Raw genomic sequence first — 72,089 nt, forward strand, 5'->3', positions numbered from 1 at the left:
TGCTGTTGTTCTATAAGAAATGGTAGGTGGGGCAACTAGGTGGCACAGTGGATAGAGTACCGGCCCTGGAGTCGGAAGTATCTGAGTCAAATCCAGTCTCAGACACTTAATAATTACCTAGCTGTGTGGCATTGGGCAAGTCACTTAACCCTGTTTTCCCTGAAAAAACCTAAAAAAAAAGAAAAGAAATGGTGGGCAGGTAGATTTTAGAAAAAGCTGGAAAGACTTACATGAACTGAGGCTAAATGAATGAGCTGAATCAGGAGAACATTGTACATAGTAACAGCAACATTGTATGATGATCAACTATGATAAACTAGCTCTTATCAGCAGTACAGTGATCAAAAACAATTCTAAAAGACTTCTGATGGAAATGCCATCCATATTCAGAGAAAGAACTGTGAAATTTCACTTTTTTGTTTTTTACAAGGAAGTGGGGTTAAGTGGCTTGCCCAAGGCCACACAGCTAGGTAATTATTAATTGTCTAAGGTGGGATTTGAACTCAGGTCCTCCTGACCACAGGGTTGGTTCTCTATTCACTGTGCCACCTAATTGTCTCCAAATTTCACTTTTTTTGTTTATTTATAATGGGTTGTTCCTTTTGTTCTGATTCTTCTTTTGCAGCATGACTAATATGGAGATTGTTAACATGACTGTTTATATCAGATTGTTTGCAGTCTGGGGCAAGGGGAAGAGGAAGAGAGGGAGGCAGAAAATATTTTAAGAATTCATGTTACTGGGGGCATCTAGGTGGTTCAGTGGATAGAGCACCGGCCCTGGAGTCAGGAGGACCTGAGTTTAAATCCAAACTCAGACACTTAATAAACACCTAACTGTGTGAACTTGGGAAAGTCACTTAACCCCAATAACCTTAAAAAAATAAAAATTTTAAAAAATACCTAAAAAATGAATGTTGAAATTATCTCTACATGTAATTGGAAAAATAAAATACTATTAAGATAAAAAAAGCTTTATAAATGAATAAATACATGCATAAAACGAAGAGTTACTTTTTGTAAGATCTACAAAACTTACCTGCCCAGTTCTTTGGGCTTCTCCCTATTAGATTGTAAACTCTTTGAGGGCAGAAACATCCCCCCCCACCCATATTTGTATTCCCAGCTCTTAGCACAGTATCTAGCACATTATTATGTTTATTGATCCACAAAAGGAAGAATGATCTGGGAGCTGACAGACATCAGTTACCATGAGCATCAAAATATGTGAGACTGGGTGGTTCCAAATTCCAACATACCTTGATCCACAATTCAAGACTGAGTGGTCATGCTATTTGGACTTTGGTGGAGCCTAGGCTTCCATAGAAATAGACAGAATTTTCTTTCCCCAATGCAGGTGCTTTCCTAGGATTTCCTTGGGGATTGAGAGAAGATAAGGGCCTGGAAAGCATACATATTTCTCTCTACACCAATTTTATTCCTCCTCCCCAGGGGAGAGCAAGAGAACCACACAGATCAGACTTCAGATGTTAAAATGCCATAGGAACAGGTTGGCCAGGCAGAAGTGAAATGCTTCCTGAAGAGATAAACCCCTTAGGGTCCCTCTGGGCTTATCTCACTATTCTTATTTCCTCCTTCTTTCCAAAAAAAAAAGCTCACTTAGGCCAGGCTTTTTCAAAGAGATGTCATGTATAGTGTCAGCAGCAATCATTATAAGAGCAACTATCAGCCCACAAGGACTGAACAGCACTTCTGCTAGCAGTGGATGGTGGGTTTGGAACTTGAATAATCAAGTATATAACTCTCACATTTGCAATCCTGCTCTCAAGACTCTATTCCCCAAAACTGCCTTCCCCATCCCAAATTCCTCAGATATTTTGGAAATAAAGGAAGATGGCCACCTACTAGAAACCAGAGTTGATCCAGGCATGATGGCATTTGTCCTACTGTTCCTTTCTCCTTATCTGAACAACCGCCCTCCAATCCTGGCACCTACTTGACCTTCAGGTATCATGTCCCATCCATCCACATATCCTCCTCCTTACAACAAAAAGACCTTTACATAATTGGTGAATGGGATTGCAAAATGAGTATCATGATTGCCAAAGTATTATCAATGATTCACTTCTTCCATTTGAATTTGTAAGAGATTGTCATTAAAACAAAATAGTTAACTACTGAACTGAAAACCAGACTACCAAATCCCTGTCTTAAGGGATTAAGCCAAAATTTTCTTTTTTAAAATTTATTGATATTTTGTTTTTCCAATTACATGTTATTAAAGTTTTTCAACATTCATCCACTTGCATATTTATAAGTTGTGGAATTTTCTTCCCCTCCCCTCAGCAGCAGTCTACTGAATATTGTACATTTGTTTTTAACACGTTTACATCTTAGTGATTTTCTGTACAAGGAATTGGGACTAAGGGAAAAGAAAGGAAACCATGGGATAGAAGGAAAAATATGAGAAACTTTAAAAAATGAACACAGTGTTCACTCAGATCCTGTAATTTGATCTTTTTTTTTTTGGTTTTGTTTTGTCTGGATGTGAATTGTCCACAACAGATCTCCCAGGGTTGTCCTAGATCTCTGAATTGTTGAGAGGAGTGCATCCATCAGAGATGATCAACTAACAATGTTATTGTTAATATGTACAATGTTCTCTTGGTTCTTCTCCCTTTGGTCATCACAGTTCCTGTAATTCTTTCAATGCTTTTCTGTGTCTGACCATTCACGATTTCTTATAGAACAATAGTATCCCACAATGTTAACATATCTTAACTTGTTCAGTCATTCCCCAATTGATGGGCATTCCCTCAATTTCCAATTCTTTGCCACTACCAAAAGAGCTGCTTTGTATATTTTTGGAACATGTGGGGCTTTTCCCATTGTTTTATGATTTCTTCTGGATATAGGCCTAGTGTTGATATTGCTGGTCAAAAGGTATGATCAATTTTGTTGCACTTTGAGCATAGTTCCATATTACTCTCCAGAATGGTTGGATTTGTTCACAACTCCACCAACAGTTAAGCAAAGAATTTAAAAATTACTGAGACTAGTCAACCATATTATTCTCGACAAAAATACTTGATTTGGGAGATTTTTTAATATGGTACTATAAATATTATTTCATCTTTTTTCAACCCCTTTAAATTTCTATCTTGTGTATATTGTATAATATAAATAATGTTAGTCAGCATAGTATCACATGAATGTAATTTAGAGATGAATCAGTGATGAATATAGTTCAGGTATATGATCAAAATTTTTCTACAGATGGAACATATGATTTGAAAAGTTTGGTTACCTCTGTTTTCAGGAATAGGACAGAACTCAACAAAGTCCTAAACAAGGCCATTAGCTCAGGGGGGAAAGGCTGTTTAAGGGAAAGATCTTTAAGTCGATTCTAATATCTTATGCAGAGATTTCACCTTTTCTCCTCTTCCCTCAAGTCTAATATAGGTGGGGATGGGGATAGAAAAGGATAAAGAAAAAGGACCCTGGGCCATCTCTGGATTTGTCCTATGGAACTGCACACTGAATCAGAATCTGAGACATTTCTAATATTGACTTGATCTTCAAGTAGTTAAAAGACTTCTAGGAAAAAAATCATGTAGAAATCATTTTGGATTTGATTGGAGACTCCTGTCCTGGACTAGGTTATGTTGCTGGAACTGGCCTGTGCCTTATGGTTGGAGACAGTCTCCCTGGCTCCCTGGGGCTGAGGAAGGTTTCAAGATCCTGCGATGACTCTGAATGTCCGCTATTCTGCTTTCTTGCCTCTGACTGCTCATCACTGGTGCATTGTTCTTCTACATCACTTCGCACATCGTTTTGCATCTGAGAACCAGACAAAAAACATTGGGGAAGCCAGAGAGAAAGAAGGTTCAATGGAGATAGGGAGTGAAATATTAGAAACCAGGAAAGAAATATGGGGGGATAGAAAAAATGGGGATCAAGACAGAGAAAGAAGGAAAGGATAAATATTGATTGAGTGCCTATTAAAGGTTAAGCACTCTGTAGATATCTCAAATTGAGGAAAATGTACCAAGAGAGATGGGGAGAGGAGAAACAAAAAAGGAATAGGTAGACAGGAGAAAGTGAGAGAAGGGATCAGGAAAACAGTGAGAAAGAAGAAACAGCGATATAGAAAATAGAAAGTGAGATGAGGAAAAAAGAAATTGGATGAGAGAGTGGGGACAGGTAGACAAAGGGAAAAGTGGGAAGTTAAGAGGGAAAGAGAAAAAAGTTTTGGGTGATAGCTTCCTCTCTTCCCCACCCCCATCATCTAGCTAATCCTGGTACCTACTGGCATTAGAATGCTAGAACTGGGTCATCATTCTCCACTCCCCACCCTACGTATTGCCTATTATATCACCCTTCCCTCAAGAATTCCTATTCACTTACCCTTCCATTACCTAAATGACAAAATGAGACAACAGGACAGCAGGCTCACCAGGTGATAGAAGAATATAGGGCCAAAGTCAAGGACTCCAATGTACGCACCTGACCCATAATACATACTTTGAAGAACATGTGAAGGATGAGAGATGACCAGAAAATATTGAGAGCTTGAAGAATCATCAGGAAGCCATTGGTGAAATAGTATCCAAAGAAGGGCTTATGGTTGACCATGGAACTATAATATGTCGTATAGAGGACTCTGGTGAAAAGAGAGAGGGAGTCAGGTGATGGTAGGGACCAGGGCACAGGAAGCATTGTAAGGGCCTGACCTCTAAACAACTGGTGTCCCAGGTGAGACTTCATCTTCTAGGAAGTTTGTAGAACTTAATGGGAAGTCCTTAAGTTTCAGGAAATAGAACCCTGAAAAGACCCACAGGCCTCCTAGGCTGACCAGGATCCCATTTTGACTCCTTTTTAAGAGACAACTTTTGTTATTAAAAAATCCCAAAGAAGAATGATCAAGGTGAATTTCAAGACTCTCCAGGACTCACTATCACTAACCACAATCTTTCCCAATTTCTAGAATCAGGCTTACTTGTATGGAAAGACAAAAAGGCGACTAATGAAGAATATCAAGGTGAAGATAATGAAGATCACCTTGCTTGACTTCTCCCATTGTGCATACTTGAGCATCTTGCCCATCTAGGAGGGAAGGAGAGAGGGAATCTTAGAATGACATAAGTTGAGCTTGGTTGTTCTATCTTGTCCATCCCATACTCTGACTTCCCTACTAGGTGCTGGTTATCTAGCCTCTACAACAAAGGAGATTTCCTTCCTTCTCAGAGACAGCCTATTATTCATTCAGACTTTTAGGAATATTTTCCTTAGAGTAAATCCAAATTTGACTCTTCTTCCCTATTGTTCGGTCAAATTTACTAAGCTGACAATGCTTCCTTTTATCAAATTACAGGGTAAATTTTAGCCCATCCTGACTGACTTCTTCCATTCATTCAATTCTACCCAGAACCTATAGGTAAAGACATCCCCTTCCCCTACACATAGTCCATCACCTGCTAAATCCTGACCACAGATTATCACAGAATCCTGAACTAGATCAAGTCTTTTATTTTTTAAATTGAAGATCAGAAGCTTTGGTCTTCATTTAAACTCCACAGTTATTTCTCTGGGTATGGATGGTATTTTCCATCACAAGTCTTTTAAAACTGTCTTTGATTATTGACTGCTGAAATGAATAAGTTCAACATATTTGTGGGCTAGAGGAAGTCATTTTTTTAAAGTTAAGTTTATTTGAGGCAATGGGATTAAGTGACTTGCTCAAGGTCACATAGCTAGGCAATTTTTAAGTGTTTGAGGTTGGATTTGAATTCAGGTCCTCCTGATTGCAGGACCAGTGCTCTATCCACTGTGCCACCTAGCTGCCCCTAGAAGAAGTCTTAAGGCAAACATGTAGGCCATAATCCTAGGAAGACAATAGCTGAACTGATTGTTAGACTGCTGTGAGAATAGAAGCATCTGAGATCAGAACCATATCCTTCTCCAACCCTGCAGGCCCTGAAAAAATGAGATTCCCAGGGACTCAGGCTAATCTAAGTTATACTCACTTAAACAAGTTGCTTGGCTCACTTACCTCCAAGAAAATATCAGATACATCATGTATCAACATCACCAGGGTCCCAATTCGTAGGTAATTGGAAAAATAAGAGTGGCAGATCAAGATGATGGTAGAAGAGTGATGAATGATTTGCTCTTTGAAGTCCTGGGAAGAGGAGAGCAGCATTGAAGCTAGGACCTCTGGGATTTCCCAAGGAAATGAAGGTGGCTTTGCCAACTCACAGGTTAATAGACCCTGACCTAGGCAATTTCCTTATGTGTTGTCACCCTTTGACTTTCATCCTGACCTCATGAACATGCTCTGTAGAAAAGCCTGGGACTTTCATGGGTCAGGGGCAAAGTACTTTAGGTGAGATACATGGAGATGTGAAATGAGATGAAGTGGGCAGGACATGTTTGGGGGATCAGGGGGAAGAGAAACAACTTGATGGAAGAATGGGAAACCTGTTCAATGACAGACTTAGGGGAAAAGAGCGCCAGGGGGCCTGTATTTTTGCTGAATTGAACTGAACTGAACTGGCTTCTGAGTTTAAAGCCTCCTTGTCTAATCTCCATAAGAGAACCGTGATCTCAGATTGACCACATCTGCTTTTGCTGAAAGAAGTCACTTTTGATCATGTCAGAGAATACAGGATATTCCAATAGAGCCAAATCTAAGCTCACACTTTTTTCTAGGAAAGCAGAAACTATAAGTTGGTCTCCATTTTTTCCCCTTGAGACTTTTCCCAGCGTCTGGGTTCCCACCACACTCACCTTTCTTTTTACATCAAAGGCAAAGGTGAGCATCATGGAGATGTAGAGGCCAAGCTCCAGAAGATACCACCAATATATCCCGGGCTTCAGAGGCTAGGGATGAAAGCAATCAGCACTAGGGGTCAAGGCAAGGCAAACATTTTGGAGATAAATTTTCCCAGACCAAGTCTATATCTTATATGTTCTCTGCCCATGCATAGTTGGGCCTCTTGAGCAAAGGATGTCAGATATAAGTCTTCCCCAAGTCAGGTCATATGGGACTCACCACTTTACCTTTTTTCCGATGGGGTATTGGTAGTCCAGGCCAAACGGCAGGTAGATTTTTACTTCCATTGTAGCCAAGCATCTAACAGAATTTCTCATGCTATTCTTGTAGAAGAAATAGTGACTAGCTGATAGTATGTATAAGTAGCTCAGATTTAATTGAATGGGCCTAAAAAGTGGTCATTAATGGCTTAATATCAACTGGAATGGAAATTCCTAAAGAGATCAATTCTCATCCCTGGACTAAGCCTGCTTCCCTGCTTCCTTGCTCACAAATCTGTGCTGATGTAGAGCAAGTTTAATATCCAGGTTTGCTGGCCAATAATACCTGGTCAGATCACACTTGCAGCATTATTTTTAGTTTTGGGCATTGTAGGCATTGTGTTGGTAAATTGGAGAGGACCCAAGGAGGACAATCAGGATGGTTGAAATCCTTGAAATTGTGCCATGCCAGGATCTAACTCAAAAAAACTGAAAATGTTTGCCTTAGCAAAAAGGAGAGGTAGATGGGACAAGACAGTTGGTTTCAAAAACTTGCAAATGAGAAAAACCATCACTTTGACCTCATGGCAAACCAGAGCAATAGGTGGATAGCCGAAGGGTTAAGTTAAGGCTAATGTAGAAAAACACATGTTAATATTTAGAGCTGTCCCAAAAGAGAATGAACCCATTTTGGGTCTGCCAACAGAGACTAGATGAACTCTTGTTAGATTGGTATGGAGGGGATTCCTATTCAAATTCATTCTCTGAAGGTACAATCCAATAATAGGATATTGGGATTTGGAGTGAGCACAAACTTTAGGATCTAGGATCCACTTTAATGGGCATCTCTGATACCCACCCTTTTCCTGGGACTACTTACCTGTTTAGGGAATCCATCCCAGCACAGTTCAGATTTCCAGAACCATGGCTCCTGGAAGAAACACAGGTCAAATCCCCAGAAACTGCTCGTTCCCCTGTGAATCATATGTATTCTATCTTTCTCTATGTTGGCTATGGGATAGCCTAAACTGGGGGGTGGGGTTAGAGGGATTTATCAAACTGGGCACCAACCCAACAGGACATGAGTAATTAATACTCTTAAATAGGGCATCTACCCCTTTCGGCACATGCAAACTGAGCACCTAGCCAGTTTGTATACCTACTTTTGTTCTTTATCCTAGCTTAGGTGCACTCTCCACAAAATTCTTGCCTCAATTTTCTGATGCCATCCTATGCCATCATCACATTTTACTCAAAATTTCTGATTCATCCTTCCTGTTTGTCAAATGGGTCAGTCCAGTTTCAGAACCTGGAATGGTTGTGGTCATGCATTTCCTCCACCCATAGGGACATTGAGGGAGAGAGTGGAATGAACAAGAGGAAAAAAAAGTCAGGATTAATGGGAGAGTTAAGTGGGGGTCAAGATGATAGAACTCAAAGAGTACTAATAAAAAGGTAGAGGAGGATAAATGAAAAGAAATGGAAATGATGAGGGTGGAGAAGATGAGGTGACAGAGAGAAATAGAATGGACAGAACATGGAAGAGAAGGAGAAGGATAAAGATGAGGATGGAAAGAAATGCTAATAATGAGAATAGAGAGGATAAGAAAGCACAAGGGGATGGATGGTATAAGAATATGAGGGCATAAGTAAATGAAAGAAATGAATGGAAACGTGTAGAAACGATGAAAAAGGTAAGAATAAAAAGGACAAATAGTTTGGGAATAGAGAGAAAGAATGAGTACAGAAATGAAGAAGATAAGAAGTAGAAATGGAGGGAGGAGGATGAAAGGGGATATAAAGAGATAGCGATACGAAGAGAAGAATGGGAATAGATGGGAAATATGCTAAAGACAGCATACACTTACATTGTAGATAGTGAGGAGGCCTCCAAAGAAAGAAGAAAAGTAGAATACAAATTTCCAACTGCAAATAAAAAAAAAAATTAGGGAGCAGAAGATAGAGTTCATGGACAAGTGATCACTACCAGGGTGGGTAGATGGGCAGACAGTGAAATGGGCCTCTGTTTTCTGATTCCCTTTATCTCAGAACTGTTCAGAGCTGCTCCTCCCTCAGGTTTCCTAAGCTTACCAGGCTTCACAGAATTTCTTGCTCAGTAATGGTCTCTCCTGGTTTCTCCGGTCTCTGAACCAGCGCTGAACTTGCCTCAAAGAGAGGTTGCATTGAGTGGCCAGGAGATTCAGCTGAGCCTGGGGGTAGCAGGAGGGTAAGAGGTTTGGAAGTGAAGGAGAGAAAGGGAAGTTCTCAGTTCCTAGGAAATTGTCCTCTCCCCCAAGGTTGCCCAGTCCCACCCTTTCTCTCCTACCAACACTCAGGAAATTCGCACTGGATGCTCTGCCTTAGGAATTTAAAATATACATAGGGGATATCAAAACAGTGGAGTTGATTCCTCCTTTCCCCCACAGCCAGTGACATATGTTCCCCAATTAAAGACTTCATCAAGTCAAACCTTGGTCTTTTGCCAAGGTTTTATAACCCTTAGGGAGGAAGGTGAAGAAGAGACCCATGTTGTAGGAATATCTCTGACATTAACCAACATGAAAGCGACCTCAAAATTCAATGCAATATCATTTCAAAACATTCGTTATATGCTAGGTACTGTAGAAAGACAAAACTGAAACATTCTCTGTTCATAAGAGGAGGTAGCTTCTATGTAAAAAGAGGGAAAGGAGGAAAAAGTATCTCAGGAGATAGCGCTTGAATTGTAGATCAAAGTGGGGGAAATGAGGAGAGAGATCTTTGTTCACCACAAACAAACAGCAAGTTGACAAGTATAGTTGAACGTAGAGGGCATGACTGGAATTAATGTACAGTCTTCTAGGAAGAATAGATTAAAGACAGTACATAAAGTATTTTAAACAGATGAGTTTATTATCCTAGTGGTAATGGGGAGCCAATGAAGCTTCTTCACCAGGTAACTGATCTGCTCATGGGTCTGAATTTTAGAAATGACCTGCTCAGAAGTTCTGGGGAGGATGGAGGGTAGAAGGAAAGTATCAAGTAGGACGTTATCACAATAGTGGGGACGAGAAGAGAAGAATTGGGATAGTTGTGGTGTGAGTGGAGAGAAGGGGATGGACTTGGGAAATGTTCAGGGGGATGGATCAATATGATTTAGTCACTAATTGGATATGGGTTTTAGTGAGAAGGAAGAGTTGAAGATAATTCCTAGCTTGCAAACTTTTATTCACAGAACACAGAAAGTGAGATCTGGGAATCGCTTAAGAGCCCCTTATTTAATAGATGAGCAAACTGATAGAGAGGGGTAAAAGACTTGCTCAAGATCACACAATAAGTCATGAGCAGAGCTGAGATGAGAACCCAAATTTTGTGAACTCTTAATCCCTTCTGATGCTAGAGCATGTTAGATAGTGATACTTAGAACAAGAATTGCTCTTCTGAGAAGAGATGGCATCACAGGGAGCCTGTCTGTGAGTCGGTCCTGGCACACAGCCCACTATCTCCCCTGTTTCATTTCAGAACTAGCGCATTTCATTGCTGAAGGGGATTGGGGCTTTAATCTCTGGAGTCTTTAACAGAATCATAATTAGGCTCCTACTCACCTCTTTTGGCTTCTTACTCTGGGTATGGAAAAAGGACTCCAGGATGGGGTTGTGAAAAGCCTTGATTCTGCGGCTATCCTGCACACCCATGAACCTGCTCAGGGGCAATGCAACAACCCTACGATAAGAAGTGAAAATCTGAGACAGAACCTTTGGGAGTTCTTTATGTAGCAAGGGTTATCTTATAGATCATGCTTAGAAAGATGTATTCCTGCTTCTGAGTATAGAAACACTGGAAGGTCTGTTTTTTAGCCATTGATGAATGCCTTTCTGATATGATAGAATTTCCTTATCGACCTAGAGACAGAAGAGCTGATGACCCATTGGATAGAAGAGCAATATATTCTCTCAGCCTTTCTTTTCTTTTCCAGCCTAATGTAGTTTTCATGTGACTAAGTAGGTGAATTGACATATTAACAATTGTTAAGAACAAGTAACCTAAAAAGATTCCTATGAAGAAACTACAAACTGAAGATAGCACTAACAATATGTGCTCTGTCAATTATATAATGAGGTAAAAACAGTTGTGCTAGAGTATGTGACTCCAGGAAGTGGGGACCCCAATCAAAGTAGTTTCAGGGCAGAAAACAGTACTTGTGATCACTTACAGAACAGAGTACTGGACAGGAGAGCAGTGACCATACCTTTCCTAAGATCATACCATGATGGAAGAATTCAAAATTTAGCAATTCCAGAACTAGCTCTGAATCTTTGGACAGGGTCTCTTCCAACAAGGAGCAGAGTCCAGTTTTACCATAAAGTTAAAAATTAAAGAAATAGACTAGAAAAAAAATGAGCAAGCAGCAAAAAAGGAATCTGACCTATGGTGACAGGGAATGTCAAAAGACAAACTCAGATGAGAACAACAATATCAAAATGGCTACCTCCAAAGACTCAAAGGAAAATGTGAATTCATCTTGGGTCCAAAAAGAACTCATGGAAAAACTTAATTAAATAAATTAAATGAGAGGTTAGAGCAAAAATTGGGAAAAGAAATGAGTGATGCAAGAAGAAAATTACTCCTTAAATAGTAAAATTGGTCAAATGAATAAGGAAGTACAAACTCAATGAAGAAAATAATACCTTAAAAATTAGAACTGGACAAGTGAGAGCTAAAGATTCCATGAGATGGGGAAGCTAGGTGATGCAATAGATAGAGTACAAGCCCTGGAGTCAAGAGTCGCTGAGTTCAAATCCAACTTCAGACACTTAATAATTCCCTAGTTGTGTGACATTGAACAAGTCACTTAACCTCACTGTCCTGCAAACCCTCCCCCCAAAAAAATATTCCACAAGATGTCAAGAACCAATACAACAAAATCAAAAGAATGAAAAATAAAAGAAAATATGAAAGATATAATTGAGAGAACAATAGACTGGGAAAACAGATTGAGGAAGGATAATTTAAGAATTATTGGACTACCTGAAAGCCTTGATTAAAAAAGAGTTTAGACATATTTTTATCAAGAAAAACTGCTCCAATATACTAGAAGCATAGGCAAAAAGAGAAATCAAAATAATTCACTGATCTCCTCCTGAAAGAGATCCCAAAATGAAAACCCCTAGCCAAATTCCAGAACTCCCAGGTAAAGGAGAAAGTACTGAAAGCAGCCAGGAAAGAAACATTTCAACTATTGTGGAGTCACAGTCAGGATAACCAAGTTTTAACATCATCTACTTTAAAGAAACGGAGGACTTGAAATATGTATTCTGGATAGCAATGAAGCTAGGACTACAGCTAAGAATCACCTACCTAGGAAAAATGAGATTATACTTCAGAGGGAAGTGGCTATTTAATGAAGTAGAGAGCTTTCAAGTATTCCTGATGAAAAGACTAGCACTGAATAGAAAATAGGACTTTCAAATGTAAGAAAACTCAAGAGAAGTATAAGGAAGGTAAACATGAAAGAGTAATCATAAGAGACTCAATAAGATTTAACTGTTTATATGGTATGATATATGTAACTCCTAGATCTTCATCAACATTAGAGTAATTTAAAGGAATTGACATCGACAGATGACATAGATGTAAGTTTATATTGTTGGAATAGTCTCAAAAAATGAAGGAGTATGAAAGATGGAGCACTAGATAGGGAAAGGAGAAGCAGAGTGGAGAATATTTTCTCACATAAAACTTCTGAACAAAGAAGAATTTTTATAGTGGAAGGAAAAATAGTGAGGGGCAGGCAATGTTTGAACTCCACTTTCATTCCAATTGATTCAAAGAGGAAAGAATGTGTGCATGCATACACACACATTGAAGTGTTCGTAGAGATGTAACGTATAGAAATAGAAGGGGCAGAAGATGAGAAGGTAGGGGATGATAAAATGGAGAGATTAGGGAGGCAGTGGTTAAATGCAAAATTGACTTTTGAAGGGGGACAAGATAAAAATATAGGAGAGAAGAAGAAGAAACGGAAGAAAATGGGGTAAATAGAAATACACAGTTAATAATCATAACCATGAATATGAATGACATAAGCTTATTCATAAAATGGAAGGAGAGAGTTGAATGAATTAGAAACCAGAATCCAACAATGTGTTGTTTATAAGAGACACACTTGAAAAGTTAAAATAAAGGCTGGAGCACTACTGAATATGCTTCAGCTGAAAAATAAAAGGCAAGGATATCAAGTATGATCTTACACAAAGTAAAAATTGACCTTATTTAAAGAGACCCATGGAAGCTATATTTGCTGCATAGACAATGAAATAATGTCACAAATATTTATAGCAAGTATCTATGATCAAGGCCTCAGTTCTCAAATATATGCTGAGTATAGAACTGAGTTAAATTAATAAAAACTAAAAAGTCATTCCCCCGTTGATAAATGGCCAAACAATGTAAACAGTTAATTTTGGGGAGAATAAATCAAAGCTATCTATAGTCATATGAAATAAAAATAAATTTAAAGATAAATAAGATAAATTACGACAACTCTGTGGTGCCACCTCTTATCATTGTAAAACGTAGTACCTCAGAGTTGTTTTAAGTGAACTGGTCCAATTGTTTTAGAGAACAATTCGAAAGTAGGACCAAAGGACTATAAAACTGTGCATACTTTGATTCAGCAATATCACAAGTAGGTTTGTATTTCAAAGATATAAAGAAAAAGGAAAGGAATGTTATCATACAAGTATTTATGGTAACTCTTTTTGTAGTGGCAAAAAATTGGAAATCAAGAGTAAATGGCTGAACAATTTGTCACAAATGATGGTTTCATCATCAAAGGGGATGGTTTCAGAAAAACATGGCAAGACCTATATGAAATAATACAAAATGAAGTTAGAAAACCCGGGTCATTGTGAACAGTAACAGAAATGTAATGATGATCATCTGTGAAAGATTTGGCTACTCTGGTCAATAAAATGATCCAAGAAAATTTCAATAGATTTATGATGAAAAAAATGCTATCCACTTCGAGAAACAAAACACGGATGAACTCAAATGCAAAGTGATGTAAAACTTTCTCCTTTTCTTTAGTTTTCTTGTTTTTTTAAAAATATAACAAAAATGGAAATGTTTTATATGATTTCATATATATAATTTATTGTATTGCTTGCCTTCTCAGTAAGTAGGGGGAAGGGTGGAAGTGAAAGAATTTGGAACTCAAAATTATAAAAGAAAACAATATTAAAAATAAATACTATTTTTTAAATGAAGAATATGGAGAAACTCATAGCTGACTTACCTCTCAAAGCTATACCTGACAATTATTATGACAAAAATCACTGGAAAAACTGCTAACAAGTCCTTGGGGTGAGGGTAAATGACCCCATCTGAATCTTCCATGTCAGTCCATGAGTACTGAGTAGGGAACCAATATTGGTCTTTCCAAAACCAATCATAAAGACTGGCCAGCATCCTGTAAACAAGAGACAGTGAGTGTTATTGAAAATATCCCAAGAAAGTGGCAACATATAATTAGTAAAAACTATTATATGTTGGTTTATTTTTTTTATAAATTCTGGTACTCTGGTACTGGGTACTTTGAAGTCATTTTACATGTAGGGAAATTGAGGTTCAGAAAAGGAAAGTGATTTGCTCAGGATTATATAGTATGTCAGTGGTAGAACTGGGTCTAGCACCCAAGTTACCTGACTTTCTTATCTAGGGCACTTGCCTTTGTTGCCCCAAGGCTAAGGGATGAACCTGGTTAGGTGTTCTTCATCTAATAAGAAGGTTGCTGTTTAATACTACCTTTTCACAAAAGGTCCCTGTGGAAAAGATTGTATTTTCACAATGAAGCCAAGTCAGCATCTAACTTCCAAAAGAGAAAACCTTATTCTTTTCCTTACCTAAGGTGAATGACCTTCCCATAGCATACCTCTCTCAAGCCTGGACCAGAACAATAGCCTCAGAAGGAATATGGACTCCTTAAAAAGAAGAGATCATTTTATTTTGTGTTTTGCAATTCAATCAGATTACATTTCACATAACAGAATCTTAATTAATAATTGGATGTCTATAAAGAAAAACCTTTTCCCAGTATAACAGAGACCATTAACCCTCATTGATGCATGCTTAGAGTAACAATTCCTGGTTCCAGGATACCATATGGAAGCTTGGGCTGGGGGGGAGGTTGCTTCTGGTTCAGTGTGATTCATAACTGAGGGATTTGTACTTTGGAATGACAGTGTTCTCTTATAAGAAATGGAGTTAGCCAGTCCTCTCATAATGCATGCTGATAATCAAATATGAGAGGACTGGCTAGCCCCATTCCCCCACCCCCAACTCCATGTGGCTACATTCACATGGAAGTTAAAGCACATGTCCTGCTTGGGCAAGCTTAAGACTGGGTTTGAGATGCATCTTTTGTGATGGTTATTTCTTGATCTAGGTGTAATTTTATAAGGTAGAGAAGTCAAAAGAATTTGGGTCAAGGGGCAGCTAGGTGCCAAAGTGGATAGAGCACTGACCCTGGAGTCAGGAGGACCTGATTTCAAATGCAGCCTCAGACACAATAATTGCCTAGTTGTGTGACCTTAGGTAAGTCACTCTTAGCCCCACTGCCTTAAATTGCAAAAAAAAAAGGACTTGGGTCCTATTGGATTGGAGCTAGCTTGGGTCAGGGGAAGTTTTTATATTGAAGATGATGGACTCATGTTGAAAGCAGACATATATCAGAATTGTTTGGACAGTGTCAAGATGTAGTGAAATGTAAAATCCTTCAATTGTGGTCCTGAAAACTACTTTATGTTTTTTTCCTTTTTGCAGAGCAATGGGGTTAAGTGGCTTGCCCAAGGTCACACAACTAGGTAATTATTAAGTGTTTGAGGTTGAATTTGAAATCAGGTTCTCCTGACTCCAGGGCCAGTGCTTGAACCACTGTGCCACCCAGCTGCCCCCTACTTTATGTTTTGATTAAGTTTAAGTAGTTAATTTCCCAGAAGATTACTATAGTACTCGTGACTTGTTATATAATTCTGTTTTAATTTTTTTCTATGTACTTTTGTGAGTGGACCTTATTTATAATTCCTTTTGTAAGACTAAATGATCATAATAAATGACTCATGTTGTCTAGTGAATACCTTTCTCTATCTTACCTTTCCGGAAGGTCTTAGAAATGAGCCAAGAAGAGAAATTATTCATGAGTGTTAGTATAGTAGGATTAATGAGCCTAAACGTGTGAGAACAAGGAGCCCAATTCTCTCTTATTAGAGGACAGAATTCCTTATGATTGCATTCCTGGATACTGGTGCGATGTCCCCATCCCTGTGGGCCCATCTGCTAATCAAGGTAAGATCAATCTAGTTGCTTTAGGGTATATGAATATTGATTTAATTTAATTGATTTAATTTAATATATTGATTTTAACAAAGCCCCCAAAACTGACATTTCTATCTCTGGAAGGATTGCAAAATGTGTTATTTCATTAATTAACAGCACCATTTTGAGCAACATTTCCCAGGACCCTGAGCTTTGAGAAGAGCAGTCAACCCTTCCTGCAGTCACTAGACCTGCTTTTAACCTAATCCTCACACCCATCTTTAAGGGGAGAAATCATTTTGAAAAAGTGGCCTATTTTCCTCATCTCCACAACTGGCAATTGGTGACCATCTGCCATCAAAAGGCCGATATTACAAGAGTATCCACACCCTGCAAGCAAGCATTCCTGCTTCTAGTCCAGTGCTCATGGTTACTTTCGGGGGAATCAATTCCTGTAGAAAGAGAGCCAATTCTCCTCACCAACTGCCAAACATTTGTGATCAGAGGGCGAGCCAGGCAGCCTAACTGAAATAATGAGGAAGATAAGGGAAGCAACCCATATCAGGCCACCCTGACCTCTATCTCCTTTAGACCCTAATAGTCCTGGACCCTGAATCCAAGAGTCTTAGGAACAGCAATGCCTTCAGCTCAGCCCTTGTAGCCATCAGGCTTGGAAGTGATCTATGTGAAAATTCCTCCTGGCAATAGCTTTTTCCAATTTTCTTAGCTACTGAAGACCCATAAAAGAAAGCTTTTGGTACCAAAGCCATTAACACTGTCAAATGACTCAACATCAGAAACAAACCCCTGGTATATCAGCTTCTGGTACAGAGTAGGCTGGAAGTACTAGTGGGTGACCATGTTGGTCACAGAATCACAGATTGTGAAATATGGAAGGGCTCTTATTCCAACCAGATACACCCATTCATGAATATGATCTCGCCAACAATATTCCACATAAGGAACCATACAAGTTTGGCATGAAAATCTGCAACTGGGGGAAACTACTGCATACCAAAGGAGCCTATTTCACTTTCTTGATATTAATAGGAAACTTTTACCCTCAAAGAAACAAGTCAAATGTGGAGGAAAATGGAAAAGGAATGAAAAGATTATATGGAAGCATAGGAAACAATAATTTCAATTTTCAAAAGAAGATAGAAGATAAAAATAAGGGTAGATAACAGAATGAATAAAGTCCAGTTTAAAAAAAACAGCATCATGATGATGCTCAGAAAAATCTGAGGGTGGTGAAAGGAAACTAAAGTTAACAGAAAAGTTTTGTTTTCTTTTCAGAATGTTAGAGAAGAGAGAAAGTTCACATTAGAGATAGCACTGCTACAAGGATGTGGAATGAATGGTTACAACAGAGGATAACTGGATGGAGGAGAACCTCAGAAGGGGCAAGTAACATTCTTCAGGCAAGATTTGGATAACCACAGTAATTCTTTTGGAGGTGGAGGAGCTAGTCTATGCTTCACCATGTGCTTTGACCTGACCTCATTTCAAGCTAAACTGAATGAAGAGTCTGGTCCTGAAACAAATCATCCTAGAGGACAGGAAGCCATCTTGCCCCTGTAGTTACATGGAGAAACTTGCTACTCTTTGAAACTTTTAGGCATGAAAGTTCAATGATTATAGTTGTGTTTTTTTGGTGGGGATGGGGAGTGTGGTGGAGGGCTGTATAGCTTTAATCTGTGAGGTTGCCAAAGCCCATTGTCTGAGTTTGGATCTGGCATCACTTTATTAGGAGCCTGGGTCACTGCCTATGCTACTGTTGATACTTTGCAATTGGTAGCATAGGAAGAGTATATTAAAGCAGTTGCCTGCCTAGGACTGTTGATTATGACATTCTCAAGCAACAGGTTATCATTCTACTTCATCACTATAATCTTGAAGAATATTCTTTTGTGCATCAAGATTCTATTATTGTTCATATAAGATATACCTGATTACCTCATGGAGATAAGGGAACCAAGTGTCATTTTCTTATCTACCCTAACTTTGCTAAATACCCATATTCATTGCTTCTCACATTGAAGAAAGAATTATAAGAGGGGCCATAGGGAAACATATGGTTCTTGTCCCCTGGAATACATGGGCTTAAAAGGGTCTTCTAGTCTGAGAAGCAAGAGTATTCCAGCTTAAAGGACCTGGCTCTACTGCTTACTACCTAGATCATCTTGAACAAATCCTTCAGTTAATCAATTAATTAAGAAGCATTTTTTAAAAATACCAATTATGTGGCCTGGAATTGTGCTAGGCAAATTAAAGAATGATTCTGTCCATTCCACGAAGGAACTTATGTTCTAACAATTGTTTAAATAATATATTCATATATAAGATTGTGCAAGATCTATCGAAAATTAGAGATTCAGATCCAAATTATCCTGAAGGGGGACACTAACAGCCATGAGATGTAAGTAAAATTCACATGTAAAAGGTAGCATCTAAACTCAACTTTGATAGAAACTAGAGAGACTAAGATGAGGAGATGAAGGAGTATGGGAGATAGTTCATGTAAAAACAAGGAGGTGCTGAAAAAACAGCAAGAAATCCGGCTTGGCTGATCTTCAGTGTGTATGAAGGGGAAGTATGTATGTATGTATGTATGTATATATATATATATATATATATATATATATATATATATATATAAATTTATATGTATGTCTCTCTCTATATATGTTTATATAGATATAATAAGGACAGAAAGGAAGGTTGGAACCACGTTATGAAGGGCTTAATATGCCAGACTAAGAAGTCTGTATTTGAACTTCATAGTAACAGAGAGACACTGGAATTTACTGAGTAATGAAGTGACATGTTCAGACTTGTGTTTTAGGAAAATAATTTGGCAGCTATGAGAAATATGGGTTAATAAGAGAGAGAGATTGAATCTAGTGGACAAATTCCAATGCAAGTTTCTTAGAACAGTCAAGAGGTGTTGACAGGTTGAACTGGGGTGGTAATTGTGTGAGTAAAGAGTTAAAAGTCACCTAATTGTGGGAACTAATTAGATATATGTATGAGGAGGAATGAAAAATTTAAAATGATGGAGGTTTCAAAACCAGATGACTTGAAGAATAGTGGGGTCTTTTTCAGAAAGGGACAGAAATCCCAGAATTCAGAAAATGGATATTTTGTGTGAGGAGAGGGGAGGGGAGAAAATAAGTTTTGTTCTGAACATTTTAAGTTTGAGATATCTAACTGGGCAAATAATTTGTATTGTCCAATGAGTAGCTGGTAATGCAATCAGTGTCCACTTTCTCTCTTTATACTTTCTATTTAACTCCTTCCAATTTGGCTTCTTTCCTAAACATTCCAATAAAACTCTCTCTAAAGTTACCAGTTGTAGCCAAAGCCAATGGCCTCTCAATTCTCATTCACTTTGACCTCTCTGCAGTTTTGGACACTGGTAATCACTCTCTTCTCTTGAATGCTGTGTTATCTCTAGGGTTTGGGACACCACTGTCTCTCCTGGTTTGACTGGTACTCATCAGACGACTCCTTTTCTGTCTCCTTTGCTGGATCTTCTTCCAGATCATTCCTTTTGATCACAGTATCCCATAGATTCTCTCCTGAGCCTTCTTCTTTTCTCCCTCTATACTACTTCATTTTGTCATTTTATCAGCTATTATGGATTTAATTAAAAATCTGTGCTGATGATTTTCTGATCTCTCTATCCTTCATTAATCTCTATTGCTTTTCAATCTTACATTTTCAACTGCTTTTCAAACATCTCAAATTGGATGTACATTGGATATCTTAAACTCAGTATTTCCAAAACAGAACTAAATCATCATTTTTTGAGCACAAGAGTATTCTGCAATATTCTCATATCATAACTGGTTCAGCTATTCTGCTTTTTATGCCTCCCCAATTTCCAATTATTTCCCACCACAAAGAGAGTTGCTTTAAATATTTTTGTACATATAGGGTCCTTTCCTCTTTCTTTGATCTTTTTCGGAGAATAGATATAGAGGCAGTATAACTGGATCAAAGTGTATATAATTTAATAACTTTTGGGACATAGTTTCCTAATTTCTTTACAGAATGGTTGCATTAGTTCAAAGCTCTACCAGAGGAGCATTAAAAGACTTGTTTTCCCATAGCCCTTCCAGTATTTATCATCAAAAAGAAAATCTATGAGAACTGATAAGGTCATGAAGAGAGAATGTAGGGGCGGCTAGGTGGTGTAGTGGATAAAGCACCGGCCTTGGAGTCAGGAGTACCTGGGTACAAATCTGGTCTCAGACACTTAATAATTACGTAGCTGTGTGGCCTTAGGCAAGCTGCTTAACCCCATTTGCCTTGAAAAAAAAAGAGAGAGAATGTAAAGGGAAGAAATTATGGGCATAAAACAGAGTCTTAGGATACAACCAATAGTTATTGGGAATGTCTTACATAAAGATCAGCAAATAAGATGGAGAAGTTATCAGATTTGCAGGAGGAAAATCAAGGAAGAACAATGTCATGAAAATCTAGAGAGGAGAGTGCCAGGAAAATGAGAGTGATGAAAAAAGATCCAATGCTGCAGAGATGTATACAAGAGTGTGACTTGGCAAGTAGAAGGCCTGACTGCACATCACAGGGTGGAGTACAGGAGGGGAAAATAAGGAAATAATGACAAGGGGTGTGAAGGTATTCATGGCAAAATAACCGTATTATCTCAGCAAATTATGAGTTGAAATCCTTAACTGAGAGAGCAGATGGAGAGAGTATTACAGAGGTTTGAGGGAAAAGGAGAATGACTGAAGCAACTGCTTTGGAGAATGCCGATTAAGAAAGTATATAAAAAGATTACCTTCCTTCCTTACTGTTCCTGGGATACAGTACTTTATTTCTTTTCACACTGGCTATTAATTATACCTAGAAGGATTTCCTTCCCAAATTCCAATTCAGCATCCCTAACTTCCTTTAGGATTCAATTCAAGCATTATTTCCTCCAGGAAACATTTTTCACCCCCTTGCTCCAGTTATTAGTGTCATATATCTTTTCAAAAGTTACCTTCCATCCACTTGGCATGTATCTTAAAAGGTTCAGATTTATTTGTAATCTTTTTTATTTTTATTTTTAAGGCTATGGGGTTAAGTGACTTGCTCAAGGTCACATAGCTAGATAATTATTAAGTGTTTGAGGCCAGATATGAACTTAGGTCCTCCTGATTCCATGGCCAGTTATCTATTCACTGCACCACCTAGCTGGCCCCCTATATATTGTCTCTTGCATTAAAAAGTAAACTTCTTGAAAGTTTGGGTTTTATTCCTTTCTCTTTGAATTTTTGTCACATGCCTGATACACAACCATTTAATGAATTCTTATTCATTGATTGATTGATTGACCATTGAAGTGAGATCTTAGTTGAATTTAGAAAGCATAAATCCGTAGCGGACCTAGTGAGAATATATGCATGGTTTCTTTTAATTCCCTTCAGCAATAGAACAATAGGAGCAGAGGGGACAGAAGGTAATTCAAGATTGGGGCTCAGCAAGGCATGAACAGAAATAGGACAAAGGGGCCATGACTTGGAGAGAAAGGACAGTACAGTATAGACCTCTTTAACTGCAGGGTTAGCATTGTGAAGATTGGAAAGTGAAAGCAAAGCAGAGGTAGGGCATGAAAAATTCCTGAGGACTAGAGAAATTGGAGAGCAATCCAAAGAAAGTTTTAGGAAGGGTAAGACATTAGAAGAGATGGAATGATAGGATGTTGTGATGTGATAAAGGAATTACAAAATTATTTATTAAGGAAGTAGAGTACTTATGGATTATGGCAAGATCAAAGGTATAATTTTTTTGTGGGGGGAGGGGAAGGGCATAGGAACTGTCAAGCTAGGGGATTTGAAGTGTATCAACTCATATATACAAATGTACTTGAGTAAAGGCAGAAGTTTAGTTGAAAAGATAGAATGTGGTCCAGGTACCAAGGACTGGTAGATAAATACTACCAGGAAATGGCTTAGATAATTTTGAATAGAATGAACTTCAAAGAAGGAGAGATTGTTGCAAAATTGCAAAATGGCAATAAGTCACGAAGAATATCCCAATTCTACCTTCAGAAAAATGAGTTAGGACAAGGTGTCACAGAGCTAGGATCACAGAGAAAAGTTCAGCCAAAAGGCTGAAAATAACAATAAGATCAGTCTAGGGGTTTCTATGGATCTTTTGGACTTGAGTGGGAGCAGTATAGGTGACAATGAAACTGAATCACTGGTGCTATCATGGGTATTCCTGATTGTTGGCATTTTTAAGTAAAAGGTAACATATCCAGGTGCAAGGGCCCTAGGAGTCCATGTATAAGATTAAGCCTTAAACTTTTGCCTTCCTCAAAAGCTGCTATCTCTAGAGTTTTAACAATTAGGCAAGGACATTTAGACACAGTTCTTCCAATAAGGAGGGTTTAGACATTGAAGTAGAAGTAACACACATCTTAGAAGGAGGTGGTCGTGCCTTTCATGGGTTTATAATGGCTAAGCAGGGGAAAAGCAGACCATAGCCTAAATTGGTTCAAGATTTACAAAGTGTTTTTATAAAAGAGTCTAGAGAAGAATGTGGATCTAATCATTGGATAGAGCTCTGAAAGAGAACATAACTCAAGATATAGTAGCAGGCTCTCAAGAAATATATATTGGTGAAAATAGGCAATGCAGTAGGAAGGGAAGAGTTCTGGATTTGAAGTCAAGGGCCCTTTGTTCAAAACTAGGCCTCCCAATAATTGGTTGCATGACCTATAACTTTTCTTCTCTGGTCCCAAATTTACTCATCTTTAATGGGACTTAGATGATTCCAACATCTGTTCCAGTTTTAAATAATATGATCTTGGGAAACACAGCAAAAAAGTGGCAGAAGAAAAACATTGGGTTCTTCTCTTCCCCAGTTCCCAGTATCTAGAAAATGTACCAAAAGAAATCTTATTCAGGAAATAACCCAAAATGGTACATTGAAGTCTTTTTATAATTAAGTTTGAAAGAGGAAAACATAGCTGTGGATGCTGGGGATGGGATCTGTCTATGAGTTGGATTATGGAACAATCCATTGTAGGGAAACACTGAACTTCAGGGCAAGGAGTCCCAGAACCAGCATAGTAAGGCCTAAATTTGTGTATGGTGCATGAGCAGCTGTTACATCGAAGCTCTGTTGCTCATTACACAATTTCAGGTCATGCTCACCACATGTCTCAGGGTAGGTTGAAGAGACCTGTACCTTGGAATGGCAGGTCACAGTAAGGAGTGATTAAGGTTTTAGATTGCATATTGAACAAAGAGAAACTTTAGAAGCAAGCTCCAATATATAGTTCTGATCCTAAGAGTAGACCCTCAGTTACAGATTCCAAGTCTTGAAACCTGCAGGAGAATAATTGGGCAGGAATCCCAGCTCTAAAAGAAACTTACACCTCTGTCAAGTCATCAACAGAACTTTCTGGATGCCTGATAAGGCTGTCTAGTAGCTAGTTCCTGGAACTCCAAATGGGGCAAGGCATGCTGCTCAGACCCAAAACTAGGTCAGGAGCTTCTATAGCTCAGGTCAAGAGGGGTAACATTTCACCTTTTGGATCAGAATACTTTGGGATCACTTAAAGCTTTCATATATCCCGATTGAAATGCTTCTAAGATTGTAGAATTAGCATCCCAGGCATTCCCTCCAGACATGCACAGGGTTGAGCTTTAACATAAAGTCTGTAGTCAGGATCTAGGTTCAAAGAATGAACAAACAAAAAGCTACTATGGTGACAGGAATATGCAACAATACAAACAAAAAAACCAGAAGAAAATGATTCCAAATCATTTACATGTAAGTTGGTTTGAATTACATCTGAGCTCCTTTCCAACTCTGAGTTTTATGATTCTGCAATAAAAATGTTCTGAATTTGGACTCAAAGGGGAAGGAAGGGAACAAAAACAAACATTTAACTTATAAGCATATACTTTCCAGGAGCTATGCTAGGTGCTTTATAATTATTCTTATCTGATCAAATCAAAGGATCTAATTTCTAATTGGTTCTACCACTGATAATCTCCATTCTATATACAAATAAGTTCATCTTCTCCCTGGCACTCCAATTTTTCAGCTGTGAAATGAGGAGTTTGGAGCATATGAGTTCTAAGGTCCCTTCAGCCACATTTGAATCTCATAGCTCCCTTTACTAGCCTAGCTTTTCTGGTCATTACCACCAAACCATCTCTTCCTCCTTCTTGAAGATGTATGAACCTAACGAAAAGTGTGTGGAATCTAGACTGGGTTATAAAACTAATTCTCAAGACAGCTCCAAGTTAAGGGGAAGAGCCATTGGATGATCAACATGTCAGACATTTGGATCAGACTTTCAGTCTGTAGGATGTCTATCACTGGAATTCTAAGGAGTGATCATTTACTCTCTTCAAAGTGATGAGAGGCACTGGGGTGTAATGAACTAAAACTCAGCCTTGAAGTTCAGAAGACCTTGCTCAAGGCCCACTTCTGATGTCTACTAGCAGGGCATCAGATTAAGTCATTTAATGATTAAGTCACTAAACTCTCAGTATTCTAAAACAACTCTGTAATACTGTTAGTCACAGAGATATTGAGCTCACTACTCAAAAGAAATTTCTTCACTCCGGAGTTCCAAAGACCAATAATATCACAGGACCAATGCTTAACTTTGTTCTTCAAATTGGTCACTTTTCTTAATTAAAGTTAAAAAAAAACACCCAACCTTGTTATTTTCTTCTAGATGTTTCAGTTTTGCCAACTTTCACTAGTCATTAGAATCCACAACAAAATTTAAAGGCTTTTATTGGGTCAGCTAGGTGGTGCAGTGGATAGAGCACCGGACCTGGAGTCAGGAGTGTCTGAGTTCAAATCCAACCTCAGACACTTAACCTAGCTGCATGGCCTTGGGCAAGCCACTTAACCCCATTTCCCTTGCAAAAAAAAATCCAAAAAGGCTTTTATTTATTAATTTATTTTAGTTTTTTGCAAAGCTAATGGGGTTAAATGGCTTGCCCAAGGCCATACAGCTAGGTAATTATTAAGTGTCTGAGGCTGGATTTGAACTCAGATACTCCTGACTCCAGGTCCGGTGCTCTATCCACTGCTCCACCTGGTTGCCCAGCTTTCTTTTATTCTTAAGAGAATTTGAGATAAGGAAGTGTTCGTCACTTTGTCCCTATCTTCCAAGACAATCACCTCCCTGCCTTAGGCTCACCCACACCTACATAGCTGATGCTCCCCACACCATCCTCTAGGCAATTCTAGACTCTCTTGTTTCTGCACCTGCACGGCGTAGGTATAAAGTTGAGAGCTCTGTAAGATCTTTCCTTTGGGTAATACATCTCTTAAACATTCATCCCCATTCCCATTTATTCATTCTCTCTCTCTCTCTCCCCCCCCCCCCCTCTGTCTGTCTCTCTCATATTCTCTTTCTGGCCCTCTCTCATATACTATCTGTCTGTCTCTTCCACTCACCCCCTCCAACACATTTCTACTGGATTTCACTTACCTCATGCACTGGGGTTTGACAAGGTCAGGCCAGACTCCTCCTGTATTGTGCTTTTGGGAATCCCAATTGTTAGGATAGTGGGATACTCCCTTCTGGAAAAAAGGTGGAGTTAATAATCAGGCAGTCAAAGTACGCCCTCTTCTCAGTCAGAGGATGCTCCAGGAGAAGGGTGGTGCCCAGTTTAGAGGATGGGGGTGTTGGAAGCAACTGAACGAGAGGGTCGAGGGGTATTGGGAAAAAGGGACTAAAAAGGGATGAAACAGGTGTTATAGTAAATAATCAGATGCCTGTTTTGCAAGTGGTTGGGCTCTGGAAAAGGAGGCGCTGAAGGAAATTCACCTAGGGAAAGATCTTCAGGTAGTTCGAGCTGCTGGTGATGAGACTGTGTGATGGATAGCCGAGAAACGTAGATCTGGAGGGCTGAAGGTAACAACCAAGAAAGTATCCTGCAGTAGTAAGACGGAACACAGGAAAACAGAGCTCCTGCAAGGCTCCTCACGAAGCTTCTTAGGCGAGGAGGCTGTGCAGAGGTTAGAGAAGATGTGGTAGGAGGTTTTATGCACAGTTGCCCTAGGAGGGATGAGAGGCAACCTGGTCAAAATGCGAAGGTTCCAGAGAAGTTTAGAGTTCGCACTGGAGCTTTGTCATTCTTACCCCTTCCTGTTGAACCAGTAACCTGTCCAACTCTGATAACACTACACAACAGGGAAAGCCCCAGGTGGCTGCAATAGCACCCACAGACTCCCCGCCCACCCTTTTATTAGGTTGGCAAGGGTCGTTCCACCCACTCTCCTTGGGCGCTTTGGAGCAGTCCTGCAGCTCCACCCCAACTCTCCTTCCCCACTCTTCACTCCATTCATATGCCCCCACAGTTTCACAATTGGCCCTCATTCTTGCATGCTCAGACACCACACACCCAGACATAGATTCACCCGTTCTCTAAACATCCACCCTCCCGCCCCCTCCAGTACCTGACACCCTTAAAATAGACCCACGTGCACACTGCCCTCACATGTACCCAACTTCTCCTCAAACAAAAACTTAGGGCAACCTCCCCTGCTCCTTGAAGCCTAGCCCACTTTCAGTCTTCATCCCAAGCTTCACCAGGATCCACGGTTCTCCTCAAGACATTTGAGTCCTTTTCCATACAGTTGCCCCGAGATGGAAGGCACAGAAGCACCTTACTCATCTCCCCAGTCACAATTTCTCCCGTCCCCATACAAACACAGGGGGCATGCACAGATATGCCCACAACCAAAGCTGAGCCACCTGACTCAGTCAAGACCCTTTCTTTTTCTGTGAAGTTAATTGCATTTCCACCTGTAAAGTAGCCCCTCCACCTGTGAAACTGGAGCAATGCTCCAAGGCGTAGGCAGTTTTTTTCCTATATCCATTATGGGGGGGGGGTTAGGTATCCTCAACATGAAGAGCCCACCTCTGAGGGACTAGAGCAATTCAGGAAGTTTCTGAATTGCAGAAGTCTCTGCCCACCTACCTTAGTCTCCTCTCCTTCGGAATTTCCTTTCTTATTTCTCTTTAAGATCTTTTTCATCTATTTTAAAATAACTTTACCACCTGTAATATAAAGATGATAACACTAAGATGTACCCAAAGAACTTTTCTGATCTGCAACTTGTAGCAGCAGAGGCAGCAGCTAAAGAATTGGGCTGGTATTTAGAGAAAAGTTAGCCTGAGAAGGGAGAGAGACAGAGAGAGAGAGAAACAGAGAGAGAGAGAGAGAGAGAGAGAGAGAGAGAGAGAGAGAGAGAGACAGAGAGAGACAGAGAGAGACAGAGAGAGACAGAGAGAGACAGAGAGAGACAGAGAGAGAGAGAGACAGAGAGAGAGAGCCAGAGAGAGACAGAGAGACAGGGAGACAGGGAGACAGGGAGACAGAAACAGAGAGACAGAAACAGAGAGAGACAGAGACAGAGAGACAAAGACAGAGACAGAAAGAGATAAAGAGACAGAGACCAGAAAAGAAGTTCATATTTGATTGGTTGTGTTCAGATAGGTGAAATATGGAATGGCTATTTAGCCAAGTCACCCAATTTTATGATTTAATGAGGCCTACTATCAGTTCCCCAGTTGCTTGAATCCTGGTTAAAGGTTAAATTCTGAATTCTCTTGGTTATTTGTTCTATGCATGCATGCTATGACTTATGTTTATTTTGGCTTTCAGTGGGAGAATAAAATTACCAGCCCTACAATTGATTTGTATGAGACACTGGATAATTTTTTATTTCTACCCCCTTTTGGAGAAACCTAAGACCAAAAAATCAAATTATCCCTGGCATAACTGGGGTTAGGGATGATGAGCCAATAAATGTGAGAATGGAAAACCACTTCCCCTACTGAGAAGTGAAGGTTGCCCAGAGATGAATCCTCAGCAAACCTCAGTGGTCCATAAAGACAAGAATTAGTGTGGGTTGCCATTTTGCTTTAGCTGAATGGTACCTAATTAGCCATTATGGTAGAAGGATCAAGCCATTGAAACTCCCACAAACCTGGTCTGTGGTTTCTAGCAAGGTCTGAATTCCTACTTTGATTCATAATTTTAGTTATCACTGGCTAGAAAAGTTTTATCTCCCTTCTATACCTAATCAACATGATAGTTATAGTGAGATGGAACATGGTAATTTTTCTTCACATTTCAGTACATTGCTAATTGGCTTATCAGAAAATTCAGGATCAAAAATTCTTTCTCCCATGGTTGCACTATAACCCTGTCCAACATCCTGATGAGCCCTTTCAACCTTTCTCCTCTGTCTTTTCTCTAGGAGATCTCTCTGATAACCCAGAAGCTGAGCCTTCTAACTCCTAGACACCCAATAAGCAAACTGATCCCTACCCCTGGGATGCAATAATACCCATGCATCCCCTTACCCACTTTCCTTTGACTGCCAAGGTTCTTCCCACCCACCACCTTAGATTGCCAAGGCTTCTAAATAATTGGTGGGTGAAAGAAAAAAACATAGAAGCAACTATTGATTGTACAATGCTAATGATGAAACAACATGCCAAACTTGAGATGCATCTAAAGCAGTCCTCAAGAGGAATAATTGAATCTTTAAAAATATGCATTAATAAAATAGAAAAAGAAAGGGTTAATTAATAATGTATGCATTTTAGAAGCTTAAAAACCTAACAAATCAAAATCATTACAACATAGTAAATACTGAAAATTAGAACTAAATTGGAAATAAAAAAATCTATAAAATGATAATGAAAATTAAACTCAATTCTCTCCTCTCCCCCTGCCCAAAACTTCATGGAACAAACATTCTTTAGTTTTCAGAGTAACCTTCTGAAACTATATGTCCTTCCTTCTGACTGCCACTCATCTTCATCTTTCTGCCTCTGTCAGTCAATCCTCTTCTTCCAATTTTTCTTTTTTCTTCTGTGAGATATCTTCTGATAATAGTTTTAGGCACAACTTTCTTAAATGACTCACTCCTACCATTTGCTCCCACTGTGATCTGGAGTTTTCTGAATGTCAATTTCTTTGAATATAAAATGAGTGGGAAAAACTCTTGTATCCTTGCATCACAGAATTGTCATGAAGAATTGTGATATTGTGTACATTGTACCTATTTTCTATCTTTCATTCATTTGTTCTTCCAGATATTCTATTGATCAGAGCAGGTTACCACTACACCCACTGATGGCTGATTGAAAAGTAACATAAGAGAAACATTTACTCCTTCTCTCAAAATGATGGACCAAAAGAAAGTGTATCACTTTTTAATATTTATTAAAATATTTTGAATGAAACGTTAGCAGAAAGTTTACTGCAATATCTTCAAGAAATTGTTTATTAAAATCATCTTGAATGTATGCCAAAAATGAGAGATGGTTCAGCATTAGGAAAATAATTAACATATTTAATCATTACAAATCACATAACTTTGTCAATAGATACAGAAAAAACTTTTGAAAAAATACATGTTCATTTATGGTATAAATCCAACAAAACATAGGCATAAGCCTTTTAAAAATAAGTTGAAAAGTATATATCAAAAACTTAATCTTGTATTCCTACATTCAACAGAGAAAGACTAGAATCTTTAACAATAAATGTGGAATGGAAATATGCTAAACACTAAATATATGTACAACCTATTATCAGATTGTTTCCTGCCATGAAGGGGGGTGGGGAGGGAGAAGGGGGGGTGGAAAAATGTGGAACCTAAAAGTATGCAAAAGAATGAATATTGAAAGCTATCTTTTCAAGTTATTGAAAACAAAAGACAGGAAAAAACAGTAAATGTGGGAGTAAAGCAAGGATGTCATTTTTCTCTATAGTTATTTGACATGGTCTGAGAAATGCTAATATTAGTATTAAGACATGAGGGATAAAAAAAATGTAGTCCACATAGGCAAAGGGAAGATAATACTATCCTGAGGTACTGATGACATTGGTTTACTTAGAAAATGTTAGGGAATTAATGAGGATACTAATTAAGACAATTCATAGCTTCAGTAAAGTAGCAGAATGCAAAAATAAACCTTTAAATAACAACAAACTGCCAGGAGGCAGTTATAGAAAGTTCCATTAAAATTAACGACTAATTTCACAAGATATCTGGGAGCCAATAGGCCAAGACAAACTCACCCCCCATTTAGGTACAATTGAAGATACTCTTTAAAGTAATAAAGAAATAGTTAAATAAATGAAGGAATTTTCTTGTTCATGGCTTCTCTATGCTAATATAACGATTAAAAAAAGACAGTACTGCCCAAGTTAATTGATAGACTTTGTACTATACCAATTAAACTATGAAGTGGGAAATTTTAAGAGCTAGAGAAAATAGTAAAATTCACTTTTAAAAACAAACAATCTAAAATCCAAGGAGAAATAATGGGAATAAGTAAAATTCTGTGGGGAGATATAATATTTTCATATGTCAAATAACAACAGAAGTCAGCAATTCAAAATGTAATTTTATACTGGATAAAAATAAAAGAGGCATAACAGTGAAATAGTTAAGGAAGAATTAAGAATAAATTAGCTAAATAATTCAGTGCTAGATATACCCAAGAACATACATTTCTTTTGAAAAAAGTCCCCATTTAGCAATAAGGGAAAATTGGAAAATATTTTGGCAGAAATTAAGCTTAGACTATGACTTTATACCATATACCCACTCCAATAAACCCAACATGAATCAATGACCTGAATATTAGAGGTAATACTATTAAAAATTAAGAGAGAAATGGATTATATACCTTCCACTTCAATGACTAAAGTGAGAATTCTTGACTAAACAAGGGACAAAGATGGCCACAAAAGATAAATTAGATAATTTCAAGTATATAAAATATCAAAGTTTTTGAATACACAAAACCAATGTCACTAGAATAAGAAGAAAAATTTAGGGAGGAACTATAAGTCAAATATCCAAGACATATAGGTAACTCAGAGAAATATAGGAGGCAAAAAGTGATTCCCAAATACATAAGAAGTCAAAACATATGAGCAAGCAGTTCTTAAAAGAGGATTTACAAACTATTAGCTATACACAGAGTGCTCCAAATCACTAATAAATAAAAAATCTAATTCTAATTTAAAAAAGTCAAACTCAGTAATTTGACAAAAATGAAGAGATACGGGGTAGCAGAAACAGGTAAACTGAATTAAACTAATCAGTTTGGAAAACAATTTGGAATTATACTAAAAAAGTGTCTGAAATGTTCATAATCTTTGATTAAAAAATTCTACTGCCTAAGTATATATTCCTGAGAGTTAGCCAATAATAAAAGAAAATCTCCCATATTTATTTGTTTTTCTTTTTTCTTTACTATTTCCTTTTCTCCCAATTACATGTAAAAACAATTTTCAACATCAATTTAAAATAATGAGTTTCAAACTCTCTCCCTCCTTCCTCATGCTCCCTCATTGAGAAGACAAGCAATTTGATATAGATTCATATATGAGTAATCAGACAAAACACATTTCTAAAAGAAAGCAAAGATCAAAAAAAAAATCCAAGAAAAATAAAGAGAAATTTTTAAAAAGTAAAAAATACATTCAAACTCGATCAATGTATAGCATGGAAACAATGTAAAGATTGTCAGACTGCCTCCTGTGGGGGAGTTGAGGGAGGGAAGGGCGGGTGGAACAAAAATTGTAAAATTCAAAACCTTACAAAAAATGACAGGTAGAGACTTCTATTGCATATAATTGGGAAATAAAATATTAATAAATTTGAAAAAAGTAAAAAGTAACAAAAACAAGAAAAAAGAAAGAAAATATAGCTTTGATATGTATTCAAATTTCTTCAATTCTTTCTCTAGTGAAGAGTAGCATTTTTCATTGAAAGTTTCTCAGAGTTGCATCGGATCATTGTATTGCTTACAATAGCTAAGTTTTTCTGAGTGTATCTAGTTCATTTCTTATATCACAATAATATTCCATCACCATCATATATCACATACCACAAAATATTCAGCTGTTCCCTTCCTCAACTGATGGACATTCCCTCAATTTCCAGTTTTTTTGCCACTAGGAAAAAAAGTTTCTATAAATATTTCATATTTCCAAGTTGTTCTATAAAATGGTTGAATCTGTTCACAATTCAAACAATGGTGCATTAGTGCATCAATTTTCCCACATCCCTTCCCACACTCATCATTCTCCTTTTCTGTCCTATTAGCAGTCTAATAGGTGCTAGTACATAGTTTTTTTTATTCATTTGTCTATTGGGGAATGGTTCTTATTTTTATAAATTTTTCTCAATTCTCTATATATTTCAGAAATTAAAGATCTTGATCAGAGAAACTTGCTTGTAAATTTTTTTCAGTTATGATTCCTAACTGTATTTCTCTCCATCCTATTCCTCCCCTTTTATTCTATTTTCCCTCTAATTTCACTCTACCACCTTCTCAGAAGTGTTTTGCTTCTAATTGTTGCCTCCCCCAATCCACTTTTCCTTCTATGAGTACCCTCCACCATTTCTTTTATCTCCTTTCCTTCCTCCTTTCCTGTAGTAAGATAGATTTCTATACTCAATTTGACAATTTGTATGTTATTCCCTCTTTGAGCCAATTTAAATGAAAATAATGTTCAAGCATTCCACACCACCTCATCGTCTCCACCATCATAGTTCTTTCATGGTTCTTTTATGTGAGATAATTTATCCCATTCTATTTCTAACTTTCCTTTTCCCCCAGCACATTCTTCTTTCTCATACTTTAATTTTATTTTTAAGGGTATAAACCCTTCATATTCAATTCACACCTGTATCTTTTGTCTATATATTCTCCTTCTAACTGACACAATAATGAGAAAGTTCTTATGAGTTACAAGGTTCTTTCCATAAGGGGATGCAAACAGTTTAACCTTATTAATTTCCTTATAATTTCCCTTTCCTGTTATATTTTTATGCTTTTCTTGTATCTTGAATTTGGAAGTCAAATTTCCTATTTAGATCTTTTCATCATAAATGCTTGAAAGTCCTCTATTTCAAGGGTTTTTTTTCCTTCTGAAGGATTATACTGTTTTTCTGAGTAGGTGATTCTTGGTTGCAAACCTAGCTGTTTTGCCCCCTAAAGCATCATATTCCAAGTCTTCCAATCCTTTAACATAGAAGCTGCTAAATCTTGTGTCATCCTGACTGTGACTCCATGATATTTTAATGGTTTCTTTCTGGCTGCTTGCAAATTTTTTTCTTTTAACTTGGAACAGCTGGAATTTGGCTATAAAGTTCCTGAGAGTTTTCATTTTGGGATCTCTTTCAGGAAATGTTTGATTGATTCTTTTAATTTTCATTTTACCTCCTGTTCTAGAATATTAGGGCAGCTTTCCTTGATGTTTCTTGAAAGATGATGTCTAGGCTCTTTGTTTTTTGATCATGGTTTTCAAGAAGTCCAATTATTTTAAAATTATCTCTTCCAAATTTATTTTCCAAGTCAGTTGTGATATTTCACATAGACTTCTATTTTTTCCATTCCTTTGGTCTCACAGTCATTAGCCTCAATTTGCTCAATTCTAATTTTTAAGGAATTATTTTCTCTAGTAAGCTTTTTAATCTCTTTTTTCCATTTGACTAATGAATGAGTTCTTTTCTTCAAAGAATTTTTGTGCCTCTTTTTCTATTTGACCAATTGGAGCTTTTTAAGGGGACCTTCTCTTCAGTGAATTTTTGTATGTCTTTCTCATTTGGTCAATTCTGTTTATCAAGGATTCTTCTCTTCATGGGATTTTTGTACCTTTTTTGCCATTTGGTTTATTTTAAGGTGTGATTTTCTTCAGTATTTGTTTGTGAGTGTGTGTGTGTGTGTGTGTGTTTCTTTTATCAAGCTATTGACTCTTTTTTCGTGATTTTCTTGTATTACTTTCATTTTTCTTCCTAAATTTTTAAATTTCTAACTTGTATTTTAGAATTCTTTTTGAACTTTTTCTTTTCTTAAGTATTTTTGCAAGGCAGTGGGGTTAAGTGACTTGCCCAAGGTCACACAGTTAGGTAATTACTATGTGTCTGAGACCAGATTTGAACTCAGGTCCTCCTGATTCCAGTGCTAATGCCCTATCCACTTCTACACCTAGCTGCCCCTCTTTTTAAGCTTTTTCATGGTCTGAGACCAGTTCATATTTTGGAGGCTTTGGATATAGGAATTTTGACTTTGCTGTCTTTGAATGTGTGTTTTTTTCTTCTTGGTCTCAATATTAACTTGTTGTGGTCAGTACATATATATAGTTATATATGTATATAGATATATAGATATATATATATACATATATATGTTATTTACTCATTTCCCTAGTATATATATGTATATATACATATATACATATATATATATATATATATATATATATATATACTTTTAACTCTTTAGTAAGTAGGACTCTATTTTGCAGAATAGAGAGCACATTGCCCCAAGCTTCAGGGCTTTTGTACAACTGTTTTTAGAGATACTTTTTTTTTTAGGTTTTTGCAAGGCAAATGGGGTTAAGTGGCTTGCCCAAGGCCACACAGCTAGGTAATTATTAAGTGTCTGAGACTGGATTTGAACCCAGGTACTCCTGACTCCAAGGCCGGTGCTTTATCCACTACGCCACCTAGCCGCCCCCAGAGATACTTCTAAGGAGCTGTAAGTTTTTATTTTTTCCAAGATGTAGTGATGCAAAGAGAATTGTGTTTACTACTCTCCTAGACTGCGCTCCAGCTTATAAGTGATCACAAGTACTGTTTTCTTGCCCTGGAACTGTGAGAAGGGTCTCTGCTCCAATGCAACCACAAGCTCTGGTGTGCTAGTCCTCCCCCTTGTCCCAGGACTGCCACCCTGGACTGTATCCTAAATCTGAGTATGGAAAAGGCAACAGTCCTGCCCCCAGTGCCAGCAAGGAAATTGCTGTAATCTCCTTTTGACTGGTTATTTGACCCTCTTACCATCTTTGGGCTGAGAACTCCAGAGGCAGCTGCTGTAGCTGTTGATTTATTCTCTCCCAAGGCCTATGTCTGGTTTACCAGCATCCTCTGCAATGGACTGTCTTCCACTCTCACTCCAGTTCAACAGACCTTTTCTGCCAAACTTTTAAGTCTTCTTGGGCTGGACAATTGTTTCATCCCAAAACTTTGTAGGTTCTGCCACCAGGATTTCTTTTAGGAAATTATTTTAAAGTCTTTGGAGAGGTTTAGGGGAGTGCTCAGATGAGTCCCTACCTTGTCTTCACCAGCTTGGCTCTGCCCTAATCTCTTATATTTATCAAATATTTATAGGAGTATTTTTTGGAGTAAAAAAGAATTGGAAACAAAGTAAATATCCATTGATTGGGAGGTAATGAGAAAAACTGTGGTATGTGAATAGAATAGAATATTACTACAGAATATTCCCAAAAAGGAAATCTATCTCCCTTCTTGGTAAAGATAGAGAACTAGGGATGTAAATGATAGTGTGTAGGGGTTAGTTTGAGCCAGTTTCCTCAAATCCACTGTAAAATTTTCAATGTGAGCATTTATACCTTGAAAATTAGCAAATGAGAAATCAAGGCTGGATATAGCATTTTGCATATAATTGTTTGCTTGGTTGATGAATTGCTTTGCTTTCTAAACTGTTTCTAAACTTTCTAAACTATTTCATGTTTGTGATAAGGGATGATAGAGGGAGATACTGGGAAATGAAGATGATAGAGAAAAGATAACATTATTTAAAAAGGAGATATCTAAAAGAAAGGAAAGGTACTGGGGGAGTGCTATCTCTCATTTCAAACTCATGGATAAAAAGAAAATTAACCCCAGTTCACTACTAGTTCAGCAGTATTCCTAATTCAAAATGCCTGTCATTCTCAGCTACTCTAGATTTTTTTTCTCCTCAAGGTTTGATTTTCTTTGTCCCATGCTCCTATCACTGCTATTTGAGCTTCTAGGTACCCATCTAAGGCTCTGGGACTTAAACCTCTTGAACGTATACCAACTTCCAGTTACTTCACTCCTATAGAGCTCCAACTTCTGGCAACATTGAGTGATGTATCCTTAGCTCTCCAGGGGCTCCCTGAGTCTTGTGTAACACTCGCAGCCACATACACACTTGTAGAATGAACCGCCACCTTCTCTACCTCAGGAAGCTAAACTAAAAGGAGGTAGAAAACAGGGAGCAAATGATGATTTTGCAACATGAATATGTCATCTGAGTACCAAACCCATTTGGGATAGATGTCTCTCCTTACTGGTGGAGATCAATGCTTTCTACCTCATAAAGGGTGGGGTGTAACTGGAAATTTGAGGAGAGGAAGTCTTTTTTTAAGTCTTTTTTTAAAGTCTTTTCGGTCCCTTCAAGTCCTTTATGAGGCTCCTTGTGCTTCCTGTTTCAAGATAGAAGATGAATGATGGCAATGCCAATTCAAGTTGATGAAGGGAGTAAAAGATTCTGGGAAGATGTGGACATGATAGAAGCTGGTATTCTCCCATATTTCTCTCTCAGATTGGTATACTAGAGACTTAGGGAAATTTCCCCTTGAGTGAGAAGTGGAACTTTTTCTTTCTTAGTTGAACAGTTATATAATTCTAAACTGGAGAGTTTCTTCACTTTGTATAATCTGATATATGTTCTCCTAATCAGTATAATTACTGATTTCTGTTTTGCTACTGACTTGGATAAATCGGTTTCTTGCCTAATTCTATGTATGTACATTGTAGAACCAGTATTTAGTTGGAAGTGATTCATGCTTTGAACATGAGGATGTGATCCTCCTTTTTCTCATTTAATGAACAGAAATTAGGAGTTATCTTGAATCTGAAACCTACATCCCTTAGACATAATATTTAATGGAACAGATAGATATAGTTCTAGTCACTAGCTCCCTTTCTCTGAGGAGAGCAAAACAGTCAAGATGCTGGTTCCACCTACTGTTTCCTGGTAGGTATTAACATCATCCTTGGGGAAGGATGGAGGGTAGAGAGGAGATGAGATTAGAGACTTCTATTCTGCCTCTCTCAAATCACACAATGACATCCCCGAGCTACAAATGTATTCTTTTATCCTGTCATGACTTTTTTCCCTGTTGCACATGAGCTCACTAGGACCCAAGTTGAGAGGGTGGGATCATTAGTAGTTTTTCTAGTAGTCTCTCTCTTTGGTGGCCCAATGAATAGAAGGTAGAAAGTTAGGAAGACTCTTCATGGATTCAAATTTGGTCTTAGATATTTATGGGTAAGTCTCTTAATCTCTTTTGCCTCTGTTCCTCATCTATACAATGAGGTGTACAAAGAAATGACAACCATTCTAGTATATTTGCCAAAAAAATCCCAGATGAGGTCACAAAGACTTGGATGAGACTGAAAATGTCTCAATAACAAAATTTCTAAGCAAATCATCACTTTTGCAGGGAAGTAAGGAGAAGAAAAGATTCAGAGTTGCTGATTGTCTGCTATTATAATATTTGCTAGCGAGCTAGAGAAAAACATTTACTTTTAGTCCTTGAACTTGAGGGGAGGCATAGATACTCCTTTTTCTTTCCCACTCTCTTTTTTAAATTCATTATTTAAGTTCTGCCATAATCATGAATCAAGTTACTCTGGCATGTTCTAGGAGTACACAACTTTTAGCCATTCTGTACACCCCTATGTCCCCAGATCTGGGAATTGGGGAAAGAAATATTGCTTCTCAATTATATTTCAACAATCCACACATCTGTGTGATCAAATTTCTCCCACTCCACATCCAAAAATCTGGAAGGGAAATGGAAGATGTCTAGAAAATGGGGTTGGAGAATAATATACCCCTAAAGAAATTTTTGTTCAAATTTGCTTTTCAATTTATTCCATAGAAAATAAATTTTTCAGCTTTCTAAATTTGGATTTGTGAATACATTAGTAAGTAACCTAAGGAATTGCACTTTCAGATTTTAAATTATATTACAAAGTCATCAAAATTATTTGAATTAAAAATAGAAAGGTAGCTCAATGGAGACAGCATAGATCAAAGGTAAGTAAGGGAGAATCAGGTACAACAGAATTCAGCAAACAAGTGTCTGATAAACTGGAAATCATAAATTACTTGGGAAATAACTACTTACTTGATAAAAACTTCTGGGAAAACCAGAAAATATCTGGCCAAAATTATGCTTAGGCCAACATCTCACAAAATATTCCATAATATATTCTAAAGGAATATTTGATCTTAATTTTCTAGATCCTGCCTTTCACGGTATCACTATTCTTAACAACTCCAAAAGATAAAATAGATAATTTTAGTCACCTGTAATTGAAAAGTTTTTCCACAAGCAAAATCAAAGCATTTAGCTTAAGGAAGTGAAAGAAGGGGGGGGGGGGGGATTGACATATTGAAATTAGTAGAACCAAGAAAAAAATATTCCCAATGATCACAGCAATGTCAATAATAAAAAAAAGGTAAATGTTGGAAATTACAAAGAACAAGCATAACTACAGGGAACAGATATTAGAAGACACCCCCCATTTCTTTGTTTATGTTGGAGGTTCCTGAATCCATTGGATCAATTTTGTTGATTTTTAAAACATCATTTTCTTTTTTTATTATTTAGTACAGAGAGTATTTCTCAAGGAAGAGGAGAAAATATAGTAGAAGGAGAGACAGGGGAAAATAATGAGAAAATTATTGGTACTAAAAAAAGGAAAGTGATCTGCAAAAGTAGAAGTCACTGCAAGGTGGGAACTCTGAGTTGGGTAGGTAGCATATTTCATATTTTAATATCATGAGCAATATTACATCCTATTCCCTAGATGGAATTCAAATGTAACTCATAAAGAGTTTTTTCACCATGACTGCTGAGAGATTTTGGATTTAGATGTTTGTAGGCTGAGCAACCTCCCATGACAAAGTGAGAAAAATGGAGCACCTTAGGAAAGGACCATCTCGAAAGTGTCAGAAAGTACTTCGCAAGACCTGGCTTAGTAGCTTGAGTAGAGTGCAACCTAATGGTGTCATAAAAATTGTACCTACCTAATGAAGTTTTCTTGCTCAATAATTAGCAGAGTGACATTACAAGGAAGCATTCGAGTCCCATAATGAAAGATCTCCAATGTGGGGACAGTGTCACACAGTTTCCTTACATTGATCTCAGGATTCTATAACTTGAAAAGAAAAGAAAACCAATGGGCATTAACAATACATGTAAAACATGTATCACCTGACTTCAGGAACAATAGGTCCAAGTTACTACAAATGACATGGTACATGCAAAATATAAGGATATTAGCATAGGCATAGGATAAAATTAATAATCATTTACAAAAAAAGTAAATCCTGGCTAAGCAACAAAACAAATAATCAGACTATCCATGTGTTTATTTTTTTTAAATACTGCATAATTTTCATTGTGTTAGGATACGCAAATAAACAATGAACAAAACAAGAGCTATATACTGCTATAGCATGAACATAATACAATATAATTTAATAAATTTAAGGACAAAAAATTGAATAGTCTTTAATGAGTCAAACAGGCAATAATTCACTTGTGCAGTTGCAAACAAAGTACACTTCACATGGACAATCACTAATATTGTTGCCTGAATACATGTGTAACTTCTCTTCAGGATCACATGTAACATCATCATAGAAATATTTTAAAGTTTGCAAAATGCTTTAGAATATTATCGCATTTTACCCTCTTAATAACTGGGAGGTACATGTTATTATATTATTTTATTTTATTTATGAAGAAACTGAAGCAGGCAGAAATCTTCCAGTTTATATGGCTAGTAAATGTCTGAAGAGGATTTTTTTTGTTGAATTTTAAATTTTTCCTCAATCACATATAAACAGACATTTTTAAACATTCCTTTTTCAAAAATATTTGAATTCCATATTCTCTTCTTCCCTTACTGCCATTCCTCCTCCTTGAAAAGGCTAAAGAAGTGATATGCTGTTAAATTCATTTAACTGCACTATATTAATTCATGTTATATCAGTAAGTATCATGAAAAACATTTCCTTATTAGTCATGTGGTGGAGGGAAACACTGATCAAAAATTCCAAGATAATAAGGAAAGTTAAAAAAAATATGCTTCTATCTGAACCCAGATTCTATTAGTTCATTCTCTAGAGGCAAATGGTATTTGTCATCCAAAGACCTTTGGAATTAACTTGGATCACTTTATTGCTGAGAGTTGCTAAGTCACTGACAAATAATTATACACACACACACACACACACACACACACACACACACACATTGACACTTTCTTAATGTATAAAACATTCTCCTAGTTCTTTGCATCAGTTCATTTGACTCTTACCAGGATTTCTTCATATAATTTATTATAACACAATAATTTAATAATAATTATAATTATAATACAATAATAAAGTAATTATACTACAATACTATTCTATCACAATTTTTTCAGTCACTCCCCAGTCGATGAATATTCCCTCAATTTCCAATTCTTTGCCACCACAAGAATAAATATTTTTGGTGTATTTTTTCTTTTTTCTTTTTCATCTCCTTGAGATACGAATATACTGTTGGTTTTTGGATCAAAGGGTATGTATAGTTTTACAGTCCTTTGGGCATAGTTCCAAATTGGTCTCCAGAATGGTTGAATCAGTTTTCAATTTCACAAACAGTGCATTAGTAATGCAATTTTCTCATACCCCTGTAAAATTTATCATTTACTATGAAGTGATATCTCAGCATTGTGTAATTTGTGTTACTCTAATTTTGGATTTGGAGCATTATTCATAGGATTATAAATAGCTTTGACTTCTTCTGAAAATTGTCTGTTTATATCCTTTGACCATTTATAAATTGGGTAATGACTTAAATTCTTATAAATTTGACTCAGTTCTCTATATATTGGAGAAATGAGACCTTTATCAGAGAAACTTGCTGTAAAAATTTCCTCCCCATATTTGCTATTTTTCTAATTAGCTACATTTGTTTTATTTGCCCAAAATCATTTTAATTTGATATACTCAAAGCTATACATTTAATGTGTTGTAATGCTCTCTATTTCTTTTTTAGTCATAAAATTCTTCCCTTAAATGTACTTATGACAGATAAAATATTCCATCATCTCCTAATTTGAATTTGCCTATGCTCTCTTTATGTCTAAATCATTTACCAATTTTGATTATACCTTGGTATATGATGTGAGATATTGTCTATACCTAGTTCCTGCTAAACATTTTCCAGTTTTCCCAACAATTTTTGTTAATGAATTCTTATTATCAAATCTTAGATTTTTAGATTTATTAACAAAAGATTACTGTGGTCATTTACTACTGTGTTTTGTGTACTTAGTCTACTCCACTGATCCAGCCAACTATTTCTTAACCTGGACCTGATTGTTTTATTGATGAATGCTTTGTACTATGCTTTGAGATCTAGTACTACAAAGGGACCTCCCTTCACATTTTTTTCATTTATTCCCTTGTTATCTTTTATCTTTTGCTCTTCCAGATGAATTTTGTTATGATTTGCTAGTTCAATAAAATAAAATTTTTGGTAATTTGATTCACATGGCAGGGAATAAATAAATTAGGTAGAATTTAGGGGAATATCAATTTTATTACATTGGCTCAGCCCATCCATAAATAGTTAGTATATCTTCAGTTATTTAAATCTGACTTTATTTTTGTGAAACATGTTTTGTAATTGTGTTCATATCGTTCCTGGGCTTTTCTTGGCAGATGGTCTCCCTAGTATTTTTTTTTTCTCCAGAGCTATTTTAAATGGAATTTCTCTTTCTATCTCTCCTTGCTAAGTATTGTTGGTAATATATAGAAATGTTACTGATTTGCAAAGGTTTTTTTTATATCTTGCATCCATTGTCTTCAGTGATAGTTTTATTTCCTCATTATCTATTGTAATTCCTTTAATTTTTATTCTTCTCTTATTGCTACAGATAGCATTTCCAGAACAATATTGAATAATAGTAGTCAGAAAAAGGCTCCTTGCTTCACCTCTGATCTTATTGTAGAGTCTTCTAGGTTATTCCTATTATAGATAACGCTTGATGATAGTTTTAAATAGATACAATGTATCATTTTAAAAGCTCAATTTATTCATATGCTTTCAATTGTCTATCTTTAATAAGCATGAGTATTGTATTTTTATCACAGCATTTTCTGCATCTGTTTTGATAATTATTATTTTTCTTGATTTTATTACTGATTTAGTGAATTATACTGATAGTTTTCATAATATTGAACTACCTCTGAATTCCTGGTATAAATTCCACATCATTATAGTGTATAATCCTTGTGATTTATAGCATTTATCTCCTTGTTAATAGTTTGTTCAAATTTTTTCATCAATATTTATTAGGATAATTGGTTTATACTTTTTTTTGTCTATGTTCTTCCTGGTTTAAGTAAGTATCAGTACTTTATTTGTGTGGTAAAGGGAATTTGGTAGGATTCCTTTGTCTTTTTTTTTTCCCCAGAGAGTTTATGCAGTATTGTATAAACTTATTATACAGTATTGGAATTAATAATAATTAATTGCTAATGTTCTTTAAATATTTGGTAAAATTTAGTTGTGAATTTATCTGGTCCTGGGGATTTGATAGCTTGTTCAATTTCTTTTTCTAATATGGGATTGTTAAATATTCTTTTTCCTCTTCTGTTAATTCATGAAACTTTTATTTTTGGAAATATTGAAACATTTCACTTACGTTGTCAGATTTATTGGCATATGGTTTGACAAAATGGTTCCTAGTGAATACTTTAATTTCCTCTTCATTGGTGGTCACATTTTCTGTTTTTGATACTGGTAAATTGATTTTCTTTCTTTGTTTTTTGCCAAATGAACCAATATTTTGATCTATTTTACTTTATTTATTTATTCATTTATTCATCCACTTATTTATTTATCCATCACCCTATTTCAATTTATTTACTTTATTGCTTTACTTATTTTTACTTACTTTATTTTTTATTTTACTTATTTCATTTTTTACTTTACTTTTTATTACTTTTATTTATTTATTTTTATTTATTACTCTAATAATTTTTTAATTTCAATTTCATTAATCTGTTCTTTGAATCTCAAGATTTCCAATTTTGTGTTTAAATGGAGATTTAAAATATGATCTTTCTCTAGTTTTTAAAATAAAATTCTCAATTTATTGATCTATTCATTTTCTATTTTACTGCTATAAGTGTTGGAGATAGAAAATTCCCCTAAAAACTGCTGTAGCTACATACTATAAATTTTGATATGCTGTCTCATTGTTGCCATTTGCTTTAATCAAATTAGTAATTATTTCTATGATCTGTTTTTTGTTTTTTTGTTTGTTTATCTTAAATTTATTTTTATTAAAGATATTATTTGAGTTTTACAATCCCCCGCCCCCGCCATGGGAAGCACTCTGTCAGTCTTTACTTTATTTCCATGTTGTACCTTGATCTGAATTGGGTGTGATGAGGGAGAACTCATATCCTTAAAGAAGAGAAGTCTAAGAGGTAACAAGATCAAACAATAAGATATCTGTTTTTTTCTAAATTAAAGGGAATAGTCCTTGTACTTTGTTCAAACTCCACAGCTCCTTATCTGGATACAGATGGCACTCTCCTTTTCAGACAGCCCAAAACTGTTCCCAATTATTGCACTGATGGAATGAGCAAGTCCTTCAAGGTTGATCATCACCCCCATGGTACTGTTGTGTACTGTGTTTTTCTGGTTCTGCTCATCTCACTCAGCATCAGTTCATGCAAATCCCCCCAAGGCTTCCCTGAATTCCCATCCCTCCTGGTTTCTAATAGAACAATAGTGTTCCATGACATACATATACCACAGTTTGCTAAGCCATTCCTCAATTGAAGGACATTCACCTGATTTCCAATTCTTTGCCGCCACAAACAGGGCTGCTATTTTTGTAGAAGTAAGGTTTTTACACTTTTTCCTCATCTCTTCAGGGTATAGATCCAGTAGTGGTATTGCTGGGTCAAAGGGTATGCACATTTTTGTTGCCCTTTGGGCATAGTTCCAAATAGCTCTCCAGAAGGGTTGGATGAGTTCACAGCTACACCAACAGTGTAATAATGTCCCAGATTTCCCACAACCCTTCCAACAATGATCATTATCCTTCCTGGTCATATTGGCCAATCTGAGAGGTGTAAGGTGGAACCTCAGAGAAGCTTTAATTTGCATTTCTCTAATAATTAATGATTTAGAGCATTTTTTCATATGGCTATGGATTGTTTTGATCTCCTCATCTGTAAATTGCCTTTGCATATCCTTTGACCATTTGTCAATTGGGGAATGGCTTTTTGTTTTAAAAATATGACTCAATTCTCTGTATATTTTAGAAATGAGTCCTTTGTCAGAATCATTAGTTGTAAAGATTGTTTCCCAATTTACTACATTTCTTTTGATCTTGATTACATTGGTTTTATCTGTGCAAAAGCTTTTTCATTTAATGTAATCAAAATCATCTAATTGGTTTTTTGGTGATGTTCTCCATGTCTTCCTTAGTCATAAACTGCTCCCCTTTCCATAGATCTGACAGGTAAACTACTCCTTGATCTTCTAATTTGCTTACAGTATTGTTTTTTTTATGTCTAAGTGCTGTAACCATTTGGATCTTATCTTGGTAAAGGGTGTGAGGTGTTGGTCTAATCTAAGTTTCTTCCATACTAACTTCCAATTATCCCAGTAATTTTTATCAAAGAGGTAGTTTTTATCCCAATGGCCGGACTCTTTGGGTTTATTCAACAGCACATTACTATAATCATCTCCTGCTTTTACACCTAGTCTATTCCACTGGTCCACCACTCTATTTCCTAGCCAATACCAAACAGTTTTGATGACTGATGCTTTATAATATAATTTTAGATCAGGTAGGGCTAAGCCACCTTCTTTTGCACCTTTTTTCATTAAGCTCCTGGAAATTCTTGACTTTTTATTTCTCCATATGAATTTACTTAAAATTTTTTCTAACTAGTTAAAGTAATTTTTTGGAATTTTGATTGGTAGGGCACTAAACAGATAGTTTAGTTTTGGTAGAATTGTCATTTTTATTATATTAGCTCTACCTATCCATGAGCAGTTGATATTTGCCCAGTTATTTAATTCTGATTTAATTTGTGTGAGAAGTGTTTTATAATTATTTTCAAAAAGATTCTGAGTCTGTCTTGGAAAATAGACTCCCAAGTATTTTACACTGTCTGAGGTTACTTTGAATGGAATTTCTCTTTCTAGCTCTTCCTGCTGTATCTTGCTAGACACATATAGAAAAGTTGAGGATTTATGAGGGTTTATTTTATAACCTGCAACTTTGCTAAAATTGCTAATTGTTTCCGGTAGTTTTTTGGATGATTTCTTGGGATTCTCTAGTTAGACCATCATGTCATCTGCAAAGAGTGAGAGTTTTGTCTCTTCCTTCCCAATTCTAATTCCTTCAATTTTTTTCTTCTCTAATTGCTGATGCTAACATCATACAATATTGAATAGCAGTAGTGATAATGGGCACCCTTGTTTCACCCCTGATCTTATTGAGAATGCCTCTAGCCTCTCCTCTCCCCATTGAATATATAATGCTTGTTGATGGTTTCAGATAGATACTGCTAATTATTTTAACGAACAGTCCATTTATTCCTACACTCTCTAGTTTTTAATAGGAATGGATGCTGTATTTTGCCAAAAGCTTTTTCAGCATCTATTGATATGATCATATGATTTCTGATAGGTTTGTTGTTGATATAATTGAGTATACTAACAGTTTTCCTAATATTGAACCAACCCTGCATTCCTGGAATAAATCCTACTTGACCATAATGTATTATCCTAGTGCTGACTTGTTGTAGTCATTTTGCTAAGATTTTATTTAGGATTTTTGCATCTATATTCATGAGGGAAATAGGTCTATAATTTTCTTTCTCTGTTTTAACTCTTCCTGGTTTAGGTAACAGCACCATATTGGTTTCAAAGAAAGAGTTAGGCAGAGTTCCATCTTTCCCTATTTTTCCAAAGAGTTTATATATAGAATTGGAACCAATTGTTCCTTAAATGTTTGGTAGAATTCACTTGTGAATCCATCAGGCCCTGGAGATTTTTTTTTAGGGAATTCAATAATGGCTTTTTGAATTTCTTTTTCTCAGATAGGGTTGTTTAGGTATTTAATCTCTTCTTCACTTAACCTGGGCAACTTATATTTTTGTAAATATTCATCCATTTCACTTAGATTATCAAATTTATTGGCATAGAGTTGGGCAAAATAATTTCGAATTATTACTTTAATTTCCCCCTCATTGGTGGTGAGTTCACCGTTTTCATTTATGATACTAGCAATTTGGTTTTGTTCTTTCTTTTTTGAATCAAATTGACCAGAAGTTTATCAATTTTATTGGCTTTTTCATAATACCAACTTTTGATTTTATTTATAATTCAATAGTTTTTTGCTTTCAATTTTATTAATTTCTCCTTTAATTTTTCAAATTTATAATTTGTATTTAATTGGGGATTTTTGATTTGTTCTTTCTCTAATTTTTTTAGTTGCATATTTAGTTCATTGATTTCCTCTTTCTCCAATTTATTCATGTAAGCATTTAGAGCTATAATATATCCCCTAAGAGTCGCTTTGAATGAATCCCATAGGTTTTGGTATGTTGTTTCATTATTATCATTATCTAGGATAAAATGGTTAATTCTTTCTATGATTTGTTTTTTGATCCACTCATTTTTTAAAATGAGGTTATTCAGTTTCCAAATTGTTCTGGGTCTATATCTCCCTGGCTCAGTATTGCATATGACTTTTATTGCATTGTGATCTGAGGAAGATGTATTCACTATTTCTGCCTTTCTGCAGTTGATCATTAGGTTTTTATGTCCTAGTACATGATCAGTTTTTGTATAAGTTCCATGTACTGCAGAGAAAAAGGTATATTCCTTTCTATCCCTGTTCAGTTTCCTCCATAAGTCTACCATATCTAATTTTTCTAACAATCCATTTACCTCTTTCTTGTTTATTTTATTTGGTTTTTTTTTTTAGCTTTTTGCAAAGCAAATGAGTTTAAGTGGCTTGCCCAAGGCCACACAGCTAGGTAATTATTAAGTGTCTGATCTTGTTTATTTTATGATTCAATTTATCTAGATCTGATAGCGGGAGGTTGAGGTCTCCCACTAGTAGAGTTTTGCTGTCTATGTCTTCCTGTAGTTCTTTCAGCTTGTCCTCTAAGAATTTGGGTGCTGTCCCACTGGGTGCATATATATTCAATATTGTCTATGGTACCTTTTAGGAGGATAAAAGTTTTCTTCCTTATCTCTTTTAATGCTATCTATTTTTTGCTGCTTCTTTGTCTGAGATAAGGATTGCTACCCCTGCTTTTTTTTACTTCAGCTGAATCAAAATATATTTTGCTCCAAACTTTTACCTTTACACTATATGTATCTCTCTGCTTCAAATGAGTTTCTTGGAAGCAGCATGCTGTAGGATTCTGGTTTTTAATCCACTCTGCTATTTGCTTACATTTTAAGGGTGAGTTCATTCCATTCACATTCAAGGTTATGATTACTAATTCTTTATTGCCCTCTGTACTGTCTTCCCTCTGTTTGTATTTTCCCCCTTTCCCCCCCTTTATCCATATTCCCCAGTATTTTGTTTCTGAATACCACCCCCTTCAGTGTGTTTGCCCTCCTATATCACACCCTCCCCTTTCTTTCCCCTTTCCATTTTCCCCTTTTCCCTTCCCTTCCTTTTGTTATTTTCCCTTTTATCCCCCACTCCCCTTCCCTTTCTCTATCCCCCCTCCCCTTTTCCCCTTTTAATACTTGAAAGGTTAGATATTTTATAAGTTAACTGAGTATGTGTAGGTTGACTTTAAGCCAAGTCTGATGAGAAGAAGATTCAAGTTTTTTCTCATCTGCTCCCTTCTTCCCCTCTATTACCATAGGGTTTTTTGTACCTCTTAATGTAATGAGATTTACCTCATTCAATCCCCTCCCTCTTCCCGTCCCCCTTTTTAAGGAGGTAGTGTTTTTTAGATCATTCTATCTAAGTCATAGAAAATTCTGAGTGTCTGTCCCTTCTAGTTCAGTATATTCTATCGAATAGAGTCAAAATTCCTGAGAGTTATTAGAGTCTTTCTCCCAAGGGGGGGTTAAAGTCACTTACATCTCTTTAGATAGCAGTCTCATAGATAGGTCATGAATGTCCATCATTTCTGGCTAGGTATATTCTCTCTGTTAGAGTTACAATTCTCAAGATTTATGAGAATCTTTTTTCCCCCATGCTGGAATATAGCCAGTTTCAACTTACTGGATTGCATTTTTTTCCTTTTACTGTTTCCCCTCCCTTTTTTTAACCTTTTCATGTGTCTCTTGAACCTCCTGTTTGCTGTCCAAATTTTCTGTTTAGCTCTGGTCTTTTCATCAGAAATTTTTGGAATTCTTCCATTTTGTTAAATGTCCATCTTTTTCCCTGGAAGAGAAAGCTCAGCTTTGCAGGGAAGTAGATTCTTGGCTGCATTCCAAGCTCACTTGCTCTTTGAAATATCTTGTTCCAGGCCCTTCGATCTCTTAATGTTGATGCAGCCAGGTCCTGCATGATCCTTACTGTGGCTCCTTGATATTTAAATTGTTTCTTTTTGGCTCCTTGCAAGATTTTCTCTTTTATCTTATAGTTCTGCAGTTTGGCCATGACATTCCTTGGTGTTTTCATTTTAAGATCTTTTTCTGGTGGGGATTGATGTACTCTTTCAGTAACTACTTTGCCTCCAATTCCATGATATCAGGGCAGTTTTCTATCACTAGATCCTGTAATATTAAGTCCAGGCTTTTTTTCTCTTCAATGTTTTCAGGAAGTCCTATAATTTTCAGGTTGCCCCTCATCGATCTATTCTCAAGGTCAGTGGTTTTGTTGATGAGGTATTTTACATTTGCTTCTATTTTTTCTATTTTTTGATTTTGTTTAACTGACTCTTGCTGTCTCATGGAGTCATTAGTTTCTGGACTCCATTCATTTTTTTTGGGGGGGGGAGTTTTCTTCATTAACCTTTTGCAACTCCTTTTCCAACTGGTCAATTCTACTTTATAAAGAGCTTTCCATTTGACCAATTGATGTTTTGAGAGAATTAATTTCTTTTTGCATTTGCCCATTTGAGGATATGAGAGAATTTTTCTCATTTTGTATTTGTCCAATTGAGGATCTGAGAGATTTATTCTCCTTTTGCATTTGTCCAATTGTACCTTCTAAGGTTTTGTTTTCTTGTTGCAAGGAATTAATTGTCTCTCCCAAATTTTTAACCTCCTTCCTTTCTTCTTCAAGGAAGTCTTTCTGTGTTGAAGACCAGATTGTATTCTCCTCAGAGGTTCCAGCTCTCTCTGAGTTAGAGTCTTCACCTTCCAAGAATTTTTCTATGGATCCACCTTTCCACTGACCCTTCTTCATTTTGCTAAGACCTTGGGGAGGGGCTGGTTCACAGGTGCTTGGGATCTCTAAAGGCTTTACTCACTGAGTGTATTTTCTCTGGCTGGCCAGTAGGAGGTATTGGCTGCTTTCTCTGGAGTGTCTCTGATTGAGGCCTTCTCACTTTGCTTGAAGGGAGGAGTTGGAGCTATTGAATACTTTTGCCTTCAATCAATGGTGGGCTTTACCCTGGCCTGAGGTCATTCCTCAGCTGGGCTGGTTCTTCTGCTCACACACCTGGGCCTGAGGCAGAAGTAGTTTGCATTTGTTTGCTCTGGGAGCTGTAATGAAGAGTTCCTCAGACCAAAGGAGCCCAGGGATGGCATTCACAGCTCTCCTGCACCAGAACTCTCCCCCAGAGCTGTCCGCAAGCTCCTGGGGGACAGCACCAACACCAGCACCTCTGCTCCCTAGTTGACTCAAGCCCCCGCTGTCTAGCCCCACCGCTGATCCAGCAGATCCAGTTCTTGGGCCCCCAGACTCCCGGCTCCAACTCAGCTGTCAATCTGGTTGATTGGGGCTTATCTGCCCTCTGAGCCCAGACTCACCTGCCCAAATTTGGGCCAAAGCTGCTGCCAGAGACAAATCCTGAGGTAGATGTTCTTTCTTTTGCCTTTTCTTTCTGGGTTTTGTGGGTCGGATTTCTTTTAAGAGGTTTGTTTCATGTGATAGATGGAGAAGAGATCAGGAGACTTTAGAACTGTTCCTGTCTTCTCTCTACCATCTTGGCCGGAAGTCTATGATCTGTTTTTTGACACACTCATTATTTAGAATTAAGTTTAATTTCCAATTAATTTTTAATCCATTTTCCAAGATCCTTTTTTGAATATAATTTTTATTGCATTATCATCTGAAAAGGAAGAATTTAATATTTCTGCTTTTCTGCATTTAATTATGAGATTTTTGGGCCCTAAATCATGATCAATTTTTGTGAATAGTCTATGTACAGGAAAAAAAATGTATACTTTTTCTATTCCCAATTAGTTTTCTCCAGCAGTCTACAATATCTAATTTTTCTAAGATTCTATTCCTCTCCTTAACTTCTTTTTTGGTTATTTTAGTTTGTAAGGGGGAAAGATGCAATCTTTTATTAGTATAGTTTAATAGTCTATTTTCTCATAACTAATTTAACTTTTCTTTGAAGAATTTGGATAATATACCATTGATACATATATATTTAGTATTGATATTATTTCATTGTGTATAGTTAACTCTTAGCAAAATGTAGTTTCCCAATTTTATCTCTTTTAATTAGATCTATTTTTGCTTTTGCTTTATCTGAGATAATGATTACTACCCTTACTTTTTTTAAAACCTCAGCAGAAGCATGATAGATTTGCTGTAGTTCCTTATTTTTACCTAATGTGTGTCTCTCTGTTTCAAGTTTCTTTCTTATTGGATTCTGTTTTTAATCCATTCTGTGTTTTTGTTTTATAGGTGAGTTCATCCCATTCACAAACACAAGTTTTTTAAATTAACTATATATTTCCTTCCATTCTATCCTCCCCCACCCCAAATTTCTACCTTTCTCCTTTTAAACCTTGTCCTGAGGAAGGATTTTAAATAATGTCATCCTGACTCTAGGTTCAGGGCTCCATCAGCTCTATCATTTTGTGTGCCCAAATTATTCTAATGACTTGTCTGATATATCTAGTTCTTCTATCACTGGCTACTATCTCTTTCCATATCTGATCTAGTATATAGTATGAATTGATGAGCAGGATCATCAGAGACTGATTTCTCTATATCAAAATTCAGCAGATTCACTTTCAGTGTGATTGTGATATGTGGTTTGTGTCTGTACTAGGCAAGAAAAAAGTTCCCAATGGGTTTATTATCTTGTACCATATAAGTTCTCTTACATTAGAAACATTTCTTTTTTTAACATTTTGCAAGGTAATGGGGTTAAGTGGCTTGCCCAAGGCCACACAGCTAGGTATTTATTAAGTGTGTGTGAGGCTGGATTTGAAATCAGGCATTCCTGACTCCAGGGCTGGTGCTCTATCCACTGTGCCACCTAACCTCCCTGAAACATTTCTTTTGATACCCAAATTTGGGTCAGATAGTCTTTGTACAACTGGTAGATAGTCTCTTGTGCTCGTCAATCAGTCAGATGAGTGTCCATCATTACTCCCTTCCTACAGGGAATAGGGGGTTATGATGAATAAGCTCTCTAGGTAACAAGCAAGTTTACTTCTCTCTCTTAACATCTTTGTAAACTTTCCATCAACCAGTTTGTGAATCCCTTAAACATCAAGAGCCCTCTTTCTTTGTTGAAGGTCTTAATGATGTAATCTAATACCACATGATTGTTTGCCCCGGGTCTTCTGAGCTAAAAATCTGTCTTCTCTGAATTTTCTTTTCTCAATAGAGAGATGTGCGGATTGTGAATATTTGCATCACTTCCTTTGGTGTAAAACTGTGAGATGGGAGTGAATAGATAGGCATACCTTCTTAGGTACCACCAATATGGTGAATCATAGGGAGAGCTGCTAGAATTCTATGTTGAATTATTAATGAATTCATCTTTGAGATATTTTCTGATCTTCTATCACAGCTAAAAGAATTTCCCTAGATTTTTTCCCCCCAGAATGGTTGTGAATGAGTGAGTTGGATTCTATGGGTTTAGCCCTGTTTGTATCCCATACCCCATTCATGCAATAACAAAATGCCCCTCTTCTTGTTGAGCTTTCTTTCCCAATATCCTTGTTGAGCTTTCCAGTATCTCTTGCTGAGCTTTCTTTACTACTATCCTTTCAATGGTACAGTGTAGACAAAGTCAAATACCTCAAAATTCAGTCCAGACATAAAAAAGTTAGTGCTGCTATGATATTCACTGACTTGTCTTTGTCCTTTTTAAGCTTTGGTACAACCTGCTTAAATGCTAAAAATAAGTCCCAGATGGTTGCTTGTGGCATCCTGGTAGGATTTCAGAAAAGTTGCAATTAATTCCAATCAATCGGTGCTGATGCTCCAGTGAGTATTGGAGTTTCTGGACATATCAGAGCCACAATATTCACTGTCCTTTTGATACCACATTTCTTTTAGAAATCTCAAGTCTTTGGATGATATTTAGTAGTCATTCCATCCAATCTAAGTCCTGTCATGTTTTATTTTTGAATCTTTATATATCTCCATGATACAAATCAATCCAAAAATGAAAGAAAAGCTCTTTGAAACTTCTGTAACAATACATGACACAGAAAAGACTTGTCACATCACTGATATAGAAGGTTTTCCTTTGCGGGGAGAGTGGTACTGGTTAAAAGGACCAAGGAGAATTTCAAAATCAGTCTCCATTCATCTATTAGCAAAAGCAGAGAACTACTATTTTATGAGCACTAAAAAAGTTTTTTGATTAAATTTAAGGTTACACATAATCTTAAAACATTCAAATTAAAAAACAGATACCCTTCTTCTTCTTCACAGTGGACTTTCTGGTTCATTCACTAAGAGAGATTAGAATGCTTCTATTAAGGCAATCAGAAGCCCTGAATAGGCATTTTCTGTCTCATCCACATTTGGGTGCCAGTCAGGAAGAAAAGACAAATGACTTTCAACAGAATATGCTATGGGAAAAAGCAAAAACTAATAACACTGATCCCTCATGAAAGAGTTTTGTGGCTTGCTTCACCTTGGGGCCCACAGCGACAACCTCCCTCCCAGAGGGGAGCAGAGAATAAGGAGTCAAGCCACTACTGCCTTATGCCTCCAGCTCAATTTTATTACTGCTTATCTATTACATATATACTTTTAGGTCTTCGGGGGTAGAACAAAGGATATTGAGGGAATTGGGGGAATACAAGCGGGGTATGTTCAGCATCTTGCATTACAGGATACAGGGGTATGTTAAGGAGGAGGTGATAAAACACAGCTGTGTCTAGTGCCCTTGGTCTGTGGGGTGGAATGTCCAGCTCCCAAGGACTCCAGCGCACCTTATCTCTGAGGGCGGCATGCCACTCTGAGACTGTCCAGGTGGCGGTTTACTTGGAAATGATTTGTGTCATGGCTGTTAGAATAGCCTGTGTACCCACATCTCCACCTTATTTTTTCATTTAGGGCCTGGAGGGCCTGGATAGTCATGGCAGAGCTGATAAGTGTTTTGCTACTCTGCGCCAATTAATCAAAGAACAGAGGAGGAGGAGTAGACAAATAAGAATGAGAACCCCAAGAATAATTTTAGTTGGGGAAGTCCAGCTAAAAAAGTCACACAAGAGTATGTCTATGGAATCACTATCTAGTCGTGGTCAGATGACCATATTATTGAGGTCCAGGACTTTATATATCATGTTGGCAAGCATGGATTGTAAGTGGGAGTCCCACTGGGAGGAAAGCTGCCTATTGAGGAGAGTTTGAGCATGGAAAAGGTTTTTTTACAAGGAATAGTGTCACCCAAAAGGAGGTATATCTTGCATCACACATGGTCCTAATTTGCTGTTCTACAAAGGAGATTCGTTCATTTGTGAGAGCTAACTGTTGGTTTAGGTTAAGAATAGCTCCCCGCAGGAGATTATAACCTCATTTTGCTGGTGAAAGATTCCAGCCGTTTGTCTGACCAAGTGCTCTATATCCTCCAGCCGTGGGGTGGTGGCAAGGGTGGTGGCTATGGAGGTGGCTGCAGAGGCTATAAAGGTAATAAGGGATGCTATGAGCAGGGCAAGTAGGCCAATGGCTCGGGATTCCCTATGATAGATTGTAACTTGTGTCCACCCATCAGTGGTCATGGGTATCCAGAGATACCTGGGTGTATGGGCCTGGACATGTGTGTCAGCATCGGGCAGGGTGCAGGAGGTAAGATAGCAAGAATTATTACAGGAGCAGATCAGGATATCAGAATGGTCAGGGGTCAGATTGGTAGCTACCCAGAAAAATGGGGGTGTGAGACAGGCCTGACTGTGTAAAAGTACTGATTTTTCTGGCTGTATTGTAGCCTCAACCAGTGCTAGCTTGGACCACCTAGGGTCCATATTTGCCCAAGTTCTATTAAAGCAGACAAGCCCTCTCATGAAAAAACAGGTCTAATGTCTGTGCAGGCTGAAGGGCTGCAGAGGGGCCTGTGACAGGGCAATGTATTTTGCATATTGGGGGGATCTATGTCTCAATGGGGGTGCCCCAATCTCATCTAAGTCAGAAAAAATACTGAGCTGGGAACTGATACAGAATGCATAGGGGCCTCTGCATGGGGCCCAGGGGATCTGTGGAGACCAGAAGCGTGGTGGGGGGGTGTCCAACATCAGAGAGAAAAGGGCAGGGAGGGGAGTGTGGGATTTGGGGTGGTCCAGTATTTTCAGGTCCAAAGTACAGTGTTCCCAAATCCTTGGGCCAGCACACACCAGTACCATTATATCCCCATAGACTTCCAGCTGGTTATCTTATGTCAGAGGAGTCAAAGGCAAAAAGGTCCCCTTGAAATGAGTGGGTTAGTGGGACCAGCACGGGTGTGCAAAGGACCAGTTAAAGGGAAACCGACAGAATTGGAAACGTTAAGAGTCCCGGGAAATGGTGTGGCTGCTTGTTCTTCCAGTGAGAGTGTGGGTTCCACTACTGGCAAAGAGCGCAGGGAAGAGAGATGCATCATAACCTACAGGTAAAAGAATTGGGGGGGAGGGGATAAGTGCCCATCGGTGGGTGGCCCATACTTCAGGGGTATTCAGCAGGAACAGCATAGTAATGAGGAGTTGGTGAAGAGACAAGTGTCCTCTGGGGTTAAAGTCCATTGCTCTTTTTGCCAAGGTGAGGAGCTTGTCTTGCAGTGCTGTGGGAGGTTGGGGAAATCGCCTCCTCCCCCCTCCGTCCTGTGTGTCTTGGGTCTCCTCTATTGTTGTTTAGCGACATTCTCTGCATCTCTTTGGTGAGGGCTGTGACGTGGGACGTCATCTCGAGAGGCAGGCCGGATCAAACAGTTGGGAATCCACAGCGGGTCAGTGCAATCTGTGGGAAATGCACAAGCAAACGCTCTCCCTTGTGTTAGAATAGGGTCAGCTCCCCTCCATTTGTTAGAAATAGGATCCTTCCAGTGAACCATGGGCAATGGTGTGGCTGGGAAAAGGGCTCCCCAGTGTTTAAAGGTCGGGGGAAACCCTTCAGCATCAAAAGTCAGGAAGTTCATAGTAAAGAGGGCTCTGTGCAGGGCAATTTTCGGGCTATGCCAGATGTGGGCATCATTGTCTTTTTGTTTTAAGAGAGTGTTCTTTAATGTGCTGTGAATTCGTTCAATAATTGCCTGGCCTTGTGGGTTGTGAGGGATGCCTGCCTGTGACATGTTTAATTCTCCACCAGGAACAAAATGTGGCAAAGGGGAAGGAAGTAAAGCAGGGGCCATTATCTGTTTTTATAGTGTGAGGGACCCCTAGGGTGCAGAAGGCGGCCATCAAAGCAGTAATAACTGCTCTGGAAGTTTCAGAAGTCATGGCTTCAGCAAAAAGAAAGTGAGAAAAAGTGTCAATACAAGTAAATATGTATTTGTGCCGGCACAAAAGGCGCAAAATGAGTGACATCAGCTGCCACAAAGAGTTGGGTCGGAGCCGGCGAGGATTGACTCCTGTCCTAGTGAGTGCCGAGGGGGTAAAAAGGGTGCACACTTACTGCACTGTCGAGAGAGGTGTTTGCATGCTTCAATGGTTAGATCAGGGTAAAGATGGTGAAGGGATGCTGGGGACAAATGAAACCTGTGGTGGAGCTCCTTTGCCTGCTGCAGGGGGTCAGAGGGGGTAGTTAACAAGATAAGATTGTCCACAAGACTGTTGCCTGCAGACAAGGGGCCTGGCAGCCCAGTATGTGAGCATTGTGTGGGAGAGGAACCACAGTGCAGCTCTGCTGTGTAGAAGTGACTGGCAGGAATGCTTAAGAGCGGAGATGAGGTCGGCCTCTTCTGGGGGCAGGGATGCAAAGGGGAGGCTAGAAAGCGTCTGCACAGCGTAAGCACTGTCACTGAAAATGTTGATGGGATCGGAGGGGAAGCTAGCAAGGACCAAGGCTAGGGCTTACAGTTCTCCCCATTGCACAGACTGGGTGTGAGGGCTCTTATGAGTGAATAAAATGGATCCATTACTGTAGATGACATAGCCCAGGTGCTTTCTGTTTGTGTCTGTAAAGGTTACATAAGCTTGTGGAATGGGTCAGGGGAGGAAAATGAGAAGAGGAGTGTGCTGACAGGGAGTGCTGAAATCCCTTTGAGGAGAGGCGAGAGTGGGTAATGATTATCAATAGACCCAGCAAAGCCTAGGGAGTGCCGAGATCAGGGGAGTCAGAAAAGCAGTGAGGGATATGGTGAAGGGGTATGGGAAGGACAAGTTTGTCAGGGTCGGTTCCGAAATGAACTTTGGCAGCCTTTAGACCCTTTAGGATGAGATGAGTCAAGGACAACACCAGTGAGGTTATACAGGGAAGGGAGGACCGTGATAGGTGTACCCAAAGCAGGGGTGCACTCTGCTAGAGGAGGGCAACGTGTGGAAAGACAATCAGGGAGAATGGTTTGTGAGGGTCCCTTCGGGAGATAAACTGAGTTAACTTTGTCAATGGCTGCCACGGCATCGCTGGTCAGCACACCGGGGCTAGAGGGATGGGGGGAGCCTCTAAGGCAGTTGAAAAGTGGCTACAAATCATTAGTTGAGACAGGCAGGGAGGGGCAAAGCCAGTTAATGTTCCTGCAAATCTCCTGGGGGCGGCTATCTTCAGGCCATAATTAGAAAGGCTCTCTATAACCCAGGTCTATTTTTTTAAGGGTGGCCCGAGAGGGGTGGGACAATAATATATCATCCATGTAGTGGATGCAGGTTAGATGTGGGTAGGTACAGATGGGTTTGAGGGCTGCAGCAACATAAGTCTGACAAAGGGTGGGGCTATTTGCCATGCCCTGAGGCAGAATCATTCAATTAAAGTGGTCATTGGGAGATTCAAAGTTTGTAGCGGACAGAAAAAGCAAAGCAGGGAGCATCCTGAGGATGCAGGGGAATGCTGTAAAAGCAGTCTTTAATGTCTATTACAAAAATGGGTTGGTTTGGGGGTATAGCCGATGGGTGAGGGAGACCTGGCTGTAATGGGCCCATGGGGAATGAGCTGGCTGTTGGGTCCCCAGAGGTCGTGTAAGAGACAGTATTTTCCTGGTGTCTTTTTTGAGATAACAAAAATCAGGGAGTTCCAGGGACTGGTAGAATGAACAATGTGTCCCGGGGAAAGCTGCTCCGAGACAAGGGAGCAGAGAGCAGTCAATGTAATAGTAGGTCAAGGCTGCTGATCCATCCATAAGGGGGTCTCATCCTTCCATTGCATTGGGGTAGGTGGGGGACAAGGAGGGAGGGATGGGAGGGGCGGAGCAGTGGCCTCTAGAATTGGGGGTTGACTGGTAGACATCAATGGATATGTGGAGACCCATCTATTTCTGGAGTTCTCTTCCCCAAAGGACATGGGGAGCACCTGGTACTAGGAGGGGTTGGATGGATCCTGAATAATCTTCCCAGTCCTCCCATTGAAGGTCTCTGGATAGCATCTGAGGTGATGTTTCCCCACAGACCCCCATGATGGTGGATCCTTTTTCAGTGAGCTGTTCCCTGGAGGCCTGATTGGCAGGAATAACGGTGGTGTCAGCTCCTGTGTCAATGACCCCAGTCCAGACTGACCCAGCCAATTTTAGGGACATTCTGGGTTGCCCAAGTTGAATGGGTGCTGTCCAGAGGATGTCGTTCCCTCTTAGGTGTGGGACTGAGGGCGGCCCCACATCCTGCTTCCCAAGGGGGAAGCAGGAGGGGTAGTGAGATCCAAACGACAGCCTTTTGCCCAATGAAGGCCTTTCTTACACTTGGGGCAGGGTGTTCGTGGCTTTCTTGTCTGTGAGGGCTGGGGCGCATGACTGGGGGTGGCGCCAGGGAATTGGCACTGCCAATTAGTGCATTCTTGTGCTAGGTGGTCCGTTCCCCCATATGCATAACATTTCCTGTCTTGGTTCCCTATTTTTTCACTCTTAACTTGTGTCTGCAAGGTCTCTAGGGCTCAGGCTAGGGCAGAGGCTTGATGAGTCGTAGACTCCACATCCCCGCAAGAGAAAACCCATTCAGCTATGTGAGTGGATTTAGAAAGATCAATCAGCCTCCAGCATTCTGGGGAGCAGGCTTCCTTAATGAGTTCTTTAGTAAGGGCATTGGCTGCTCCTGTGTGGATGACTTTAAATTCAACAGCCTCTTGGACCTGAGCAACAAAATCAGAAAAGGGCTCTGTCGGTCCTTAGATGAGTTTGTGCAAGGGCTCTTTAGAGGGGCCTGATCGTGGTGTGCGATGCTAAAGCCGTAGCACACAGAGACTGACCTGAACATAGTGGGGGGGGGGGGGGCTAGGACTGGATGGTCGTAGTACTAAAGGTCCCTTCCCCTGCCAGCATGTTAAAAGTTAGCTGGACACCTGTATGACTATTGCGCTCGGCCTGTTGTTCACATTCATCATAAAAGGCTGCCTTCCACATGAGAAAGTCCCCAGGGGTCAAAAGGGTACACATGAGTTGTTTATAGTCCCCTGGGCAATTAAGATCAATGCTCCAAGTGTCTAACATGCTTTGTAAGTAGGGGCTATTAAGGCCTTCCTCCCTGGAAACATTCCTCATTCTTTCCAGGACCTTAGCATCTGTGGGATACCACCTTAAGGGTCTTTGTGGGATAGGGTTGACATTAACCAGGAAAGCCTGAGTGAAAGGTTATGGCTAGGGGGAAAATGCACCCCAGTAGGACTCTCTCATCTGGCAGGCCTCTGTGAAGTCATTAGTAGCTGCTGAGGGGGCAGGAGGAGCATCTTGATGCTTCAGGCCCCAGGTGTTATCATCAATGGGCTTGTCAGGGATTTTACTGTGTCCAGGGTGGCCCTGGGTGGTGGGGGAGTTTGGGGGGGGGGGAGGTTGGATCCAGTCATCTCCCCAAGGCAACTCAGAGTAGAGGCTTTTGGGGTGGGGTTGTCTGGTGGAGGATCCCGGGAGGGCTTAGGAGGAGGGGGGCAAGTAGATTTCTCATCAGTTTGAGTGCCTTCATCGCATACCTCAGTGAGGTGGCATGGGCTCTCTGCTCTGGCCTTTTCTGCATCTAAAGCTGCCTGTAAAAATGTCTTGAGGTTTTCCTCTCTTCCTGAAAGGCAGGCATGTATTGCAGTGACAATAAGATAGTAGGGCAGTAGGGGAGAAAAGTCACAAAGGACCTCAGCTCTGCAGGCAAGTGTCAAAACATGCCCCCAAACATAAGTATCCAGGATGTGACAAGCTTCAGTCCAGGGGGCCAAAACAAAAACCGCCTGGAGTGTTATCTTACATTCTTTTTCAGAGCATTTCAGGCCATGGGAAATTAGGAGTTGTTTAAGATCCTATACTTGGGTATCTTGGGAAGAAGGGGGAAGATTCCCTATTAGGATAAGAGACTACAGGGGGCTCTAGAAGCTGTGGGGCCACTGGGGCAAGGGGACCATCAAAAGACTGGTCCATATGGGGCACTTACCTTGGCCAGCAAGGATGAGTGCGAGGACCTGAAGCATCCTTCAGAGTAGGGGATCCCTGATTTCGGCACCATTTGTTGTGGCTTGCTTCACCTTGGGGCCCACAGCAACTACCTCCCTCCCAGGGGGGAGCAGAGAATAAGGAGTCAAGCCACCACTGCCTTATGCCTCCAGCTCAATTATATTACTGCTTAGCTATTACATATATACTTTTAGGTCTTCAGGGGTAGAACAAAGGATAATGAGGGAATTGGGGGAATGAAAGCGAGATATGTTCAGTCTCTTGCATTACAGGATAAGGGGGTATGTTAGGGAGGAGGTGATAAAACACAGCTGTGTCTAGTGCCCTTGGTTTGTGGGGAGGAATGTCCAGCTCCCAAGGACTCTGGCGCACCTTATCTCTCAGGATGGTGTGCCATCTCCTGAGACTGCCCAGGTGGCGGTTTACTTGGAAATGATTTGTGTCATGGCTGTTAGAATAGCCTGTATACCCACATGAAAGAAACTTAATTATAAGTTTAACATTAAGAGAACCTGTTGTTTAATGTTACTTTAAGAGAATGAGATGTCAGCCTGTTATGTTTCATTGTAGGTTAAGAATTTAATGTTTACATTATATCTTAACTGCAAGATACCCTTTCTAATGATGTTGAATAAATGAGAGGGGCTTTGGAAAATGATTAGAAAATAAAAAATTATGTAACCGTAATTGGATGACTTATCAATAAGTAAGATGTTGAAAGGTGTTATCAAACATGTGACCTTCTTTTGGAAATATAAAGTATTTTACTTTAATGATGTCAAAGCTGGACTTAATGATTGTTAATGAGGGAAATTAGCAAAGGTCATGACCCTCTGGGTTCCCTGAATTTTTAAATGATGTGTTGGACCTTGCTCTAGATCTGTAGATCCAGGTATAACTGTAATAATGGAAAGATTATTTTGTAAAATCTAGTTCTTAATTCTACAATTCTCACTGTTTTGTTAAATTTAGAGATCTCAGCCCCTGAATTCCCAAACCCCATCCCCCACCCCTGTCACCAGGTCCTGTCTGTTGCCCTTGGAAGATTCCTTCACTGAATAAAAAGGGGAGAAGAAGGCAGCAAGAGGATGGTGGAGAATTGGCAGAAAAATTCTTATCTCAAAAACAATAGATAGAGAGACAGTAAAAACACCTGCAGCAGGTTTTGAGTATCTCTTGGTTTTTGTTGCCACATTTTCAGAATGGGTAGAAGCTAATGAAACAGCCTTGGAAGTAGTTTAAAAATTCTGAATGAGCCCCCTCCTGATTTGACCTCCTGCTAGAAATCAGGTCAGACAATGGCCCTGCCTTTACAGCTGAAATCTCTCAAGGAATAGTCCAGATGCTGGGAGAACGTGAGTGCTTTTTGAATGTTTAGAAAGTAAACCTATTTAATATATTCTGATGACAGGGACATTCAGAGTAGACATATGTGCTATATGTGTAAGGAAGGGAGCTGAATGATTGTGATCCCCACCCCCTGCCCCAATCTAAATTGTGAAGTAGATTCACTTGGAGATCTAATTAGGTAAAACAACTATTTTAGATCATGGGACTTTTGATCAATTTTCTTTTTAGATAAGATACCAGGATGGTCAGCAAAAGGAAATGCTACTGGGTAAATGTCATGTTCTTGCAGCCAAGGAAGCCAAGATGTCAGGTGACTAGGATGGGAAGTAAAAGGGGCACCTTCTCAGTATGGCCTGATGTTGGACCCTTTTGACTTGATTTCACCAGAATGACATTTGGATAATGACTCCTGGAAGACTAAATCTAGCCTAAGACATTTGACTAACCACATGACCTCTACCTGGACACTGATATTCAGTACCTATAAGGGAATTTCCCTTTGATGTCCTGGATCTTTATGGCTATTAAGCAAAACAGAAAAAGAAATTTTAGATGAATTGGATCTAATAGCCAGAGATAGGTTAGGTGTGTTAGGTGTGTGGCTCTGACACCTGCTAACATCTACATGTTAAGATAGGAATTAAGTTTCTTTAATTTTTAGAAGGGATATTTAGGTAAGAAGAAAAATGGAAAATTCTTAGGATAATTATGTTTTAAGACCTAGCTTAACTAAAGGAATATGAGTCAGATAAGTCTATCAGGAAAAAAAATCAATAGTATATTTGGGAATATTTTGAAAAATTTTATTTTGGTTGAGGATGTTTGAACCATTATTTTAATAAGAGCAAAGGCTAAAATTGTTTTATTTTTAAACCATTTGCTGAGTACTCTGAACTAAGATGATTGTTGAATGTATGTTACAAGCTTAAGTCAGTATGATAATTCTCATTGGGAGTTTGCTCATATAGTAAAACATTAATGAAGGTTTATTGTGTTTAAAGTGAAGTATGTGTATCAGTATGGCAATAAGGCAAAATGTAAATTGTAATAGGCTCCAAAATCTCATTGTCTTGTGAAGAAAACATGTGTTTTCTTTATCTGAGAAAAATGTTAACCAGTTTCTTTACCAGAAGACAAAGTCTCAACCAGTCACCTGAGCTGGAAAGGACTTTTTGGAACAGATTCAGAAGATGCAGAAGGACATTGAATGTCTCCAGGAGAGAAGAGAAGAGAGGAGAGACACTGGACCAGTTCAGTTCATTGGCACCATTTCTCAACTATGTGTACATTGTTTATCTGTAACTTCTCCTTGACTCTGGAAAATGTGGCCAGCTACAAGTTTTAAGAGGTTGAGCAAACATAAAAGAATTCACTTAGAAAATGAATTCTGAGCCAGAGGAGAGAAACACCAGTGGCATATGGCTAAGTCAGTTCAGGGTGACTATTGATAACTGACTGGCCAGGATATTTGTCTGTGGAGTAGCAAATATCAAGACATATTCAGAAGCAGGGTAAATATATTCTAGACTGTACAACTTAGAGATAGGTGACCTCAGACTCATGTGTGATTAATGATGGTACTTGGATACCTTGTAAAGATACACAAAAATGGGGACTTGTTAAGGGAAACGATGATTATGAGTTAATGTGGACTTTCAAGGAAAATGAGGATGATGATCAGATGGGCCAGCAATATGAGTCTATATTACAGAAATTTGAAGAAATCTCATCAAAATAAAGAGGTGGGATTGAATGAGATACAGTCCGAGATTTCTTCAGTAGAATATTATAGATTAGAAATAATTAAGCTGTGTGTTATGTCCCTTCTGCCCCTCCTCCCCTGACAATCAATTTAATGTTACCTTGCCCAGAATGTAAAGAGTAAACTGACCCTGTCTTATCTGGACTGAAATCCAGATGGTTCTACAATCCTTGTCCTGGAGGGGGGAAACCTGTCTCTGTTTGAATTATATGCTTTTTTCTTTAGAGTAATTTATATGTATAGATTGTGAAGACCACATTCCTCATGAAGGAGGATGGGTCAGTGGAGGGGGGCAATTGCTTTATGATAAATAGATCTTGGATTTCCTGCTCTTCCACCCCTTTTTCTCTCTCCATGTTTAAGGGAGAGCAAGGGGTCCAATTCTCAAGAAGTGAATAAAACTTTTCCCTTCATACCTTGAGTAACCTCCGAGTTTTATTTAAGTGGGTAAACTCATCCCACAAAAAACTCTGGCTTACTGTAGTCATTTACTATTCTGTATTGGGTACTTAATCTATTCCACTGAACCATCACTCTATTTCTTAGCCAGTATCAAATGTTTTGATGATTGCTACTTTATAATATGGTTTTACATTTGATACAACTAAGCCTCCTTCCTTTTCATTTTTTCATTAATTTCCTTGATATTCTGGACCTCTTGTTTTTCCAGATGAATTTTGTTATCATCTTTTTCATTTTCTATACAATAATTTTTGATAGTTTGAATGGACTTCCAGCCAAGATGGTGGAGAGAAGACAGGCACAGTTCTAAAGTCTCCTGATCTTTCCCCATCTATGATATGAAATAAACCCCTTAACAGAAATCCAATCTAAAAACCCAGAAAGAAAAGCCAAGAGAAAGAATATCAACCTCAGGATTTGTTTTCTGCAGTTGTGGGTGAGTCCTGGCACAGAGTGTGGATCAGGAACAGATCAGCCTCATTAGCAGTGGGGTTGGAGCCCCAGGAGCCTGAGGGCCTTTGAGCTGGACCTGCTTGATCCACGGTACTAGAACATGGTCAACCATGGGAGCTTGGGTCAACTAGGGAGCAGAGGTATTGGGGTTTGCGCTGACAATCTGGAGATTGCCGACAGGTCTGGGGGGAGAGTTCCAGTGCAGGAGAGTGTGGACATCATCCCGGGCCCCTCTAGTCTGAGGAACTCAAGTCCAGGAAGCCTTGTCCCAGAACAAACATAATTGCAGACTACTTCTGCCCCAGGCACAGGTGTGGGAGCAGAAGAACCAGCCCAGCTGATAATAGGGAGAGGGATGACCTCACCCCAGGGGAAAGCCCACCACTGATTGAAGACAAGTTTTGAACAGCTTTATTTCACTCCCTCCAGGCTAAGGAAAAAGGCCTCAATCAAGATCACAGACATGTCAGAGAAAGCAACCAACATGTCCTATTGTGAGTAGGAGTGAGTAAAGCCTCTAGGGATCCCAACACCAAACCTCTGTGAACCAGCCCTCCCCAAGTCAAGGTCTTAGCAAAATGAAGAAAGGTCAGTGGAAAAGTAGATCCATAGAAAAATTCTTGGAAGGAAAATTCCCTAACTCAAAGAGACCTAGAATATCTGAGGAGAATATGATCTGGTCTCCAGGACAGAAAGACTTCCTTGAATAAGGAAGGAGTTTAAAAATCAATTCGAGAATTTGGGAGAGTAAATTAACACCTTGCAACAAGAAAACAAATCATTGGAAAATACAATTGGACAAATACAAAATGAGACTAATTCTCTCAGATCCTCAATTGGACAAATACAAAATGAGAATAATTCTCTCAGATCTTCAACTGGGCAAATGCAAAAAGAAAACAATTCTCTCAAAACCTCAATTCGACAAATGGAAAGCTCTTTCAAAAATAGAATTGACCAATTAGAAAAGGAGCTGCAAAAGGTAAATGAAAAAAACTCCTCACTAAAAAAAAAAGAATGAAGTCTGTAGAAACTAATGACTTCATGAGACAGCAAGAACCTGTTAAACAAAGCCAAAAAATATAAAAAATAGAATAATATGTAAAATACCTCTTCTGCAAAACCACTGATCTCAAGAATAGATCGAGGAGGAGCAACCTGAGAATTATTGGACTTCCTGAAAACATTGAAGAGAAAAAAGCCTGGACTTAATGTTACAGTATCAAGTGATGGAAAATTACCCTGCTTTCATGGAACCAGAGGGCAAAGTAGTTATTGAAAGAATACTTCCATCCCCTCCAGAAAGAGATCCTAAAATGAAAACACCAAGGAATGTTGTGGCCAAATTCCAGGACTATCAGATGAAAGAGAAAATCCTGCAAGCAGCCAGAAAGAAATAATTTAAATGCCAAGGAGTCATAGTAAGGATGACGCAGGACCTGGCTGCATTGACGTTAAGCGATCGAAGGGCCTGGAATGAGATATTCCAAAGAGCAAAGGAGCTTGGAATGCAGCCAAGAATCCACTATCCTGCGAAGCTGAGCCTTCTTTTTCAGGGGGAAAGATGGACATTTAACAAAATGGAAGAATTCCAAAAATTCTTGATGAAAAGACCAGAGCTAAATAGAAAATTTGGACATCAAACAGCATGTTCAAGAGATACATGTACAGGTAAAAAAGGGGGGTAGAAAAAAACTGCTATCCAATAAGTTGAAACTGGCTATATCCCAGCATGGGGGGAAAAGATTCTCACAACTCTTGAGAATTGTAACTCTAACAGAGAGAATATACTTAGCCAGAAGTGAAGGACACTCATGACTTATTCATGAGACTGCTATCCAGTGGAATGAAACTGGCTATAACCCTACGTGGGAGGAAAGAATTATAACTCTATTAAATGGAATGTATTTAGCTAGAAGTGATGAATACTCAGAATTTTCTGTGACTCAGATAGAATGATTTAAAAACACCTCCTTAAAATGGGGGGACAGGAAGGAGATGGGGGAGGGAGGGGATTGAATGGGGGTAAATATCATTATATTAAGAGGTACAAAATCCCTATGATAATAGTGGGGAAGAAGGGAGGAAATGAGAAACACCTGAATCTTCTTCTCATCAGTCTTGGCTTAAAGTTAACTTACACACATACTAAGTTAACTTAAAAAACATCCTACCTTTGAAGTATTGAAAGGGGGAAAAGGGGAGAGGGGTGGAGAAAGGGAGGGGAGAAAAAGGGGGACTAACAAAAATGAAGGGAAGGGAAAAGGGAAAAGGGGAGGGGTGGATATAGGAGGGCAAACAAACTGAAGGGGATGATATTCAGAAGCAAAATACTGGGGAATATGTATAAAGGGGGACAAAAGGAGAAAAATACAAACAGAGGGAAGATAGCATAGAGAGCAATAAAGAGTTAGTAATTATAAATTTGAATGTGAATGAGATGAACTCTCTTAAAATGTAACTGAATAACAGAGTGGATTAAAAACCAGAATCCTACAATATGCTCCTTACAAGAAACTCATCTGAAGCAGAGAAATACATATAGAGTAAAGGTAAAATGTTGGAGCACAATATATTTTGCTTCAGTTGAAGTGAAAAAAGCAGGGGTAGCAATCCTTATCTCAGACAAAGCAGTTGCAAAAATAGACAGCATTTAAAGAGATAAGGAAGGAAACTATAGCCTCCTAAAAGGTACCATAGACAATAAAGTTATTTCAATACTGAATATATGTGTGTATGTGTGTGTGTGCATGTGTGTGCACGTGCGTGCGTGTGCATGCACGTGCACACCCCATGGGATAGCATCCAAATTCTTACAGGAGAAGCTGAAAGAACTACAGTAAGAGATAGCAAAACTCTACTAGTTCGAAACCTCAACCTCCCGCTCTAAAGATCTAGTTAAATCGAACCATAAAATAAACAAGAAAGAAGTTAAGGAGGTAAATAGATTCTTAGAAAAACTAGGTATGATAGACTTATGGAGGAAACTAAATGGAGATAGAAAGGAATATGCCTTTTTCTCTGCAGTACATAGCACTTATACAAAAATTGATAATGTACTAGGGCATTAGATCAACTGCAGAAAGACAGAAATAGTGAATGCACAGTTCTCAAATCACAATGCAATAAAAGTCATATGCAATATTGGGCCAGGGAGATATAGCCCCAGAACTAATTCAAAACTGAATAATCATATTTTAAAAAATGAGTGGGTCGAGGAACAAATTATAGAAAGAATTAATTATTTCATCCTAGATAATGACAATAATGAAACAACATACCAAACCCTATGGGATTCACTGAAAGCAGCTGTCAGGGGATATATTATATCTTTAAATGCTTACATGAATAAATTAGAGACAGAGTAAATCAATGAACTAAATATGCAACTAAAAAAATAAGAGAAAGGAAAAATAAAAAATTCCCAATTAAATACCAAATTAGAAATTCTAAAAATTAAATGAGGAATTAATAAAAATCAGAAGCAAAAAATTATGAATTAATCAATAAAACCAAATGTTGGTTTTTTGAAAAAAACTAATAAAATTGATAAATATATAGTGAATTTGATTTAAAAAAGAAAGAAAGAAGAAAACTAAATTGCTAGTATCATAAATGAAAAAGGTGAACTCACTACCAGTGAGGAGGAAATTAAAGTAATAATTCAGAATTATTTTGCCCAACTCTGCCAATAAATTTGACAATCTAAGTGAAATGGATGAATATTTACAAAAAATATAAGTTGCCCAGGTTAAATGAAGAGGAGATTAAATACCTAAACAACCCTACCTCATAAAAAGAAATTCAACAAGACATCACTGAACTCCCTAAGAAAAAATCTCCAGGGCCTGATGGATTCACAAGTGAGTTCTACCAAACATTTAAGGAACAATTGGTTCCAATTCTATAGAAACTCTTTCGAAAAATAGGGGAAGACAGAACTCTGCCTAACTCTTTCTATGAAACCAATATGGTGCTGATACATAAACCAAGAAGAGTTAAAACAGAGAAAGATTATTATAGACCCATCTCTCTGATGAATATAGATGCAAAAATCTTAAATAAAATCTTAGCAAAATGATTAAAACAAGTTATCACTGGGATAATACATTTTGACCAAGTAGGATTCATCCCAAGAATGCAGGTTTGGATCAATATTAGGAAAACTGTTAGTATAATCAATTATATCAACAACAAACCTATCAGAAATTATATGATCATATCAATAGATGCTGAAAAAACTTTTGACAAAATATAGCACCCATTCCTACTAAAAACACTAGAGAGTTTAGGAATAAATGGACTGTTTCTTAGAATAATAAACAGTATCTATCTGAAACCATCAAGAAGCATTATATTTAATGGGGAGAGGCTAGAGGCATTCCCAATAAGATCAGGGGTGATACAAGGAAACAGTATCGTATTAGAAATGTTAACTTCAGCAATTAGAGAAGAAAAAGAAATTGAAAGAATTAGAATTGGGAAGGAAAAAACAAAACTCTCATTCTTTGCAGATAACATGATGATACACCTACAGAATCCCTAGAAATCATCCAGAAAACTGCTGGAAACAATTAGCAATTTTAGCAAAGTTGATGGATATAAAATAAACCCTCATAAATCCTCAATATTTCTATATATGACTAACAAGGTACAGCAAGAAGAACTAGAAAGAAATCCCATTCAAAGTAACTTCAGACAATAAAAAATACCTGGGAATCTATTTGCTAAGGCAGACTCAGAAACTCTTTGAAAACAATTATAAAACACTTCTCACACAAATTAAATCAGATTTAAATAACTGGGCAAACATCAAGTACTCGTGGATAGGTAGAGCTAATATAATAAAAATGACAATTGTACCAAAACCAAACTACCTGTTTAGCACCCTACCTATCAAAATTCCAAAAAGTTCTTTAATGAGTTAGAAAAAGTTGTAAGTAAATTCATATGGATAAATAAAAAGACAAGAATTTCCAGGGATTCAATGAAAAAAATGCGAAAGAAGGGGACTTAGCCCTACCTGATCTAAAATTATATTATAAAGGATCAGTCATCAAAACTGTCTGGTATTGGCTAAGAAATAGAGTGGTAGACCAGTGGAATAGATTAGGTGCAATAGCAGGAAATGATTCTAGTAATCTGCTGTTTGATAAACCCAAAGAGTCCAGCTATTGGTAAAAAACTCTGTCTTCAATAAAAAATGCTGGGAAAATTGGAAGTTAGTATGGAAGAAACTAAGATTAGACCAACACCTTACACTCTATACCAAGATAAGATCCAAATGGATACAGAATTTAGACATAAAAAAGCAATACTATAAACAAATTAGAAGATCAAGGAGTAGTTTACCTGTCAGATCTATGGAAAGGGAAGCAGTTTATGACTAGGGAAGGGATGGAGAACATCACTAAAAACAAGCTAGATGATTTCTAATCACATTAAATCACGTTAAATTAAAAAGCTTTTACACAGACAAAACCATTGTAAACAAGATCAAAAGAAATGTAATAAAATATGAAACAATCTTTACAACTAATATTTCTGACAAAGGACTCATTTCTAAAGTATACAGAGAACTGAGTCATATTTTTAAAAAAGCCATTCCCCAACTGACAAATGATGAAAGGATATGCAAAGGCAATTTATAGATGAGGAGATCAAAACAATCCATTGTCATATGAAAAATTGCTCTAAACTATTACTTATTAGAGAAATGCAAATTAAAGCTTCTCATAACTCTCAGACTGGCCAATATGACAAGAAAGGATAATGATCATTGTTGGAAAGTTTCTGCAAAATCTGGGACACTATTACATTATTGATGGAGCTGTGAACTCATCCAGTTTTTGGAGAGAAATTTGGAACTACGCCCAAAGGGCAACAAAAATGCACATACCCTTTGATCCAGCAATACCATTACTGGGTCTATACCCTGAAGAGATGATGGAAATAGGGTAAAAACATCACTTGTACAAAAATATTCATAGCAGCCCTGTTTGTAGTGGCAAAGAATTGGAAATCAAGTAAATGCCCTTCAATTGGGGAATGGCTTAGCAAACTGTGATATCTGTATGTCATTGAACACTATTGTTCGATTAGAAACCAGGAGGGTTGGGAATTCAGGGAAGCCTGGAGGAATTTGCATGAACTGATGCTAAGTGAAATGAGCAGAACCAGAAAAGCACTGTACACCCCAACAGCAATATGGGGGCAATGATCAACCTTCATCAACTCGCTCGTTCCATCAGCGCAACAGTCAGGGACAATTTGGGGCTCTCTGCAATGGAGAATACCATCTGTATTCAGAGAAACAGCTATGGAGTTTGAACAAAGACCAATGACTATTACCTTAAATTGAGAAAAAAAACCCTGATGTCTTATTGTCTGATCTTGTTATCTCTTATACTTTATGTTTCTTCCTTAAGGATATGATTTCTCTCTCATCACACTCAATTTGGATCAATGTATACCATGGAAGCAATGTAAAGACTGGCAAATTGCCTTCTGGGGGTTGGGGAAGGAAGGAAGATTAGGGGAAAATTGTAAAACTCAAAATAAATAAAATCTTTTATTTAAAAAAAGAAAGTTTTAATGGTATGGCACTGAATAAGTACTAAATTTTGGTAGAATTGTCATTTTTTATATAATAGGTGCTTAATGTATATTTGTTGACTTGATTGCATTTGGGAATGAGAAAAGACTAAAAATATCTCATGAGAAATTTTACAAAATTTGCAGAACTAGCGTTCCCAGAATCCTCAAGGCCACTGGGTCTAGTTTATTTGATTCCTTTTAAATGTTGCCTTTGAAGATCAAATCCTTTAGATATAACTGCCTCCCCTCCATTCACTAGAGTGCCTAAAGTTACATCTCATCTGGGCTGCTGATTAATCTAATTTTGTCTCCATCCTTTCTTGGTGCCACTTCCTAGGGATCTGAATGCTAAAGTGTATTCCAGATGGATTCTTGAAGTCCACCCTCTCCCTCCCTGTTCCTGACTTTACTTAAACCCATTTGTTTCTCAGTCCACAAGTATTTATTAAGCACTCAACTGTTTGCCAGATATTATACTGGGAAACAAAGAAAGGAAAATATATGACCCCTGTCTTCAAGGGGTCCATGTGAAAATGAGGACGATAACATTTAAACGACTAGATATATATAAGGGAAACAGAGGTAATCTCAGGGTGCCTTGCGTGTGTGTATTTGTGTGTGTGTGTGTGTGTGTGTGTGTGTGTGTGTGTGTGTGTAGGGGGTGAAAACTAGGAAAGACCTGAATAAGGTAAGCCTTGAAGGAATCCCGAGCATCCAGGAGGTAGAGGTGAGGAGAGCATCCAGGACATAGCCCCTTCAGGTCTGGAACTCTATAAATAGACCACTATATTCGTTGACAAGGAATGAATCCCTCAGCTGCAGAGCTGTGAAAATAAACATCAGCAATGAACCAGACATGGGTCTTGTTTGTACCCTGACAGTGAGTAAGTACAGAGACTGAGCAGGAGGGAGTTACACATGAGAAACACATGTGGAAGAGCAAAATGTCCTACTGGCAAGATTGCCAATGTCCTCTGATGTTTCCCCTGCCCTGAGACTCCCAGGGCAACATCCTGACAGGGCCTCCTTTTGTCTGGCTACATTGCTTCTCTGGTTGTTCAAAGTCTGATTTCAGGTTAAGGTAAAATCTTTGCCTGGTAATAATTAGGTCCTTTAAGAAGGAATCAGAGCCTCTACCCTTGGACCAATGTAGTGATTCTTTGACTGTTACCTTGGAATCTCAACTCTGAGGCCTGTCATCTTCTGAGCAGCAGGATCCCAGCTACAAGACACCAAGCTTTCTCCTAACTTCCTCCTGCTGTATTGCAGATACTCCTGTGGACTGAGTCATAGAAGAGATGGGACTGGGATATTGAGTGAAGAAATTATCTTCTTACCCCTTCTCCATTTTCTTCTCTCCTTTCTTCCCCTCTC

The 72,089-nt window shown here is 38.1% G+C and overlaps 1 protein-coding gene and 1 long non-coding RNA gene across 2 annotated transcripts; both read right to left on the minus strand.

The window, feature by feature from the left end:
• Positions 1 to 2,238: 2,238 nt before the first annotated feature.
• On the minus strand, positions 2,239 to 14,451 carry LOC141497648 (ceramide synthase 4-like). Its single transcript, XM_074200410.1, has 10 exons — positions 14,270 to 14,451; positions 10,578 to 10,695; positions 9,085 to 9,203; positions 8,862 to 8,919; positions 7,874 to 7,924; positions 6,748 to 6,840; positions 6,011 to 6,139; positions 4,958 to 5,064; positions 4,465 to 4,621; positions 2,239 to 3,798 (listed from the first exon to the last, which is right to left on the minus strand). The coding sequence occupies exons 1-10, from the start codon at positions 14,440 to 14,442 to the stop codon at positions 3,619 to 3,621; spliced, it is 1,185 nt and encodes a 394-aa protein (XP_074056511.1). The 5' UTR covers positions 14,443 to 14,451; the 3' UTR covers positions 2,239 to 3,618.
• Positions 14,452 to 14,820: 369 nt separating this feature from the next.
• LOC141497651 (uncharacterized) lies at positions 14,821 to 26,285 on the minus strand. The gene is made up of 3 exons (XR_012471396.1): positions 26,108 to 26,285; positions 25,769 to 25,860; positions 14,821 to 14,954 (listed from the first exon to the last, which is right to left on the minus strand). It is a non-coding gene; the product is annotated as an uncharacterized LOC141497651 (long non-coding RNA).
• Between the last annotated feature and the right edge of the window lie 45,804 nt (positions 26,286 to 72,089).

The sequence above is a fragment of the Macrotis lagotis genome, chromosome X (assembly GCF_037893015.1).
Source record: "Macrotis lagotis isolate mMagLag1 chromosome X, bilby.v1.9.chrom.fasta, whole genome shotgun sequence".
NCBI classification, from domain to species: Eukaryota; Metazoa; Chordata; class Mammalia; order Peramelemorphia; family Peramelidae; genus Macrotis; species Macrotis lagotis.

Bases quoted from the DNA above. Each gene is read 5' to 3' on its own strand.
- LOC141497648 (XM_074200410.1), bottom strand. From the start codon at position 14,442: ATGCTGGCCAGTCTTTATGATTGGTTTTGGAAAGACCAATATTGGTTC. The intron at 5,065-6,010 runs GTAAGTGAGCCA...CTTCCCTCCTAG, and splicing joins TATCTGATATTTTCTTGGAG to ATGGGCAAGATGCTCAAGTA. The intron at 4,622-4,957 runs GTAAGCCTGATT...TCTTTTCACCAG, and splicing joins CTTTTTGTCTTTCCATACAA to AGTCCTCTATACGACATATT.